We start from the raw sequence: 66,014 nt of genomic DNA on the forward strand, positions 1-66,014 counted from the left end.
CAGCACCCCCACCTCGTGATTATCCTAGGAATCAGCATCATCAGCATCCCCTGACAGCAAGTTTATTTTTTTAGCATTGCAAATGCCTGCCTCTGTTAAGCCTAGATGGTAAGCTAGCTAGGTGAGACCCCACCCTGAAATTACCCTTTGTACCACTCCTGGGCCTGAGCCTAGGCCTGAATTCCCTGTCCCAGGCTAATCTTAAACTCTGGAATCTGTCTGGCTTTGCAAGCAAAAAACTGAGCTGGGTGGGATCTCCTGTGATCACTACTCCCTAAATCTCTTTATTGCCTTCCTTATTATCTTTCTGGTAAGTTTGCTTGCAATGCTGCTGCTTGTGTTCCTTTAGATTCATGAAGCCCTTCATATATATAATTCATATTGCATCCTTATATTTTTGAGAGATTATATATTTTCGGATCCATGTTTTTAGAGTTCTTTTCCACAGCCTGAAATACTGTCCTGAAGGCACCAGCGTTTATCATTTAGCTGGGACATCAGCCACACCTTCTCCTCCTGGACTCAGGCTGTCTCTGATTACCATGGAGTCATTAACATTCAGGACATTCCCTGAAGGAGGAATGTAAAATATGTACATTATTATACAAACATAGCAGCCATCCACAGTCCTGGGAGAGGAGGAGGGAGAGAGGTAGGGGTGGAACTACACATTGCTGCGGTTCTCAACCTTTGGGTTGTGACCCCTTTGGGAGTCGAAGACCCTTTCACAGGGGTCACCTAAGACCAATGTAAAGCATATTTACATTATGATTAATAATAGTAGTACAATTAGAGTTATGACATAGCAACAAAAATAATTTTATTGTTGGGGGTCACCCCAACACAAAGAACTGTATTAAAGGGTCACAGTCTTCGAAGGTTGAGAATCACTGGCATGTTTGGTTGCTGTGTTTAGTGAAAGCAAGGAGATGGAGCCCCACTCTTCCCGAAGCTCTGAAAGGGGGAAATGAGTTGTTAGAGTAGAACATAATCATGCCTGTAAGACGACTTTGACCAGATTTGACCAGATTTGCCCTCTCGCAAGCTCTTTCCTTAGGAAGGAGATACAAACCAGATTCGGGTGGCTTTGCAATTCTACTTGTGACATGGAATTAGGTAAAGTTACCTTTAGCCTGTTTGAAGTGACTGATGCAGAAAGCCTTGTGCCAGAAGGCTGTTTCCCAATGGAGCCCAGGAGCAGGCAGAGTATACTGTGAGGTTACTGTGGATAAGGGTCATAGTGACCTAGTGTTTAATTCCTCCTCCTAAATTCTCTGATAAGATTTGTATGTTAGAAGAGTAAAGTCTCTGTCTACAAGTCCCTGTGACTGAAGAATCGGAGCCTGGCTGTGCGTTTGCCAACAGAAACCCTATCCCTCTCCTTTTCTTGTTGAAAATTACCAAAGCAAACTGCTGAGATCATGATTATAAACACAGCACAGAATCGTCAGTCCTAAAACCAGAACAGTCTCACTAGAAAGTCTGTAAAAGAGACACCATGGTTGTGCAAATGCGTCAGAATTAAATGGTGCCGTTTCTGCAGTGCATGTAGGAAAGACATCCAAGGTGCTCTGGAGAGAACAGCACTGGGACAGCACCGCAGAGTGAGTGTAAGTTCAGTGTCTTCACGTCACCTCTTCTGAGTAAGTAGCTGACAGCAGGACTATGAAGAGGCATTGCCTGCTTATGTCCCAGTTCAACCGCTTGGAAACTAAGTGCCTCAGGTCACTTCCTCAGCCTCTTCACCCAGTCTCCTCAGTTACAAATACAAATGGTAGGAATTATTTTCTTTTCTGTAAAAGATTTATTATTTTTCATTATGTCCATAGGTGTGGTCTGTGTGGGGTTATGTGCACACGAGTGCTGGTGTCCTTGGAGGCCAGGGGCATTGAACCCCCTGGACTTATAGGTCATAAGCTTCCCTACACTGGTGTTGGGAATTCTGTACAGTATTCCGGAAGAGCAGTATGTGCACCATCTCCAGCCCTCTTTCTGGTTTTGTGGTAGTAGGTACTGAACTCACGGCACCAAGCAGGCTAGTCACCAACCGTAGTAGCTCCAAACTGGAAATGCCTTCAGCGTCTATCACAAAGATAAATGCATAAGCTATGATCGAATTGCAAAATGGAAAGGTATCAAGACCCCGACTGTATAGCAACATGGGAAAAAAATCTTACAAATACATCGTTGAGCCACAGTTAGCCAAGTAAGCAAATAGAACGCATAGGTTGCGGTTTAATACACATCAGGTGTAAAGGCAGAATTAATCTGCTGTGTTAAAAGTCAGCACGGAGGCTGCTCCTGCAAGGAAGCAGTAGTGCGATGGCAGGATGAACTGCTCCTGGGCTTAGAAACATTGTCTTGGTCAGGTGCTGGATACAGAGTCAGGCTGCATGTTGTGAAGATCTCTTGAGCCACATCCAGTATGCGCACTTTTCTGTCTGTATGCTAGATCCAGTAATAATTTCAAGAGCTTTATGAAAATTGACTCTCTACCCAACACAAGTCATTAGAGTTAGTGAGGCGTCAACACGAATATCGCTGTCTAAACGTATTATTATTAAATGCACTGGATCTTCAGATGCTCTTGGGCCAGGAGGTGCAACTAGGCAACACGACTTAATTATGAATTATAAGAATATTTTTAATTAGAACTTATTCCATTCATATATTGAGCATATTCTTTCCCCTTCCCACAATTCCTTTCACATACCCCCCCACTTCCTTACCCACTTAACTTTGTGTATGCACTCTCACTGTCTCAAACAAAAACCCAAAAATCAAAACAAAAACAAATTAAGACTAAAAAGTGTCAAAAAAAAAAAAACCACCCCCACACAAAAACCATGGAGTTAGTTTCGTGTTGGCCAATACTCCTGGGCAGGTTTCAGTAGTGTGCTCATACAGCCTGAAAGGCATCTGCTGTTGCCTTTTGCTCAGCTCCATCTTTCCTTGACTAGTTCCTGTGGGACTCAGCGCCCTACGTAAATTCACTGCCCAGTGTTCTCCATCCACACCTCAGTCATTCCCTCTCTTGATGTGATTTTTCTTTTACTGTTTATTTGTTGCCTTGCTTCCTCTTCTTCCTTATTAGACCGAAGGTTCTAAAAGCAGTTAGATTATTTGAGTCATTTGGGACGCCCCCAGATCCTAGGCAATGCTTCCTTCGAAAGATGGAATTTTTATGGTATGCAGGATAGTTGCGAGCCATCCCAAGATGCCTGTTATGGCAGTCCAAAGAACATTGCTCTGTGATTTGTTAAAGAACGAGCAAGAACACTGAATGACGTACAAGTGCTCTACAAGCAAAGCGTAGCTGTCCTGTTCTCTTTCGGGTCACAGCCAAGATAACTCTGGCAGAAGCGATACTCCTTCCTGTGGCTAGCGAAAAACAAGGTCCCTGGCGTCTGATTCGAGGCCGCCAAGGCTCATCGGGAGGGCGGGGCGCCATGTCGAACAGCTACTGGCCCAATTTGACGTCTGTCTACAGGGCTTAATTGGCAATCTGAGAGGCCAAATCGCCAGTGCAGGAGGCTCGTTCTTATCTAGATCCGTAATTGGCTCAGATTGAGGGCGGGCAAGGAGCCCTGCCCTGCTGAGCACCAACTGGCTAGCGTTGTTGTCAATCATCAGAAACATACTCCTCCGGGTCTCCATTTGGCCAGCTGCGGTTGAAATTTTTTTTCAAGAATTTCCAGGAGTGGAGGAGGCTGTGGCTTCTCTAATTGCTTGGTCTGGAGATCAGAATCAACAGAGAACTCAGCTTTATTTATCATCCAAGAAAGCCTTCCCTTCCTTCCATTAGCCAATTAAGAAATTTACAGACACAAGCCATTACAAGGTAAGAGCCTGAAGAGTTCGATTCGTTTATTCTCCTAGGTTATTGACAAGACATTGGCGGTCCCCGGAGGTCTTCAGGAAGGAGAAAGAGAAATATGAAATGAGTTCCTGCAGCTTACTCTGAGGCCGAGTCCTACGCGCATCTCTCCGGGCTCGATGTGCTCCCCGTTTCTCGAGGTGGAGAGCAGCTGCTCTCGCCTAGGCCCTCGGCGGCTGTGCCCGAGCATCCGGCTCCCCAGACACAGCCCCGATCGGCCTTGAACTTGACCTCGGGCTGGAAGTGAGCGCCAGGGAAGCAGGGATAGTGGGATGGGCGGGGTCCCATGGAAAAATCAGAAAGCGAGCTAAGATAACAGAAGCCGCTCTGATTCCTCGCAGCGAGACCCCTTGGTGCGCTCCAGCGGGCTATAACAGGCTTCCTCCGGACCTATTTCTCGGCCAGAAGACTCCGGATGCCGGGAGATCTGCTGGGCTGCCCGGGCTGGAGAGTGTTCTGCCACGTCCAGCTTTGGTCAAGGCCAGTAAACCAGCCCAGAACCCTGTCCATTCGGGACTTGTGAAGAGACTGGTTAGAAAAGGGTTGTGGAGCCCTGGCGGTTTGTTTGGATCTGAGAGCTTGTGTTTTGCCTTGGTAGGAGAGCACTATCTTAGGGACATGTGGCTCGAGGTGCGGGTTTTCGCAGCCGCTTTCTGCATAAGAGAAAATTTACCCGGAGGAGACAAAGATTGAGGCTCTGGGTAGAAATAGCTAGAAAATTTCGAGTCTCAAAAGCTCCACTGGTGTTTTCGTTGTAGGAGCTGCAGGAATAGAAACTGCGAAGCCCCTTACCCCCAGGTGTGCACCAACCCGGTTGAGCAGATGTGGCCTCTGCTGGACCCGTACCCCGGTGAGAAAACCTGGGGGCGGCCTGAGATCCAGATCTCCAGAGCTTCGCGGAAGGGAGGGTGTCGTCTTGCTGGTGTGTGTTGGAGCTTGTGGAAATTGGAAACCAGCTCACCACTGTATGACAAGTGTCATTAAATAGGAAGCTTTGGATAATGGGTTCTTGTTTATAATTGTTTTTCTAGAAATCCGAGTCTCTTTTTCCTTGACTACATCACACACACCCCTTCACAGAGTTGAGTAATACTTTTCCATACTGTATTCTCAGTTCGCCTATCCAAACAGACTTTCACATACGACCTAAGGGAGTCGTTGACCTTTTTGTTGTTTTCTTTTCTCCAGTAAACTAATACATTTTCTTTCTTCTAAGAGGACATAAAGACATTAAGATTGCCGATTTTCTAAAGTTCATTTCTGAAGTTTTCAGATGGCTTTAGTTATTTATTGGGGTGCACTGGGTTTTTGCTGGTGATGATGGATGGTGGTAAAGAAATTTGGAGTTTGAGAATATTAAAAAAAATCAGGCTGGTGATGTGGCTTGACTAGTAAAAGTGACCGCCTGCTGATTTCTAGCACCAAGACCTACTTTAGGGCACGAGAAGGTATGCCTACAAGATGTCCTCTAACCTGTGACTGCCTGTGCTGGCCTGCACTGCCACATACATACATACATACATACATACATACATACATACATACATACATACATATAAAAATTATCATGTGTTTCCATTATGGGAAGATAACAAAGTGCCACTTTATAGTTACCTCACCAGCTTCCTAGAGGGCGGAAAAATCTAAGCCCTCTGCTGATTGTCAGAACCCCCAGTTAGTTAATCCTGCTGGGTGCTTGCGTAAAGTGGTAAGAATGAACTTCCTCTTTGAGTTGTTTTTGGCATTCAAATTCCCGGTGTCAAAACCTGCTATGGAGATAATGCCTCCTTTTTCCAAAAATGAAATTGAACAGCTCTGGAGTTAAACTACTGAGCAAGTATAAAGACCGGGAAGTATGAAAAGTAAAGTTGGTGCGATAGTCTTGCATCTGTTTGTGTGTGGGGGTCCCTGTGCTATGAAATGAAATGGTGATCTGCAAACTTTACGAGGCAGGTGCTCTGTTTACTGATGGTTTTTCTTGTTAACTGGGTCTTAAGTAGTCCAGACGGGCCGTTCATTCCTGACCCTCCTGCCTCACCCCTCCAAGTGTCGAGAATCTAGGGGTGGACCACCCCACAAAGCTCCTTTGTGGATGTCTTTGGCCTGAGATTGCCGCTCTGGAAATGTGTGTTTCACAGTCTTGAAGACAATCTGTGATTATGACGCTCTCACAGCTTCTTTAACTTTTTGAGCTGAGATTCCTGCTAGATGGAGTTACTTATATGGCATTGATGTTGTTCTAACATTGCAATTTTATTTAGTTCTTCATTTCTTTCCTGTCAATTTTCAAGTAGCAGGTTGAGGAGGAAGATGGGGGAGAAAGGCTTAGTCACATAAATCATGTGGAAATGGTGGGAAAGGCATATTTTCATATATTTATAATAGAGAATGTAAGCTAAAATGCATTTTTTAAAAAATATTTATTTTAGGTGAGTACAAGGTCGCTGTCTTCAGACACACTAGAGGATGGAATCGGATCCCATCACAGATGGTTGTGAGCCACCTTGTGGTTGCTGGGAATTGAACTCAGGTTAACTGGAAGAGCAGTCAGTGCTTTTAACCTCTGAGCCATCTCTCCAGCCCCTGGAGTGCATGTTAAATTTTGGACATGTACATAAATTTAAAGACTGATGTGGTTAAGTTGTGATGCATTTTTGTTTTGGTTGAGAAATAAGAAAGAATTTGAAATACTTCAGGCAAGAGTACTTTTCCCCCTTTTATATACAATTACCAATACATTTTGGATTGGTTGTGTTGTATATCTAGGATTCCAGGCAAACCATTTGTCTTTATTTTCTTCCTTGGCATAGTTGAAGTTTACTTATTGTTAGTGGACTGAATCACATGCCTTTGTGTATATGCTCGGTATTCCTTTAAGGTGTCTGGGATGCTTTGTGTAGTAACAGGAATGATGGATGCTTTCACTTTGAAAGCTCACATATAATTGTTTAAATGGTTTACTCACATCAGTTAGCTTAGACTTCTAATCCACACTGGTGTTGTTAGGCGCTGCTTCTTAGTGGAGAAACCGATGAGCTTCTCCGAGCTCAGGGTCACTGAGCTGGCAGAGAGAATGCTTAGGCTCCTGTCAGGTTGTCCTAAGTGTGGTCTTTCACCCTTCCATTTTGCATCCCTCATCTGCTGTTCAGTTCATGGTCGTTTCTGCTGGTATTCCAAGACCTCTCAGACTGATGGTAGCTTTCCCCCCAAACTTTAAGCAGGCGAAATCTTTCTCAGTGTACAGAGCTTTGTTTGGTTTGGGGTGAGGATGCTCTCCTCTCTATGTCTCTCTCTCTCTCTCTCTCTCTCTCTCTCTTTCTGTCTGTCTATCTGTGTCTGTCTGTCTGTGTCTGTCTGTCTCTCTCTCTCTCTTCCTCTGTGTGTGTGTGTCTGTATCTCTGTGTGTGTGTGTGTGTGTGTGTATCTCTCTCTCTCTCTCTCTCTCTCTGTGTGTGTGTGTGTGTGTGTGTGTGTGTGTGTGTGTGTGTTTTGGACTTTGTAGGGCTGGTTAGATTTTGAATTGAGGATTTTATGCATGCTAAACCCTGCTCTACCACTAAGCTACACCCCTGGGTTGCGAGCAGGTTTAATCGGAAGTCTTCACATAGCTTGGGAACACAAGTTGCCTTTGAATAGTTTTCTTGAGGCTCTGAAAGGGATCAGTGTGGTGTAGTTGTGGTGTGGCAAAGGAGAGAGAACCACTTAAATCTGACCTTCTACTGTAGCACTGAGGAGCCAGCTGTATAGCTGCTTACATTGAACCTCTGCCAGCAAAATGCCCTCCAGCAGGTGCTTCTCTATAACTGCCCTGCTGCTGACTTTCTGAAGTGACAGTGTGAATAATATAAAAGGAAGGTCAAGTTGATGATAAATCTTAATTTATAGGCTCAAAGACACTTTCCACTTTTACCTTATCTTACCATCCAATAATATGTCTTGTGGATATTTGTTCTCTGCTCAGACTGCAGTTGTGTTTACCATTTGATTGTTATTTATTTTTGAACATACAAAGAAACATAAAAGAAGTACAAGAGTATCCTAGGAGACCTGTTGTAAAACTTGAATAATTTTCTGCTGTCCTATAACTCTGAAGTGGGTGCATGCCTACTAAGTAACAGGACCTTTGGTACACATGCTTTCAGACTGAAGACAGAGAGCGCACCTTGGTAATCTGTCTTCTTTTGACTTGCTATAACTGCTGTATCACTTACCTCTGTCAGTAACCATTATGTGCTATGTTATATTAGTTCGATATTTCTCAATTCTGTCACCTAAATCTCACACACTTTTATTGAAGCCTGTGCCTTGGAGTAATGTTATAAAAAAACAAAAGTTTGTTTAGGACCAGTAGAGATGGCTTAGTGGGTTAAGGTGCTTGCTGCCAAGACTCTAGTGTTCTGACCTTGAGTTCTATCCCTGGAACCAAGATGGCGGAAGGAGAGCAAGCTCCTTTAAGTAGTCTTGTGACTTCCACATGTACACCAAGGCACCCCCTCCCCATAATATAAATAGATAAATCAATAGGTGTGAAAAATAAAATGTTTAAGTGACTTTCATTCATGTTCCTCTGGGTCTTCAAGGACGCGGAGCTGGCAGGTGTTCTGATGAGTACTTTATGGCAAACAGCACTGAAATCAGGAAGTCATACAGGAGGGGAACATGGGTACCCCTAGACGGGGAGCCAGAGAGCACATTCTGGGGCCAGGTGGGCCCAGGCTTCTAAATAATTTGTTCTGGTGAGAACTAATGGGCCTCCATAAGAACTAACATAAGAACTCCATAAGAACTATTTGAATTTTTAATGAGCTGAAGGTCTGTGAGTGTCCTGGAGAATCACTGGTGTGAATCTTCATTCAAAGGCTTAAGAAGCTGGAATCTGCTGTTCACTGAATCAGCACCAAACACACCCCTCTCTGTTCACTGAATCAGCACCAAACACACCCCTCTCTGTTCACTCAATCAGCACCAAACACACCCCTCTCGGAGACAACTAAGCTTGCGTAAGGGAGCCTCCCCTTTCTGTTCAGTGTCCTGTGGTGCCGCCCATATTTAGAATGAGTTAGTTGACCACTAACATATCCCTTGGACTCTAAAAACACCCTTATAGATACACCGTAGTATGTACTACCCATTTTCTGTATCTCTCAAAATTTGGCCAAAAATATTTTTGTTTTTTTAAGAATTTCATACAATGTATGTTGATTGCACTTACCGCACCCCCTCCCCAACGTTTCCTCCTAACTCCTCTAAAATATACTCCTTAATCCCACCTCCCCTCAATTCACCCCCCCCTTGACCACTCTTTCCAATTTATACAGGCTATCTATCTATTCGTGGGTATGGAATCATCCAGACAGCATTATCAGCCTACCAGGGACTACATGCATAAAGAAAAACTGACTTCCCTCTCCAAAGAATGTCCATAGCACCTCAGGGGTGAGTTGGAAGAGTGCCCATGAGTCCACCCCTTTCATCCTTGAGTGTTGACTCATTTGGTCTTGTGAAGGCAACCACATCTGCTCTGAGTTTCCCACTGCAGTAATGTGTCACGTTCAGAAGACACTGTTTCCCACCACCCCTCCTCAGTTGATGGATCTTAGCACCTTTCTGCTCCATTTTGTTAGAGCGGTGGGTCTAACTTTCCTAATGCAGCAACACTTTAATACAGTTCCTCATGTTGCAGTGACCCCCAACATAAGATTATTTTTTGTTGCTACTTCATAACTGTAATTTTGCTGTTATGAATCATAAATGTAAATACCTGTGTTTTCCAATGGTCTTTGGCAACCCCCCATGAAAGGGTTGCTGAACCCCTAAAGCAGTCATGACCCACAGGTTGCAAACCACTACCTTTGCTGATCCCTAACCCTTCAGAGGAGAGATGTAGCATAATGGTCCACTTTTGTCTTGAGTACTCTACAAACACTTATTCTCTTGGATGGGCTGTGAATTTCTGCATGAGTAACAGTCCAAACACAAAGATGCCCGCCTGCAGTGGTATAGAGATAGGAATTTACAAAGCACTCTCTGGTTTCAGCAGTGGGGTCTTTCATATAATTCTGGTGGACAACTGAGAACAATGACATTAGCCTGCAATGTTTAAGGAGTTTCTGGGACACCCCTGACCGATAACTAGGGGAAAGATATTCTAGCACTCGGCTTTTTATGTGGCTACTTATGTCTTCCAAAGGGAGCATTATCTCCTGCATAGGGTTTCCCTCCTTCTCTCCTCTTCCTCTCCCTGAGCCACACGGAGGATATTACATGTATATGTATACGTTTTAGAAAGTTTATATGGCTTTCCCAAACATCCTTAGTGCTAGTTATCCCTCTCCCTACCCACCCCCATTCTCATCACAATTTCTAAGGGAATTAATTGGTACTGCATTCTTTGTTTGACTGCTTTACCTGTTAAAGAAGATAACAACCCTTCCCACCCTTGGCTAAGCTGAATTTCTAAAATTTCACCTGAAAGTTATTGCTTGAAATTTGTAATGCATTCCTACATACATGGACTCCAATTGGCCGTGTGTGTGTGTGTGTGTGTGTGTGTGTGTGTGTGTGTCTGTTTATGCATTTGGAGAGGTTGATACAGTCATATCTCCAGGCCCAGAAGAGATAGATTTTTTAAAATTCATTTTATTATGAAATAATGTTGATTGTTTGAATTGGTGTTTTGCTGTGTTTTCTAGACTAATCTGAACTGGATGAAAATGACTCTTCTTTCTTCATTGACCTCAGTAGCTGGGTCTACAGGCAAAGCCACTACAGATACAATTCTGACTTACATAGTTGAGAATAATCTACCTATATACTTCTTTCTGCACTCACATCTTAGCCTCATGAGTTAATTTCTCATTTATAAAGGAACAGAACAAAGTGCTGTGGAGAAAAGTCTGCGCAGCACTTGGCGTGGATGGTAAAGTGTCAGAAACACAGCCCTAGCTACAGGGATGTTAGAATTCCCTGATTATTTCTCTTAGTACCAAGAAAGATTTAGGATTGTTTTTAAGTAGAAATGCAGAATCAACAATGGTTTCAAGAAGTACAGTCTTAAGTGTTGTAGCATGCACCATTACTTTTACAGCACTCAGGAGGCAGAGGAAGATGGATCTCTATGAGTTCAAGGCCAGTCTAGTCTACATAGTGAGTTCCAGGCCAGCCAGGGATACAAAGTGAGACTCTCTTTCAAAGAAGAAAAGGAGAACGTAGAGTCTTAACTGTCTTGGATGTTGGTGAGCTGCTGGCTTTAGAGGAAAGGAGAGCTACACTGCTATCCTAAATGCATAGGTAACGTGCTCACAAATCTGGACTGCTTGCCATTAACAGTGCCCAGATCCTTGCTTTACCACTTCATGAGCACCTACCACAAAGCACCACTGGAAGGAACTGGCTTATTTTGCTAGGTGATGTTTACATGGAACCAATTGACATTGGCCATGCTAATATGAAAAGCAAAGTTTAGTAATTAACAGATCTTAAAAGTCAGATCTGACATCCATATCATACTCTCTCTCCAAGGATAAGGGGCCATCATCGAGAAGGAAGTGGAAAGACTGTAGGAGCCTGATGGGGGATGAGGGACCAGAGTGAAATAGGGACTTCTGTATACGGAGGCCTGCTGAACTGAGAAGTGCAGGGCAGCTATGGATGCTGGCACCAAAGCCAGTCAGCATTCTAGTGTGGAGTGGGAAAGGGTGCACGAGAGCCCACCCCTAACTCAAGAGTTATGGACAGTAGATGGTCTCTAGGAGAGGGAGAGTCAGTTTAACTGGGTGACTCTGGTAGGTCAACTGACCTCACACAAGAGAACTTGGGCAACTCGAACTGGAGTTGACGAGTTACCCCCTTTTTAAAGGGAGGAGGTAGGAAGTAGGGGTGTCTCTTGGAGGAGTTGGTCGGAAGAGTTAGGGTGAATATGACATACGTACACTGTATGAAATTCTTAATAGATAAAAATATTTAAGGCAAACTCTGATCTAAAATTGTGTGTTTGCTAAAGCTTAGCTGCTCTTAGAGTACAGAATTGTTACAAATATTCTATTAGTGAGCTTTTTTCTTATTCCCATCCTTAGGAGAGGTTGTTATTGCTAACATTTACATTATCTTTTCTTCAGAACAACTGTGTGGAGAAAGGATATTAACTTACAAAGCGTGGCCCGATCACCAGCACTTATGATCGCAGCTGATTAGGAGTGTACAATGTGACCTTACTTCAGACTAGCTGAATCAAAACGTTCATTTTAACCATGTCCCAATGTGATAGCAGGCTAAATGGGAGAAGCGTGTGTTTGTATGTGCATATTATCGAACATTTATCGAATTCAAACACTGTGAGGAGCGTAGGTAAATTTTTGATTCAATGTTCTTAAGACGAGGATGATGTAGGGTACCTAACACACACACACACACACACACACACACACACGTAATGTCAGTCTTTTTATGGCTTTTGTCTCTGGTGGCTGGGGATGTATTGGCAGTATTCTGAATTACTGACTGTGACTGTCTTTCCCCCCGCCTCTAGGTACATCCTTTTTCTTCAAGGAATTCTACTATTGCCCTATTTGTCTTTCCCTGTGACTGGGGCCTTTGGCGTTGCACTATGTTATCAACGGCCTTCATTACTTTGGTGAGAAGTGGTAGGAACCAGGTGAAGAAGAGAGTGTTGTTAAGCTCCATCCTCCTGCAGGACCACAGACAGATGACTCCTGCCTGCTACTGCTCCATTTCGGAGCCCAGGTGTTCTCGGTTTGATCCGGACGGAAGTGGGCAGCCAGCCACTTGGGACAATTTTGGGATCTGGGATAACCGCATTGATGAGCCAATTCTGTTGCCACCTAGCATCAAGTATGGCAAGCCAATTCCCAAAATTAGCCTGGAGAACGTGGGCTGTGCCTCCCTCATTGGCAAACGAAAAGAAAACGAAGATCGATTTGGGTTCGCACAGTTGACAGAAGAGGTGCTATACTTTGCAGTCTATGATGGGCATGGAGGCCCTGCAGCTGCTGACTTCTGTCACACACACATGGAAAAATGTGTTACGTAGGTATAATCCTCTTGGCTTTGAAGTTCCTCTGGGCTTTCTGTTGAAATGTTCTCCCTTTGTTGGAAACGTTCAGTATGGACCAAATTACTTGAGTGACCACAGGCCACTTCGTCAGTGAGTAGTAGTCAACATAGCATCTAGAACTGGTGGTTATCTCCAGAAATGCATTTCCGAATCTACAGCCTTAGATTTATATCCATTTCAAGTAAATTATAAAGTACAAAGATAACTTGTGGGAAATTTTACTTGTGTGCATGTGTCTGTGTGTGCGTGTGTAGGCCAGTGGGTAACATCAGTGTCTTCTTGTATCATTCTCCACCTTACCTTTTGAGATAGAGTCTCTTAAAGAACCTGTAGCTCAGTGTTTTGGCTAGACGATGAGCCCACCCCTGGGGTTCTATGTAAAGACATGCATTGTCTTCTTATGGGAGCTAGGGATCTGAATGAAGGTCTTCATGTTTGTACAGCAAATACTTTACACATAGAGATATCCCCCTAGTCCTGAAGAAGAGTTTAATCAGCACAGGTAGGTTTACTTATTGTCTTAGTTATTTTTCATAAAGAGACCTGGTGACCAAGGCAACTTATAAAAGAAAGTTTACTGGAGGCTTGCTTACAGTTTCAAAAGAAAGTCTATGACCATAGTGGGGAATATGGTGACAGGTAGGCAAGCATGGTGTTGGAGAATGGTGTGGGTTTTTGAAGTCTCACAACCTACCTAGTGACACACCTCATCCACATCAAGGCCACACTTAATCCTTTCCAAACAGTTCCACCAAGTTGGGACCAAGCATTCAAATGTATGAACCTGGAGAGCTATTCTCACTCAAGTCAACATACTTAACTATATTATTGAGGACCACAATATTGTTAGAATTAGAGAAAGGAGACAGTGTGGCAGTTACAGTCATGAACTTTTTTTAACATGTTATTTATTTTGTGTGAGTACACTGTCGCTGTCTTCAGATACACCAGAAGAAGGCATCAGATTACGTTACAGATGGTTGTGAGCCAAGTGGCTGCTGTGAATTGAACTCAGGACCTCTAGAAGAGCAGTCAGTGCTCTTAACCACTGAGCCATCTCTCCAGCCCAAGAATTCTTTAAGACTAGGGACTTTGGGGTTGTGAGATGGCTCAGAGGATAAGATACCTATCACCAAGCCTGAATTCAAGCTTGGCTTGACTCACATAATAATAGATGAAGAGATCTACCTGACAGAAGTTGTCTGCTAGCCTCCACACACATCACAGCATGAAAACATACAAAATGAATAAGGAGGGTTTTGGAGTTGGTTGTTTTCTCTACTTATTTTGCATGTGAGGCAAAGCCCCTACCGCTTGACTGTGTCTTCAGAAAGACTTGTTTATTTGTTTTGAGATAGAGTCACATAATCCCAGACTATGCTAAACCTGATTGTGACAAACAAGGATGTCCTTGAGCTTTTCGTGTGTGTGTGTGTGTGTGTGTGTGTGTGTGTGTGTGTGTGTGTGTGTGTATGCATGCATGAAGCCAAGCACCAGAGTATAATGGCCTGATCCTCAGTCCAAGAGTATCACAGTTCAGTTCATCATACTTAGTACCTTCCAAGATCAATAAATCTTTCTGGATCCTTAGATCTTCAGTGAAAGCACCCGAGAGGAAAGCTGTGAGGTCTGTTGTATGACTTGACTGATGCAAGATTGACTGTGGAAAGAGAAACCTACTTCAAAATGATTGGTTTTCTTTCCTCTCCACAAAGGGATTTGCTTCCTCGGGAGAAAGACTTGGAAACTGTCCTGACCTTGGCCTTTCTAGAAATAGATAAAGCCTTTTCAAGTTATGCCCACCTGTCTGCTGATGGTAAGTGAGCCATGGCATTCCTCAGAGCTTTGAGGGTTGACACGTCAAGACAAAAAATGTAGGCCTTTAGTGGCAGGAGTTTTTGTAGAAATAGTTTTATACAAAGAATCATTTTTTTCTTTTTCTTTTTTTTTTTTACAAAGAATCATTTTTAAATGCTGCTTAGAATCTGAACTAAATAATAATTATAATAATTAACAATAATATGTTTCACTTTTATGTTCAAACCCTTGTAGAAGGGAAAGCTCCAAAATGGTTGTTACTGAATTTTAATTTTAAAAAGATTTTTAAATGTTTCAATCTATTTGATTTGTAATTTTATGGACAAGATGTCCATACTAAGAGAATCCCATCCACCACCACCTCACCACGAATGAAACTACTACAGGACAATTACATCCGATAGGTTGATAATCACTCAGCATTACTGTAAGAAATAGGGGATCAGAGAGATGGTTCAGTGGGTAAAGACATCTACCACCAAGCCTCATCACCTGAATTCTATTCCCAGGGTTCACAAGGTGAAAGGAGAGAAACAATTTCCATATATTGGCTTCCAACCTTCACACATGTGCTGTGCTCGTTCATACATACACTTAGTGAAGACATATTCATGCACACACAAAGTAAATAATTTGCGGGAGAAAGAGATGTTAGCAATCGGTCCTAAGTATGATAGAAAGTGGCTAATTGGCATCCATTTGTATAGTCAGAAGAGAATATTTGTCTTCTGTTTTTCAGGCTTGCAACGTTCCTGTGGTAACTAGCTATATCTTTGTTTTTGTTGGGTATAAACAAGGCAGGACATGGCAGGTGGATTTAAAAGTTTGTGTACTGTGTATAAGGTTTAAAAATTAATGTTTCTAGTTTCAGGAAAATATGTCCAGGATTTTTCAGTTAGCTCACCAAAAATGTCTTTCTATTAATGTTAACTTTGAAAGCTTCTGCAGCCACCATCCAATGTATGCCTCCTAAGGCATGGGGCTGTGTGGGAATGTTGATCGTAGCTAGTTCTGTCTTTACCTTTAATAAGAAAAGTGCGCCACAGAAACACCATTCAGTTGGATGGAAATTCTCTCCATTTCACTCACAGATTAGGGCCGTGTTCATTTGCATATTTAATAGCAAGAGCTCTCTACCACTGAGCTTCACCTCCAGCCCCTTCCTGTTTGCTGAGACCTTACCATCACACTCCCCAGGAACACCTTATAACCAATCCACTCTTTCTCCATATTGTAGAGATAAAGTTTTCACTTGGTGGATTATTTGAAACTATTTTGTCTTCTTCTTCTGACACCACTCGCCTTAAAGTTCCTCTCTGCCTCTTTAAAGAGGAGTTAACAGAGGGTGAGGTTTATGCTCAAAATTTAACTTTTGCTCTAACACATGAAGAAGAAGTGAAACGCTTTCTCAGTTTTACTTTAAGGGGGTAGGTTGGGGCAAGGTTCAGTAAGCAGCCCAGGCTGGCTTAAAACTGTGTAATCCCAGCTGGCTTCAAACTCACAGAGAAAAGTGCATACTGTTACAACTAGCATTTTCCTAACAACAGTGGTTATGCTGTGTTCTTATCCACTGCTAGGTTGGCTGTGAATTTGACTGCATCATCACTGCACTGTGGGCTGTAGTGTCAGTATTATGCCCCAGCTATTGTACAGATAGCGGTGTTTACTGCCTATGAATTATAGAATACAGTAATCAAGAACATTGGCACGTGACCAACACTAAGATTTATTAACCCTACATATGGGCAAACAAGCTTTGTAAAAATTGATCTAATCAATGTTGGTGATTAAAACCATCAATACTAGCCTTGGTGTCAAATTTTAAAACACTTATCTTTAGTCATTGAATTTATAACATTTAACATGTGTATCTTAATGAGACTCTCTAGTTGACTCACATGATCAAACAGCTAAATAAAGAACTAAAGTATCATTTATTTCTAATAGTAAAATTAGGTTAGACTGCTTAATTTAGTTCCCCTGTCACACTTTGGGATAATCTCAGAACTAAATGAAGATGTCTTAAGACTTACTCTGCTTCTTAATGGTCATTTGCTGCAAAGTATGAGAGAAAACAAGATAGGGCAGTGTATGGTAATGCTATGTTTAAAAAGTGTTTTAACAGTTCTGCTGTGCACTGTGTGTGTGCATATTTCTGCTTTTTAAAAATCAGAGTTTTGGGGACTATTTTAAAGATTATCTGTGCAGATCTTCCAGATGGCATTAGGAAACTATTTATCAAGCATATTAAAGTTACTGAAGATAGGAAACTATATGCTAGCCTTTCAGGATTGGAGTGAAAGAATTCGTTCTATCTCTTACGGTTTCAAAGTTATCCAAATTTAAGAAATGTAAAATTTTAACTGAAATACTGAAGCACTATCAATATTTTAAAAGTAGATAGTACTCTTTTGGTGTGTGTGTGTGTGTGTGTGTGCGCGCGCGCACATGCACGCACAGACATGTGTTTATGTTGGGGGAGCAGTGTTTCAGAGTCATGGGTAGCTAGCATACATTTTATAGGACCACAGTTACCCTCTCTACTTCCTGTCTTTTCTCATTTCTTTACATCTGCCTTACTTTCACTTCTGTTGAGCCCTTCCTGTAAAGGAGTGCGGATTCCTTTTTTAACAGACCTCATGCATACAGTCTAGACGAGTGTTCTACCACTGAGCTAAGTCTCCAACCTTTTTGGCATCACCTTCAAGATGTTTAAATTCGATTTATGTCACACATCTTTCATGTCTGACGAAGCCAAGTAATTAGTTAATATACCATCACTTTATTTCTTACAAATAGACACTTAACAAAGTGGATGGTGGGAACCTCAGATCATAATGCAATCTACCCTATAGGTACTTGACGCGTGCTGTGCTTGTGCTTGGAAAGCAGCACCGCTCCTCAGGATGACATCAGGAGGAGGAGAACTGCTCAGACTCAGAGTGGGCGCTATCGATGGGCACGCTGTGTGGGAGCCTCAAATTCTGTGTTCTTTTTTGTAGGTAACTAAACTCCCAACATAACAAGAGCTATAAAGGCAAATTTGCTTTCTGTGCTGGGATTGAACCCAGGACTATGGGCTTGCTAGGCAAGTGCTTTGCCACTGAACTGTACCTATAGCTGGGCACAGTATTTTTGAATGCTCCTCTTATGCTGGAGGTCACCAGATGTGAACAGCCTTGAGGAGTTGTTCTTACTGTGTTGTGAACTGCTTCAGGTTGTTTATTTCATTTTAGTGTTCATGAATCATACATGTTAAGAACACCCATTTCTAATAAATAGTTCAGCAATATTAATATTGGCTGATATGGATTATTATTTACACAGCTTAATAATCACTGGGGGGGGGGTGATGTTAGATTTTTTTCTTTCTGTTGCTGTTCAAATTGTGATTACTTTTCTTCTCTTCTATTGACCTACAACACTGAGGAAAAAGAGAGAAAGAACAGCAGAAATACTTAGGATTACATAAATATATAAATATGTATTATCAGTCAAGATCCACACTGCCTACCTGTGAACAGCAAATTTAAGTTGTCCAACTGGATAAAGTTCTCCGTGCTAAATTGCTGTCTTACTGTGAGCAAATATGCTGTGAACAAATGCCTTATGTCCTGTTTCTGGCATAGGAGCTGCTTTCCTTCTCTGTCCTTCTCTGTGTCTATTGAAACCCTAGTCAGCTAATATATACTATAGTTCACATACACTCTCTATGTACTACTTAACAAATATAAATGATTTTGTTTAGGGGGATGGTTCTAATATTGCTACAAACTAAATCTATAATGTATTTTTTCTGCCTCAATTAAAATACTGATTTTCCTGTGTTTGAGACCAGCTATTGTGTGTGTGTGTGTGTTTGTGTGTGTGTGCGCACGTGCGCATGCACACGTGCACATGCACACATGCATGCGTCTGCACACACGCAGATGCATGTCAGTGTCACCACTGGTCTCGTTTCTTACAGATGCATATGTTCATACCTTTTTCTCTCTCTTGGAATGATCAATAATTATTAACTCTAAGCTACTGAGTTTTGAATTCATTGACTTGGCAGCTCCTGGAATATTATGTGACTTGCTCGTGTAGTCTTCACCAATAGAAACCCTTTCCTTATTTTGCAGCTCTTTCTCTGCTCTCCCTTGTGTTGCAGGTTTGTTATGTCTGAGCGTAATTTCCGGGTGAAATTCCCGTTTGCCTCTGTGCGTGTTATTTGTGGCAGAGAACTAGACCAGGAGCCTGTGGACGCTCTATGCCGGGCTTCAGTGGAAAGAGAGATCTGCTTAATTTTGTCTCAGCTGAAGGAGTCCACAGTTCCTAGTCTGAACTACTGGAAGGGTCCCGCGTCCTCCTTGTCCCGTTAGTTGAGATGACTTGCAGAAGAAATTCTCCAGTGAGTGTCAAGGCTCAGTGAAAGAAGTCATAGTTTTATAGTTTTGTTGCTAGGAGGGCAGAAAGTGAGAATTTTTACTTCTAAGTTAATGAAAATATAGCCAGAAGCAATGCTTCCTCTTAACACTTTCCCCATATATCCTCAGATTTTGAAACTGTGAAGGTGAGTTGAGAAAACCCCAAACACTTTAAATTCAGAGGGAAGAGAGCTGGGAACTACAACCCAAACTGAAATTGCATTTATAAAATGTTAAACGGTTTAAAAGCCCATTGCTGACAGCTAACACCAAGAGTAGAGGATCCCCTGGACTGGTAGCATCTAATAAATTCCTATGTTCTCTTTTCTGCCTTTTAAAATAATTTGAAAATGAAATAGTTGATTGACCTGTTAAGGTTCCATTGTGGTATGGTCTTTTGACTAATTTCAAATTGAAAGCTAAAACACTTGTAATAATAAGCATCACTAATGTTTTTGTTGAAACATTTATGTCATGCACTGACATATCTTCACGTTGCCATGATAACAATGCTTTGACCTAACTGTTCCAAAATCAAGAGATAAATGGGAAAATAGTCCAATTGTACATGCTGTGTTTCAGTAGAGCAAACTCAGCATGACTACAGAAGATGGAGTACACTTTATCCATGCTTTTCCCTTTTCTGATTAAAGCAGGCATTTTAATATAATTACCAGAAAATGTATACATCTCTTTCTAAAATGCATTATCGGGTGATTTTTAAAAGTTGTCTTTAAAATACAAACCTTGGAAAGATTTGACTGTCAATTAAATCAATTAAAGTTTTCTAAAATCACCAGGTAGAGTAAAAGTCATCTTTGCATGATCAGGAGACTTTCTACAAATATTACAGAGATACACTCAAGTGATTGGACATGGAATTTTTAATACAAAATTTAAAAATTAATCAAATATAAAAATTGACAGTGTTTGTTAAAGAATTAACAATGTTTATTAGAGATAATTCCTGCTTTAAGTGAGTTATTTCTCAATTTCTTCCACTTTGCTATATTGTTCTTTGGCTCATAGTTTCACAGTATTCCCACTTTTCACAAGGCTCAATGCACATTAAATATTTTTAGTAAGTAGTGAACAATATAGAACAGATGACGTTAGACTAAATCAGAGGAAGACACACAGATGTGGCTTGCTTGGTTAGAAGGAAGAGTAGTGACCTCAAGCCCAGTAACCTGAGGCTTCACTTGATGGCAGAGAAAATGCACATGGCTGACATGTGCTTGTCCAGGCAAGGCTGCCTAAGTGGCAGCTGGTCCTGCTTGTTTGTTTTGGCTGCAGATTCTGTGATTGGATACTTTTGGAGCTAATAGTGTTTACTGTACCAGGTTTATAAGGAACTGGAATGAATTTCATTGTCTACTACTCAGATCTAGTCATCTAAGGGTGGCTATAACTTTTCTTCACGTGTAGAGCAAACAAAGAGAAAAAGGGTATGGGTCTTTAATTGGTGGGTGCACACACGCACGTATGTGTGTGTGTATGTGTGCGTGCGTGTAAATTGACAGAGTTCTAGAGGGAAGAATGTACACAGTAGAACTTAAAGAACACATGGGCTGTACTTTGTATTTCTCTCTTCACCTATTAACTGGTAGTACTTTCACTGGTTGGGAGGAAGGAATAGAAGAACCCAAATCTCATGATTATAAAAAAGTCAACTCACTTAATGGACCCAGCAGATCTGTCATCCTGTCATAGCAGCCAGATTAGCCTCATGTTCATGTTTTATTTTGACGCCCGTCAGGCACACTAAGGCATCATAATTACTAGTTTTCATCAGCTGTGCTTTTCCCCGCACAGACCATTTGGAGACACTGGTGCTTTGCTAAGCAAATTAGTTTACCAACGGTTTTCGTTTGTATGGCACCTTGTTACTGAGTTAAATAATCTGCATGATCTTACTTACATAGTTTGTATTTCATTTACATAGCTCTTGTTAAATTAGAACTGTTCTTCCCAGCCTTAAGTTATCATGCTTCTGTTTTATTTTGTAATTAAAACTCCATATCTGAACATTTCTATCGCTAACTGATACTCTATTTTATAATATTTGTAGCAAGCCTCCTGACCTCTGGGACTACTGCAACAGTAGCCCTGTTGAGAGATGGTGTTGAACTGGTGGTAGCCAGTGTTGGAGACAGCCGGGCTCTTTTGTGTAGAAAAGGCAAACCCATGAAGCTGACCACTGACCATACCCCAGAGAGAAAAGATGAGAAAGAAAGGTACTGTCACCCCCCCTTATTATGGGTTGATAGCTATAGTTGCCATAGAAACAGTGTTCTGTTTTCCTCGGGGCTGATGTAAAACACCAGGGCCTCTTGTAAGCAGGCGCACAGCCACTACCGCAGTGCAGATTTTCTTGTTTGGGTTGGTTTGGGTTTGTTGAGACTTGTGCAGCCCAGTCTGGCTTTACATCTATACCCTGCTTCCTTGGCCTCTCGCGTGCTGGGATTATCAAGGTGTGTACACCGTATATGGCTTAAATTTTTCATTTCCTTCTCAACCTTGCCAAGTGGCTGGATTATGAGTTTTGACATACTAGGCTCATATTTCAATATGTAAAATTGGTGTTTAAACCAATGCCACGTTCTATCGTTATTGTTATTACTATTAATTTTACTCTTTCTTAACTAGGATCAAGAAATGCGGTGGGTTTGTAGCTTGGAATAGCCTGGGACAGCCCCATGTAAATGGCAGACTTGCGATGACAAGGAGTATTGGAGATTTGGATCTTAAAGCCAGTGGTGTAATAGCAGAACCTGAGACAACCAGGATTAAGGTAAGAAGGAATCAGAGAATTTCTGAGACTTGTCTCACACTGATGGCTGTCGTTGAAGATTACCTGAAGGGAAGATGTTTTTAAAGGGGTATTAATTTGTGTAAACTTAAAATAAGATGCTTATTTCTGGCATGATGAGGGTGAAATCTTTGGCTTCTGCTTTCCCCAGGTAGACAGCCTCTGTTGTCCTTCCTTTCCCAAAGCCTGCCATTCAAATCCATTATCTCTGCCTGGAAGTCATCGTCAGCTTGTCTCCTCAACTGAACTCAACAACCAGCCCTTCTACTTGTACAGCACAGTGCCTCTGTTACTTTAAACTGGCCCTAACATGATACATGTCTTGCTGCCTCCTGCTCTAGAGCTCTTGGGTCAGCCCAGTATAATGTGGACTTTACAAATGGCAGGGCATGAATGTTCATAGTTTAAGAAAGGATTTCCAGTCTTAAAGATATCTCACGTTTATTTTATGCAACCAGTACTTATATCATATCTACTATGTGGCAGCCTCTGTTCAAAAAGAGATACCAAGCTATCCTCATTTTACAAGGAAATGAAACAATGCTAAGGCCTAAAGCATATCAGGTACCTCCCCCACCCCTAGCCCACGTCAAATAAATAAGAGGCAGCGTTAGATCCAGCATTTGACTGTCTGTCTGACCTTTTTCTTCGTATCACTAGGTAAATGTTTGGTTTATCTTGAGCGGTGTTGATTCCTAGCTACGTTTTCAGTTTGCCAATGAACCACGGCACAGATGAGCACTCTGAAGAGTAGATACGATTTCCAAACTACTGAGTCATTCAGAGGCACCGTCTTCTTTGTTGTCAACGTTTGTTTGCTTCTGGTTGCAGCTCTACCACGCTGACGACAGTTTCCTGGTCCTCACCACCGACGGGATTAACTTCATGGTGAATAGTCAAGAGATCTGCGACTTTGTCAACCAGTGCCACGATCCTAAAGAAGCAGCTCATGCTGTGACTGAGCAGGTGACGTAGCAGAGCTTCTAGTGGGAAATTCCCAGAGAGAGGAGAATTAGGGACAGCACCAGGCCAGCAAATGGGGCTCCACCTGGAGTGTTACAGTGAATTTGACTCTTGATTGTGTAATGGTTCTCATGAGCAGATTTTTACAGTTCATACATCAAGGGAATGTGGAGCGTACCTTCTGACTTTGAACGCATCTTGAAAGAGCGTAACAGTAGTAATTATAACAGTAATAAATAATATTTTATCCATATATGGTAACATAAAAGCACCGTCACTGTGATCTTCTGAGGTCGAGCTTTTCATTAAAAGGGAAAACAGAGAGACCAGGCCACATGACAAAACTGAGCCTCAAACCTACTCAAGCCAAGGATCCTGAATCCAAACATTTGACCTGGAACTACACTGTTCCAAGTAAATAACCAGTGTGAGCAATGAAAGCATAGTCAACTTTTGCCTACTAACTGGGTGATAAAAGGGACCAATAAAAATACAGGAAGTAAATGAATGGAATATCAGTCAGGGCTAAAACTTGAAAATGGGTAATAACCAGAAAAGAATATGTAACAGGCACTTCTAGTCTGTCCTGATAGACTGTGGTTTTAAGTCACTGACTATGTTTTAACTCAACACCTCTGTTACATTTCCACTATTTACAGTTTGAATGGCCCAGACTTTTAAGGACTGATATTTGTGATTAAGACATAAGACCTTTCTTTAACTTTTATTTGCACACGTGTGTGTGTGTGTGTGAGTGTGAGTGTGTGTGAGTGTGAGTGTGTGTGTGAGTGTGTGTGTGTGAGTGTGTGTGTGTGAGTGTGTGTGTGTGTGTGTGTGTGTGTGTGTGTGTGGGTGTAGTTTCTTTTTTCTGTTTTGAAGACATTCTTATGTAGCCCAGGCTGGCCTTGTATTTGCACCATAGCTAAGACTAGCCGTGAATTCCTGATCCTTTTACTTCCACCTTTCAGTGTCTGGGATTACAGGTTATGCACGATGACTGGTGGACCTTACTTTTAAAATGTTACATGTTTAGTTTAGCGTTAATGGACAAGCACTATTATAATGCATAAATTATTTACTTGCCATCTGGGCTGTCTACCTTAAGTAGTAAGTCACAAGCTGCTTATGAAATTGAAGAAATAGGCCAAAGTCCACGGATAAATACATTTTCTTAAACTCAGCTACCCATCTTGTAAATAGATGTACTTTAGTTTATACAGGTAATAATATTTATAATAAAAATATTTATGATGATAATAAAAAAGAACATAATAATGTTCTTACTTCTGTCCCGTAAATAGTTCTCCCAAAAAGAAATGTGTGCTTATTCTCTCATAGAAGGGATGAGAGGTATTTTTTAAATAGAAGGAAAAAATAAGCTTTTGTATCTATTTGTGTATGTCTCTTTTTTCAGATATTTTCTTACCTTGTTAGGTTAAATTCTTCATTATTGAGTTTGTGGGTGTGTGCGTGTGTCTTTGTGCACACTGATATTGTGGTGCGTGTCACGGCGGTCAGAGGGCAACTTCTAGGAGTTGGTGCTCTCCTCGCACCTTGTGAGTCCGAGTCATTGAACTCTGGTATTCCAGATTGATGGACAACCTGATGGACAGCTGATGGACAGTGCCTTTCCCACTGAGCCATCTAGCTCACCATCCTTAGTTTAAATTTGGAAAAACAGCCTTGGCATGAGTAGCCCATGGCTGTAGTCCCAGCTACTCTGGAGCCTGAGACAGGAGGATTCCTTGAGCACAGAGTTTCTATTAGTTTGAGTAGCAGTGAGAATTCATGTTTTCTCCTCCCCTAGTTGAAAAGAAAAGAAAAGAAAAGAAAAGAAGAAAAGAGGATGAACAGCTTCTTCAAATAACCCCTTAAAAATACATGTTCACTTACAGTTTGGACTATGGGTGGGTGTGGTGTTCGTATGTGTGTAGTTCTGTTTCTCCAAATTTGGAGAAGTTTCTGACTGATTTGAGAAGTGGTAAAATACATTTATTTTGCAGTAACCGGGAGCTGAACTTAGGGCCTCTTGAATGCTAAGTGAGCACTCTACTAGTAAGGGAGGCTCAAAGCCCTGAGAGAAATGGAGATTTTCACTGCTTAGCTTTGCATTTTTATTGTTAGTGGAGTTGACTTTTAGCATGGGGTTTTTCATGCTTTCTATTTCTTTTCTCCTCTCTGCCCATTATTTTGTCACCATTTTAACAACTGTACATTAAATATAATGATACTTGACACACTTTAAACACGTGTTTTTCCTTACAGTTGGTTTGTAAGCCTTGAAGCTTTTCCTACCAGACATCTTTCCCGATGCTCTCCTTTGCAGTGTTGGCCCCAGGCTGTAAAATTCTTTGATCTGTTTGATGCTAACTGTAACCCTAAGCAGTTCCGAACAGTACTGACCAGCGCTCATCTATTTGAACTGCTCCCTAAAAGTGATTTATAATCCTGCTGCAGACAATTAAGTTTATGTCTGATTATCCATCGAAGAAGGGATATTAAAAACATTTTTGTTATAACCTTGTGCATATCCATTTCTGAGATTTTTAAATTTTAAGGTAGCATATAAAGTGGTAGGTTTCTAGCTGTGTTTTCATACAAAGATGTTGTCCTATTTTCTTCCCTTTTACCCCTCACCCAATCTCCTTCATTTCTTGGGCTTCACTCCATCCAACAAGCAATTTTGTTGGTTAAAATTAGCACTTATTAAGGCTTGACCGTGATTGGTACCATGCTAAGGGCTTTGGGCATGTCCTCTTTAGGAGCACAGGTAATTTCTATTGCCAAGATTGCTACAGTGGAGGACAGGATATAGTTGGGCCATCTGTAATTCATGTGCACTTAATAACCGTATGGTACATGGATACAGGGTGAAATCATCCCAAACCTTGTTAGGTAATTGCGTTTGTATTGTAAAGTGTGTGTAGGGCCAGTTGGCCTTCTAGAGAAAGGATGCTGTGTGTTGTTGGCACAAGATCCCTTGACTCCAGCGCTTGTCTCTTCTTCTCCACGCCTACAGGCAATTCAGTACGGTACTGAAGACAACAGCACTGCCGTAGTAGTGCCCTTTGGTGCCTGGGGAAAATACAAGAACTCTGAGATAACCTTCTCATTCAGCAGAAGCTTTGCCTCCAGCGGGCGATGGGCCTGATCGTCAGCTCAGAGTCGGTGTTTCTGTGCAGCAGTGTGCCAGTGGGCTTATCGAGAAACTGGTAACACACAGAAGGCCACCTGTACCCGTGTGTCATTGTAACTTGATAGATCCCAACAGAGTATATATAAGCTTACCAGCCGCACACCCAGTAGTATTTTCATAAATCTGCCTCATCATTATGGTCAACTGCACATGCTCAGTGTAAGCACGGTCATCATTATGGTCAACTGCACATGTTCAGTGAAAGCACGGTAACACAGCTGTGAAGCCGATGCGCATCTCTGAGCTGAGTGAGAGAAGAAGCGGTTTTGGTCCATTTGATGAGTGATAAATCTATTTGGCTTTCTAAGTTTTTAAGACTAAGAGGCAAATTTAGTTTCTTTTTAGTAAATTTGTTCATTATTCAGTTGGACAGTTTGTTTTCTAAATTTTGATTGCTAGCCAATCTGTTTTTGCTAGTGTTTCTTTTTCCATTCTCCGTAGAAAGCAGGTCCTCACTGACTGACCTTGAACTCCTGGGTTCAAACAGTCTTCCTCTTCAGCTTTTACCTTTTAATTTTTAATTTTTTTTATTTTTTTAGAGCAGAACAAGCATAGATTTATTCAAGAAGTGTGAGAAACATATACCCAGGAGATGGGGAATTCCAAGAAAGGAATACAAGGGTTGTTTTTAATTAATGTACCAAGGAGTGAAAATAAAACCTAGGTTCTCTGTTACGGTGTACTCTCTGGATCACTTATTAAGAAATTTAACCCTGCAAAAGACATGGCTAAAGTGTATACATATTTATAGATAGCTTTCTTGTGCCCTTCCCCATCCATTTCTATTTTTATGTAGTTAAATATGCTATATAGTTGTAACTGTTCCTTAATCTCCAAGACTGTACAGACTCTTTGGTCAAAATATGTAAAGTGAAACACTGACAACATCAGTCTTATGTAAGTTTGCTGCTGTGTGCTTTGTGTATAGTATGTTTATATCACTTTCTGTGCACACAGTAAACAATTTGAGTCCTTTATTAGTAAAGATAATATTATAACAACTAATACTGTTATAGACATAGCTTGGGGTTTATTTTCCTTGTTTCTAAGATTTATGCAAAAGAATAAATCTTTTAAAAAGGATGTTCAAACACATCAGCTTGCTATGTAAATTAGGGGTAAAACCACACCCCTTTTTACCTACATGTAAAACTTCTGTCAAACTGTGAATCCCTGAATGTGTGTTTGGAATTGATCTATATTTTCACAGGGTAATGTGAATTTGATATATGTGCAGTGAGTGTATATATGTATATTTTGAAGTAATATAAAATTAAAGGGAACAATCTTGTGGAGCATTTATCAGCTAGCTGTAAATTATTGATTTATTTATCTCTAAGGACACTCAACACATTGAGTGTCAGATTCTCTGTAGTAAAGAATCAGTGGTTATTGGTAGATAACCACTATATATTAAAAACAAATATGAGGGCCAGATATGATGGCCTATACCTATAATCTCAGGCCTTAAGGAGGAGACAAGGGAATCAGGATGGTAACTTTGAGATTAGCCTGAGCAAGTTCCAGGGTAGCCTGAGTCACAGCTTGTCTCCCAAAACAGAATATCAACAACAAATGTCTGTAAGAGACATTTTATTATGTGTGATAACCAAAGAACAGGGGCAGACATGTTGTGTGGTAATTTAAATATGAAATTATGGGATCTGAAAAGGACAGGAAATGTTAAAAGCAGCTTGGACTTTGGTGGCAGAAACAAAAACAATGAAATATATATATACCTGTCAAGTCTGACATGTTTTCTTTCTTTAACTTTTGTTTCAAGTATTTAGTAAAAATAAAGAATAAGTCCTCAATAAAGAATCTAATGTCTTTTCATGGATATTAGTTGAAAGGAACACATTTTTCAGGCATGTTACCTTACACGTGCAGTTCTCCAACATCTGGGGAGGCCCAGTAATCCTGAATAGCAAGACCCCATGTCAAGGGACAAAACATGGGGAAGAGGATGTATGTGCTGTCCAAAGAAGCACGGGAAGACTAGCCGAGCTTTGGGGCTTTCTTGTTGAGTCAGGTGTTGGAACAAAACTATGAAAACAACTTTTGAGCGTATGGAGGACGTGTAAACTATGTGCACAGCAAAATTCTCCAGCATAAAAGTGGAATGTGGTGTGTGCTTTGTTTCTGTTTTGTGCTCTTCACATTGCGGTTCCCCCTTTTACTTTGAAACTAGGATCGAGAGTGAACTTGTGATGTTCAGAGGTTTGAGGGTCGTTCCTAGATGAAGGCGTGTTCTAGACCTGACAAGGAGGAATCTGTAGGTGAAAGCCTTGGGCGTGTTTGAGCCTGTTTCATCTGGAAAAGGTTTTTGATGGTGGTGATGTTAGGTAGGTAGGTGTGTGTGTGTGTGTGTGTGTTTGGACAGACTTGTCTCAGCCTCCTGAGTGCTGAGATTATAGGCATGTGCTTTCATGCCTGATTTTACCCGAAAGAAATTTAAAAGACAAATTTAGTCCTCCTTGATTAAGCATAAAAAGTACTGGTCTCCACAGGGGCCGGGCTGCATCCTTTCCTATAGGCTTTCTTTCTTAACACACATTTATTAAGATCAAACCTGAATAAAACTACATGTTAATTTTAAAAAATACACATGTCTTTATTTTCTAAGTCTTAGTATTAAAATACAATTTAAAGAGTATATTATAAACCTTACTGATAAGTATACATGCGTGCCTCTGTTATTGGAAATGGTACAAGAGTGGAAAATAAGGGACCGTTCTTACAAACTTCTCATTTAGTATCAATTTAGCTGGGGGGTTGCCATGTGGCTATAAATGATAGAATACAGAAAGTATATTGTATTTATGTGTGCCTTTCATTTACATACAGTATGTAGAAAATTTGTGTTGCCATCAGTTATTTGGTGAACCATTATTAAAAAGTATTGAGACAGTTTAAGATTATAAATTTTTAATTATTTTATCAGTTCAAAAGTAAATGTTGTCCTGCTTCCTGTCAGCTGTTCATTTGTTAGGATTCTTTGTGTCTCGTCACTGCTTCAAATCTAGGTTTCTTTTCCCTCTCTGGGGTCAAAGAATCCCTTGGAAGGGATCAGTTTTGCTTGTTTGTTTGGTATGAGCTTTCCCATATTATAACATTTAAAAAATTTTATTTTGAAAAGGTAGTAGCATATAATCTAAAATATAGAAATTATTTAAAAGTTGACTATTAGCTAATTTTCTAATAATGGATATGTAATTAATCTCATGCTAACATAACATGCTTTTCATGTTATGAAACTGTTTCAGCGTGGGACTTGGGGAGTTCACTTTGGAGTTAGACAACTGTAGCCACGCATTTGTGTTTTCCTCTACTGTGAGGGTTCTCCATATACCTGTGCCTGTAAAACATGGGGCCATAAGGTCTGGGTTGTTCCCTGACATTGAATTTCTTAGTTTTCATTATGAGAATGCCTTAAGCAGGAATAGCAAGCTGTGTTTAACAAGATGAAGAAACCAGACATTGGCTTGCCTGTTGTTCTTGGCCAGTAGTTTCTGTGGCAGCTCCCATTGATTGATTGATGGTTGGAATGGTTCACGGAGTCACAGAATTCTAGATTTTGAGAACTCAAATGTGTGCCACCAGCAAGAGCAACTGACCTGTGTGGTTGGGTGCCAGTACAAAAGTCAGCACTGTGGTATGACCTAAATTAACTGAACTTCTGTTGCATGTCTCTTGTGAATATATCTTTTGTAATTTGTCAAAGTCCTACTTGGTACAGTACATTTGTGGTGAATTTGACTATTGTTTTAAATGTATTGCTAGAGTGACTGTGAACAAAGTAAAAAAATAAAAGCCCATCTCGACGTTGAAAACATCCTAATAAAATGCACATAATAAACTCTTCCTAAACTCCTGCTCTGTTTTTTGGCGTCCAGATTGTTCTGTGTTTATTGTGTCTGTGATCTGAACATTATAAAAGGTAAGGATCAATAAGGATAAGTTGTTGGTGGGGGAAGGTGGGCTCCTTCAGTAGCCACGTTCTATTTGCCAATTAATGTTAAGATGCTATAAAAAATTCTTTCAATATTTGTAATGAGGATTTAAGCTATGGCCTCACAAAGGCTAGGCAAGGGTCCTCCATTAAGCCAAGTGTCCGGGCCTTTTTCACTGTTTTTATTTTGAAACACAGTTTCACTAAGTTGCCAACACAGCCTTTAAAAAAGCAATCCTCCTGCTGGAGTCTACTGAGTGGCAGGGATGGCAGGTCTGATCCAGCACGCTCAGCAAGAATGCTCCCTGAGGTGCTCGATTTATCCTCTCTTTTAGTTCCGTCTTTCAGAAGATTGAGTGGTAGCTCAAAAAAAAAAAAATCAGGGTAGTTTCCACATTAGTGATTTGCCTATAGCTTTAAAAAAAACCTGATATATTCCATTGCAGCATTTTTATAATATAAAAACGAGAAACAGATGCTTGTTCATTACACTGTCAAGCATTACGTACTTACCACGGAGCCTTGTGTTTTGACTGAATGAGATGTAGTCATTAACACTCTGTAGATACAAGAACCTTTCCAGGAGGCACAGATTCTGTGGAGCTGAGGTGGAGAGCTTGTCGGTGGCCTTTTGTGTGTGTTTAGCAGCATGGTAATCAGTATTTGTCAAAAAGGAACTACTCTTTCCTTTGTTACTAATTTTTTGGAGTCGAGGACTCACAGTCCAAGCCTTGAACTTGATATGTAGCTGAGAATTTTTTTCGTTTCTGATCTTTCTGCCTCTTCTTCCCCAGTACTCATGACTCACCACACCCAGTTTTTACGTGAACTTGGGAGAGAATCCACAGCTTTATATAATCCAGCCAAGCACTGGACTACATCCCCAGCCCTTAAATGAGTAAATTACTACATTAGACTCTAATTTATTCTAGGGGAAACATTGATTTTTGTTGTTGTTTCATTTTACTTCTGTTCTGTAGCTCTAGGTGGCCTCAAACTTGTATAGCTGAGACTGCCTTTGAACTATCTTCTGACCTTCCTGCTCACTTCCCAAGTAGATTAACTATTTAAATCCCTGACCCAAATGTCCTATTTTAACATTTACTTATACAATGATCACTTACACGTTTGGAAATATAAATGCATTCAGAACTCCCACTTATATACAATCAAAATGGAAAGAAACAGTGTTACACATATGACCTTGCCTTGCGTCATGCTCTTTATATGTGTTCTTTTACAACAGCACACACAGAAGCTTTTCTTTCTCCTTAAAAAAAAAATACTATTTGAAGTTTATGGTTATTTTACTTGCATGCATGTCTGGGCACCTCATTTGGGCCTGGTGCCCACAGAGGCTCTCCTGGAAGTCATTAGTTTCATGAACCTCCCCGTGCCCACCACACTGGAATGTTAACTGTATTGGTTTTGTACTGGTAGCCACAGCTATTGTGAGTTCCTGGGTGTAATATCCTGTCACTCCTGAAAACAGTTGCTCTGGTTCCTGTACCCCCACCTCCACCCCCATCCCACCCCACCCCCGTCTTCCAGTTCCTTCAGTCTTTGAGCCATGGGAGGGTATGGGCTATTAGTGTCCCATTCATGGATGAGCACTTCATAAACACTTGTTCTCTGCACTTAGTGGAGGTTCTTGTAACCACAGTCCACTGCACAGAGAAGTTTATCTGGTGACAGCATCAATGAATATAGGAAGACCAATTTAGAGAACATTTGAACACTGTGTCTATGAAGCAAAATAGTAGTAAGCTCAATCCTGGGCCATGAGCTCCAAAGCCTGAGTTCTTGGGCAGATTTACAGTAACAAACATTCATTTTCTATGAAGTGAGCCTTAAACCCAGTCAGGAAGCAACTGCCTAAGGCCTAACATTTGTGCCACCACTTTACGCGTCGGCATATCTTGCCTGCCAGTCACCATAGTTCATGGGATTTGCAGCTACATAAGAATGCTGATGGCTTCGTTTCCCTAGCAGCCTACATAGCTGTCCCGCGCTATCTCGCCAGCAAGAACACGCGGGGACACACAAAGCCTTCTGCAGCTAAACGTTTATTGAATCTTAAAGAGAGGGCCCGGGGCACCAGCATGGCGCGGCTTATATACACCCTAGCGCGGCGCATCCACACCTGATTGGTTGTTTACCCGTGATCTCATAGGCACACCCAGGAGTGGGCAAAGACCTGGCACGAAGGCACTCTTGCACATGCGCACACAGTTAACTTCCTGAAAGGAAGTCGGCTGGCGCGGCGGAGGCCAGCGCCATCTTGTAATGGTAAAAGCTATCCCGGCTTTCCACGTGGGGCACAGTGGAAGCCAGTGCCATCTTGTGGTAGCGAATGTTATTGCGGCTCTCCACATCTCCCCCTTATTGTTTTACTAATATGAGGCTGGTCTAGGTCCCTGCAGTTACGTCCATCTGCTGTGGCTCCTGTCTTAGGTCATTCCTCTATGTCACAGCCTTATCCGTCGTAGGGTAACCCTATCGCCACCGGGCCCCATGTCTTAGATTGGTCTGTGCATGAGGAAAGTTGCCCTTCTCTGGATACCGCAGTGCTGTGTGACAGTAACTGTTAAACGACCTAGGGCAAACTCTATAAAAGAGGCCAGCCAGAAAATGAGTTAGTGGGGAAATCATGATCACCCTATCGCATGCAATGAGGAAACCTCAGAGATGTAGAAGGGCTGATCAAAGAATCACTGAGTCTCTCTCATCCCAGTGTAATGGATCCACAGATCCATGGGGTACAAGAGCAGAGAACTCAGATACCGACTAATTCCTGAGCATAGATAACCAAATTCCAGGGGAGGCCCCTTGTTCAATGGCCACAAGTGCTTGAGTGATAACGACCTTGTCACGTTTCTGTTGAGATCTGAGTTTGCAGACCAACCATAGCATGAACACTAATCCACAGCATAGGGCTGCACCAAACAGAGCCACTCCCGATAAGTAGTGGGCACCTCATCTGGTTCTAGCAACTACTCCAGAAAGTTCACCCACTGTGCTTGCCTAACAATAGATTGGGGGGAGGGTAACTCCAGACACTGCAGACACAATGGCTATAGCAGTAAATGGCTGCTACAATAGCAGCGAAAATAACAAGGTCTTTCCCAGGACAGTTCGGGATCAGCCAATCTTTTCTGGAACAACCAGCAGGCAATGGAACCATGTCTGAGATCTGCATAACCAGGGCAGAGTTCCCCAGTCCACAGCAGCTTTATGCAGGTGGCATTCCTGTGAAGCTATAGACTGCAAAATGACAACATCAGTTAAGGCAGCAAGAGTCACCAGGCGAATGAGGGGGGCAGCAATAACAGCTGGAGTCCAGTCTTCTCTAGACAGCAGCAGTGCACAGAGGGTCTGAGCATAGGCCACAGTGGGACGGGACACACGCAGCAGTAACACTGACTGCAGCAACGCCAAAATCTCTGTGATGACAAAAGATGAGGGGGAATCTGCCATCTTCCTCTCAGGGCAGAGGAATGACTCTAGGGACCCGAATCACGAGAGCTGAATCTTCATGCAACCAGGATCAACGAGTCTCACCAACCACTTCTGGTAGCTGGCATACTCTTGTAGCATCCTGTAGAAAAAACACAAAGATTCCCTCTTCCCCATATAAAATATCTGAACAGGATCATGCCAATATGTGGATCTTCCTATTTCACCTAGGCAGAAGTATGTCTAGTTGTAGGGTGCCATAAACTCTCAAGGGTTCCTTGGCATCCAAATTTTAAAATTGAAATAAAAGGAGCATTATTTAGCATACAGGGATAACTCCCCCTCTTTAATTATTAAAATATTAGAAAGAATGAGATTTTTTGACTAATTGTTCCTATGTAAGGCCTATAATCTGTCTGGTATCATTGCCCTCCCTTGTTAAGGAGCCCAGGCAATCTAGTTTGAGTTCTTAAATGTCCTATAAAGGAACAGTACTTAGTGTTCTTAACCACTAAGCCATCTCTCTAGCACCTCACAAACTTTATTTACCTAAACATAAGCATTAATTAGAAATGCCAAATCCTGTAAATATTGTCTAGATTCAGTTGTACTAGATATCCCTGAGCTGGCAGGGCGAGGCTGGGAATTGAAAGTAAGCAAAGGAGTCTTCTTCTTTTTATATCAATTCCATTACCATTTTCTATGGTTTTGTATAGTTGTCTGAGCCAGAGCACTGAAAGGAGAGTGAGTTGTTAGACAATTCACACTGAAATCATCACTCACTGATTTCATGTAGAAAACTTGTCTCTAGTAAAGCATTAAGTAATTGAAATCAATTGTAAACCACAAGCCACACATTGGCTATCAGTATGTGAATTGAAAGCTTGATTTAAAAACAGTGGCTAAAGCACGGAATTTAATAATCTGTGTTGAAGCAACAGAAACTCAAGAGAATAAACAAGTGATCTAATCATATATGTAGCCTTTTCATTAGATGAACCACCTATAAATACACTAAGCGCATTTTCTATGGGTAGCATGTCCAAATTTACAGTAAATACAAAAGCATGTAAAGAGTAAAATTATCAATTTTGTCTGAAAAATTTGTATATGTAATAGGCCAAATATCAGTATTTTGTAATAACCAATTACCTGTTGTTTGGAATAAGATATGTTTTACCAGGTTTCTTTTTAAAATACTCCCGTGATTCTAGCCTACAATTTTGTATTAACACAACTGAAGCTTTATCTCCAATGTGGATAACAAAGTTAAGTCCTCTGGTAAGGTGAGGTACTTTGGCAATTAACATACCTTAGAAGCTTAAAATTAGTTTTAAATATTAAAAATGAATATTGAATCTTTTCTGGAGCAATAGCTACTCCCCAAATATTAAAGCTCATTTTGAGAGCAAAGGTTTGTAGTAAAATTTTCCATATACACTGAAAGATTCAAAGTTCTAACTTCTTACATTGAAGAAGCAACAAAATTACATAATACAAGGCTGTTAGCCATTCTTTTATAAAATTTTTAATGATATCACTTTATGGGCTCTCTAAAATTATAAGCAAGCTCACGAAATGAAAACTCAAAATCAATCCTCTAAATCTATCTTGAAATGGCAGTTGGAGTAAGCAAACAAGCTGTAACGCTCTCACAAGTTCCAAAACCTCATCAATCCTTTATAAATCCTGTAACAATCTCTACCTGTTTGATTTTTCTTAATTACAAATAAGTTTGAGTTAGTCAATGTAACACTGGCAATCCTTAATCACAATCTTTCAGTTCTCCTTGTAACACCAGAGCACAGCCACAACTTTGGAAAGTCACCTGAGTTCTGAGTACTGTCCTTGGGGCAGTAGAATTAGTATCAAAATACAGATAACTTTAGGGCAAACCACAACTTTGGAAAGCAAAACTCAACCTCCAACAAGTTAGCCTCTAAAATCTAGTCTCTAAAACACCGAGTCTATCCTTCATGCTACAAAGTTTGACTGCCAATTCCTACATGTGAATGCACGATGGTGCGGTCTCCAATACCTCAACAAAGAGACGTTGTCCTAAATTCTTTTAGAGGCCTGGTTTCTAGAATAAGAATTCCATAAAAATATTATCTCAATTTAGACCTGTTTCCCTAGGTTGGCTCATGCCACATGTTGTCTAGAATGACTTTATCCAAATTACCAGTTTTATGTCAACTTTCTGTTACCAATGTTATATCTTTTTAACCATATCCAATAACTTAAAAGCCAATAGTCCATAACCAAGGCATGTAGAGCATATTTATACATTTAAAACCAATGAGAAACAAAATTGAAGTGGCTACACATATCTTTAATATTTAGACCAAGCACCATTTTTACCTTTTTAGCTATGATTTTAAGAGAAGCACCTTGTCACCTGTTGAGTCTAATAATCAACTCATGTAGACGCTCACCCCTGGGCAGCTTCTCCAGCTGACCTAGACACCTGGCTACAGGTACAGGGTTCCAAGGACTGATTGAAACTGCTTTTTTATTCATTTGTTCCTTTTTTTAAACGAGTTAAAACCAAATCAAGGTGTGAACGATTGGCAGATAAAGTTTTTACCATTTTCTCGTTTGAACATGAAACATAAAACATTTAAGCAACAAGAAACAAAAACCACAGACATAAACTGACATACATGGACAGCTTGGTGCACCAAGGACAGACAATAGACAAAGAGGAAAAACTAGATGGTGTTCCACGAAAGGAACCCAGATTCCAATAGGAGTCAGCAGAGAGGTAGGATTTCCCCTTTCCCACCACTTCCACGGTGACCATCCACTCGAGTGGAGTTGATATGGACGATGGATTGTCTCAATTCCTGGACTAGTCCATCAACGTGTTGAAACCAAATTCCTGTAAGATACTGAGATATATTATGGGATATCTGAGCAGCACAACTGACATTCACAAATGGTATGGAAGTGAAACACAGTCCTGAATATTTCCATTCACAACCCAATTACATTAACTCCATCAAGCTATGCATGGGCATTGAGATGTCCTTTTGTTTGATTCTCCTGAATAAATTTTCAGGTGGTCTACCTCTATCAAATCTGATCAGTATGACTCTGTGAAGTTTAAACAAAATTACCAGCCTTGTCCACAAAGGATCCATAACTTTCGGTTTCTTCCCAGTGGCTCTCCACCTAGGCCCATATCTTTCTTTTTCATAGCGAGCTGCCTCATCTTCTAAATCCTCTTCCTCAGAGGAGCCAAGCTCGTCTGTTTCTGAGCTATCAAGCTCTAAAGCCTCTAACTAATTTACCGGATAAAGGCTTCTCCTTTTCAAAACTTTTTTCTCCTTTCTCTGTTTCTCTCCCAGGGCGTTCTTTCCACAACCTCTCGTTCCCTCAGATCTGAAGTCTTTGGGAGGGTCTTTTTTCTTATATTTATCTTTTCTCTTTGAGCTCTTTAATCTTTTATCCCACTCTGTTTCTGACATGCTGCCTTGTAACTCCCCTAGCACACTCTGTCCTGCTATTACAGTTGGGCAGCTCCCATCTTCTAGGCACGACCTCTGACGTTGCCTAGCAGTAGCCACAAAATCAAAAACCAAAAGAGAAAGCATGAAGGCTGCTAAAACGATAACAAAAACTTCCGCCGCATCTTCTAGCGGGGGAGAGAAGTGAAACAGATCAAGACCAAACATATCTTTCAGAGCTTACCCTAAAACACTGCAGTTCTGGATTCTCTCCGCGGATGGAGGACCCCTCCTCGGCGCCTGGTGATGGTGTGGCGTTTTCTTCCGGGTTTCGGCACCAGATGTCCCACGCTATCTCGCCAGCAAGAACACGCGGGGACACACGAATCCTTCTGCAGCTAAACGTTTATTGAATCTTAAAGAGAGGGCCCGGGGCACCAGCATGGCGCGGCTTATATATACCCTAGCGTGGCGCATCCACACCTGATTGGTCGCTTACCCATGATCTCATAGGCACGCCCAGGAGTGGGCAAAGACCTGGCACGAAGGCACTCTTGCACATGCGCACACAGTTAACTTCCTGAAAGAAAGTCGGCTGGCGCAGCGGAGGCCAGCGCCATCTTGTAATGGCAAAAGCTATCCCGGCTTTCCACGTGGGGCACAGTGGAAGCCAGTGCTATCTTGTGGTGGCGAATGTTATTGCGGCTCTCCACACATAGTGTCTCTGGTGCTGTGACATCTGTGCAGTTGAGAGGGAGCTAAGTGAAACCTTTCTAATTTCATTTTTACAGATGAGGAGATAGGACATCGCAGCAGCCATTAACGCCAAGATCTAAAATGCAATCCAGATCCCTTTGGCTTAAAGGCTTAGTTCCTTCTGTTCTGCCATACTCTCTTTATCAGCAAAAGCACCAGTGGTTTACTATCAGTGACAAATGATATACCATCTGCTGAAGGCCCTGTGATGTTCTAAAAATGCAGTACAAAGAGGTGATACAGAAAATAACATAATGACTTCATGGACATGTTATAAATAGTCACGGAAATTAGAATAGAGAAATAAATTAAAATCTATGTGAACATAAATAACCAAGGAACAAATGCCAGTGAGTCAAACTCTGTAAATACCACAGAGCTTATAGAGGTGACCATATAGGAGAGCCCAATAAGTTGGTTGATGAATGACAAGTACTTCAAGTTAACTGTACACTTATGGTAAGTCTGGTAGGGTTTGGGCAAATGGTAGTTATCTCTCTAATGGGCCTTGTTAGAAGAGAGAAGCGGGGAAGGTCAGTTAGACAGAAAGGCAGCAGTGGTGACATGGAATGCTGAGCCAAGAAAGATCTAACCAGTACATTCACTTAGCTTGTGGTCACACATCAAGTGTAAGGCTCCTTCAAGGACTGGATACCATACCATGTACTAAGAGGCTGATAACCAGAGACAAGACTGGCTACATAATGTTTTGCTTATCCACAAGTGTAAATTCAGAACCTTAATGTAAAACCTTAAGAATTTCAAGACAGCCAAGTACGGAGCCGCCCCCAGCCCGCCCCCCCCCCAAAAAAAAGTCTAGGCTAGAAAATCCTCTGCCAGCATTCAGGCACCTCAGCCCTAGAATCTGAAATGGGACTTGAACCTAATGTGCTCCAAATGGCTATACTCACAAGTGGCTGTGCCTCCCATTCAGACCTTCAAGGGAAACCCTGGAGACAGCTTCTCTCCTGTGACTAATTTGTCCCCTCTGCTCCCTTCTTACTATAGGATGGTGGCTCCCCAAGTGACACCTCTGCATTTGGGTCACCCCTGTTCATTGTTCACAACATGATCAAGGTCTACTTGTGTTTACTTTAATTGCATCTTCTAAGTAAAATTTAAATTCTAGTATTAAATAAAAGACTTTTCTTCATGTACTGTCCTCTGCCTGCTCAGACCAGTTTCTAGTTCAACTCACCCTCCAAACCCCATCTCTCTGTCTCCGTCTCTTTGTGTGTGTGTGTGTGTGTGTGTGTGTGTGTGTCTGTCTGTCTGTCTGTCTGTCTGTGTGTCTGTGTGTGTATGTGTTTGTGTGTGTTTGTATGTACATACGTATGTATGTATATATGTATGCATGTTATATATGTATGTATTTTAAATTTTATTTTATGTGTATGAGTGTTCTCTGACTTCCTGTGTCCTCCTGCATGTATCTGTGTGTATCATACTTGTGCCTTGTACTTGTAGGGCACTGGACTATCTAGAATTGAAGTCATAGATGGTTGTATATTTTCCTGCATATTATCTTACAACAGAACAAAGAGAACCTTTCTTTAAATTTTTATTATTTTACTTTACATGTAATACTGTTTCACTTTCATGTATATTTGTATACCGTGTGTGGACCTGGCACCCATGGAGATCACAAGAGGATGGCAGACTCCTGGAATTACAGATAGTTGTGAACCACCGTGTTGGGAATTGAACCTAGGTTTGATCACTGGACCCAGGGCTAGAGAGAACCTACCCCTCTAGGTTGCCTTCTGATCTCTAGTAGTGTACTGTGGATTCATGTATACATGCAGAGTGTGTGTGTGTGTGTGTGTGTGTGTGTGTGTGTGTGTGAGAGAGAGAGAGAGAGAGAGAGAGAGAGAGAGAGAGAGAGAGAGTTGAGGGTTGGAGAGATAGCTCAGTGCACAAAGAGCTTGCCCAACAATCCAGAGGAGCTGAGCTTACATCTCTATTGTCCAAGTAAAGCTAGATGCAATGGTTTGTGTTTGCAGTCTCAGTAATGTTATAATGAGTTGAGATGCAGAGACAGGCAAATTCTCCAAATTTTGAGACTCCTTCAACTAGGGGCAAGGAGTGAATGAACACGCAAGGCTGTTTGCTGACTTCCACATCCTTTGTAGCACACTCTCACCCACATGCATATGCATGAACAAGGATGCACATACATACATAGATGACAGAGTTGGGAGGCAGATTGGTAAGTATGTTTGTATGTGTGATTCATATGTGTATGCTATACAAATCATATATATGTATGATATATGCGATATATGATATGTTATATATTATATACATTTTATACACACACACCTTCTTTTCTTTAAAAAACTTTAGTGAGAATAGTCCATGCTAAGTTGCTGAATTAATTGTAACTGACTGAAAGGACAATGGGAGCTTAACATCTTCGGGGATGGCATGTCTACGTAAGAGTAACACACACAGTCCTTTAAAGTGTAAGGGCAGGTTACTCAGTCACATCTCCCTAACTGCATCGTCCACCCCAAATCACTGAGGATATTACTTTGCCCTTCTTTTGCCTCGGTATGAGGTGGTAAAGTGCTTATACTTTGCAAACGCAAGGGCCTGAGGTTCATGCCAGAAAACACATGCAAAAGCTTTGTTTGCTGGTGCACATTAACAATCTCAGGCAGATTCTTGGAGCCTGTTAGTCAGCCAGCCCTAACCTACAGAGCGAGTTCTAGGTCAGTGAAAGTCTCTATCTCAAAATAAACAAATTTCCTCTTTTCCTCTGAGCCTGTTTTCTTGGTGGTAAATATTTCTCTCCATGATTTTTCCTCCATTTCCTTTATTCCAATTTTGCTTTTGTTTTTGTCCATTTCTTTGATTGACTGAATTTTCTCTTCTCACACCTCTCTCTTTCACACAGTGGGGGATCTCGTAATATCTAAGAAATCCCTGTTTGTTTCCCAAACGAGTTTCCAATCGGTATGTATTCATATCTACTTTTCTTGCATTTCAAAGAGAACAAACACTTTCAGGTTATTTTCACTGTAGTTTCCTTTGCTAATATAACATATATATGTAACTAATATAATTATATTATTTATAGTCACTATAACTGGTATAACTATTTTATATTCTATTCTACATTCTACATAATATTAATTATATATTAATTATTACATATTTCATATGTTGCAAGGTATATATTATATATTGTTATATGCTATATGTTATCTGTTGTGTATTAAGTTATATATTACATATTAATTATATATTGTGTATTTTATATTACATATTATAGTCATTATATAACTATGTTAGCCATAGTAAATATAACTATTATATATATGCCATATATGTGCATATATGCGTATATATGCTATGCACCAATATAGAAAAGGACTGATTTTTATTGTTATCATTATTTTAAGAAAAAGTCTTACTATGTAGCCTGGTTTGCTCAGAACTTGCTATTGAGAACAAACTAGCCCCAAACCTTCAATTCCTCCTGCTTAGCCCTCTTAAGATCTGGAAATACAGAATGCATGCTACCCTGCCTGCCAACTTGTTAATTTTAATCATTCATCTCACATTGGTTACTTTTCTTATTTCTCTGACCAAATGCCTGACAGACAACATTTAAAGGAAAAGGATTTTCTCATATTATTCCCCCTGCTTCTGTGAGGATGCACCCACTCCCACCTTACCACCCTGGCATTCCCCTACACTTGGAGCATCATTGAGCCTTCCCAGGACCAAGGGTCTCTCCTCCCATTGATGACAGACAATGCCATCCTCTGCTACATGTGCAGCTAGAGACACGGGCCCTTCACGTGTAGTCTTTAGTTGGTGGTTTAGTCCCTGGGAGCTTCGGGAGTTCGGGTTGGTTGTACTGTTGTTCTTCATATGGGGTTGCAAACCCCTTCAGCTACTTCAGTCCTTTCTCTAACTCCTCCATTGGGGACCCTGTGCTCAGTCCAATGGTTAGCCGTGAGCATCCACCTCTGTATTTGTCAGGCTCTGGCAGAGCCTCTCAGGAGACAGCTATATCAGGCTCCTGCCAACAAGCACTTCTTGGCACCAGCAATAGTGTCTGGGTTTGGTGGCTGCAGATGGGATGGATCCCTAGGTGGGGCAGTCTCTGGATGACCTTCCCTTCAGTCTCTGCTCCACACTTTGTCCCTGTATTTCCTTTAGACAGGAGCAATTCTGGGACCATATCCAGAGGTTAGGCAAGGCCCCCGCTTGGGGGAGAGAGCCATCTACTCATCTCCAAATTTTTAATTTTTACTATTTTTCAATCTCTTTTTACTTTATACTACTTTCTCTCACTTTCTCTGCCATAGGGGGTATATACAAATATTTGAATGTGTTCTTAAGTAAATATACAAAATGATGTATTCTAATTTATATCTTCAGTCCCATGAGACAATAATAAAAACAAACACAGCACCAAGCGGCACTTGCCCTCATGGTATGCTCCATTTTCTAGCATGCTAACTCTGGGCATGAATCAGAATCTGTATTGTGACCTTGATGGTTCAAACTCCAACCACTTGTAACACCTACACTCATTTTTCTGCCCTCATGCAGCCTGTCTACCAGTTCAAACATAGTTAGTCTAACGGTCAACAAGGAAGACATACCAGTGCCCATGTTCTGTTCTGATGTTTGGCTTTGAAAACTTCAAAGAAAGCCCAATGTTAGTGGAGTATGGCTGTCATGCCAGTACCCAGAAGGCTGAAATAGGAAGCTACTGAGTTTGAAGCCAGTCTGGGACACATACTGAGACCCTGTATCCAAAAATAAAACAACAAGAACAAAAAAATCAAAATAATAAATTAAAACTTTTTATGTATACATACTTTGATAAAGATACCATGTATATCAGAAACCGGGTTTAGAGGTCCCTAAGTTGGAACTGATCTGAAAGTCTCCTCTCTGAGGAATAGCTTTCATGATACCAGAAGTCATCATACAAGCTTCCAGAGGAGGGAGGTGACCAATTGTCCTTCCCAGCTATGATACCTATGAACCACATAAACAACCAGCGTAACATGATAACCGCAATGGTGTAGTAGTGGCATGCATACCTTGGTGGTAACCAATGGCTCTCTAATTTGATTTAGGACTTGCTCAACAAGGAGGCCATGTTGGTGCTAGAAACCTAATAACTTAGTGCTAGTAAAGTCCTGGTTACTGGAGGATAATCTATACAGCCAATGATTTACTAAACTAGCATAATCTCTAACAATTTATGAACATTTGTCTTCACCATCATCAAAGAAACTTCTCTCTGAAACATATGGACGCTACTACACTAAAACACAACCAATCATAACACAGAGTTGTGGAGCCTTGTCTCATTGGATACACCTACAAAATGTTCCCAGTCTGAAGGTTTAGGGAACACTACGGCAGAGTGGAAAGAAGATTTTAAAAGCCAGGTCAGGGAGTTTGCTATGAGATTGTCCCTCCTAGTAACATCAGAAGCTATACCCATAATCTCACCAACATGACTCTCCAAATTCGAACCAAACTAGGAAAACATGAACAACCATGCCAAACTGAATGGAGAAAAAAAGCCTATGAGGCTGGTTTCAACCTTTTACAAAGTACTATAGGTGACTAAGTAAGTTGGGTGGGGGAGGTTGCCTTTTCCAAAGAAAAGCACACCAAAGGCTTGTCCAGTTCCCAACTGAAAACATATGAAAACATATAAACAGGTAGCAGTATACAGCTAAACAGGTTATATTTAGGAATATATATATATATATATATATATATATATATATATATACACACACATATATATATATAGATAGATTTATGCTACAGAGGTAGAAATGGACACAGATATATGCGTACATGTATTTACACAAATGCAGCAACACTTGTAAAACAGAGAGGTTATGAATTTGAAGGCAAGTAAGAAGTAGTATATGGGAGAGTTTGAAGGTAGAACTAGAAAGGGAAAATATTATAATAAAATTATAACTTCAAAACAAAACAAAACGTCAACAGCAGCAGCAGCAGCAACAAAGAGTTCGAAGAAAGCCCAGTGTGGTGGTCTATGCCTGTAAAGCACTTAAAAAGCTAAAATAGGAAATTACTGAATTTGAAGCCAGCCTGGGTCACATAACAAAAAACAAAAACAAACAAAAAAGCATAATAAAATGATAAATGTAGGTATTTAAATTTATTTTTAAATTAATAATAAAAGTGTCAAGAAGTTATTGAAGCAGACTTAGCATTTCAGCATTCTGTCATAATGCATTTTGAATTGTCACATCATGCACCTCAATCCCACTCATCTCCACATTCCTCCATATCCATTCTCCACCCTTGCAACCTCCCCCAAAAGAGAAAACAAAACATTTTTAAATTAAAATAATTTTAAAAAGTCTCCCTGTGGAAGCTGCAGTCACAGGTTACCCTTCTATCCATAGTTCTTTACTTGCAAATGCTCATTGCAGTTAGTCATTGGTGTGGCTTCAACCACACTGTAACTCGGGATCCTCACAGGGACTCCTCTTGGACAACTTGTTGTTGTCCTGAGTCCTGGAGATCCTGCAGCTGTGGTTCTGCAGGACTGGTCCCTTCCCACACCCCAGCAGTTCATTGAGGGGGTAGATGTTGGGCTGGGTCAACTCAAAGCCCTGGATCTGGGCCTCGGTAGTAATGGGCAGGGATCCCCACAGTACTTTTTTTTTAATGTATAGGTCTATTTCATGTTTATAGATCTAGTTATGCTATCATCTAGTTTATAACACTGGTTATAAAATCCACATCTGATAATTACTCTGAGAATACTATCATATAAAAAGCATAAGATTTGGCCCTTACTACTGAAACACTTCGAATATGTAGTACATAAAACTGAAAGAGCCTCCTTTAAGTGCTATAACTTGCAACTAGTAATTGGAACACTTTTACTCCTGGTGAATAATTGTGAAGCATTAGGGTCTAATCTAAAATCCTATTCTATGAAAAGAATTATTTTCATCTCCTGGCTCTATGCGGATAGATGATCCTAAATTTACATGTTTTTCTTTCTCTTAAACAAGCTTCAGTATCAATTCCTACCCACACTTTCAGGGGTTAGCATTTTGGATAAATTAAAGGAAACGTACAGCATAATAAACATAACGTTTGCTCCACTGTTGCCATGTGAGGGATCTGCTGGCTTTTGTCTCCCTATTGCTCCCAACAAGAAAGTCATAGCTGGGGATGTCACACACGTTCTCATGTCTGATCTGCTCCTAACTATTTGCAAGTGGATATTCCAGGTTAACTGCCTGTGCATTGTTAGGCTGTGTGAGCTCTACCTGATTTAGCACCGAGCCAGGAGTCTGCAAACCATGTTCTGTAGAAGCCGGAAGGTCCTCAGATGTTTTGTTCTCATATTCCATTTGTGTAATTGGCACCAATATTTGAAATACAAACTTTAATTTTTAAAATAATACAAATCTAATTTTATTAAGATAGATGAATTGATAAGTACTTTTTTTCAGTACCAAGAGAAAGGGAAACTTAGTTCTAACAACGAATACACTCACCACAAAATGGGAGGTAGATTGTGAACGCTGACTGCTGGAATACAGGTTCAATTGGTAGGTCAGTAGACCTCTCCAGAAAGTTACTATTTGAAGAGAAATCCAAGGGAAGTGAAGAAATGCAGGATTCAGATGGATTGAGAGCATTCTAGTGAAGAGGAGTAGCCAGCACACAGTCTTGAGGGGAGTCCGTGTGTGCATAATTAGGAATTGCAAGGAGATAAGTCTGAGTTACTCCACTGAGGACACAAGAGCAGAGAGTGGGGGTGGAGAAGACGGATTGAGAAAGTCTCGCTTTTTAATTCTTGAAGAACTACATGAGCACATGTTGAGAATTCTTTATGCAATAGAGGCATATATTGGCCTTTCTGTGATATTTTTTTCCAAAAATTGTTGCCATTTTAGAGCCTGTCTTTTTTCTTTTTTGGTCTTTTGAGATAGGGTCTCAGCATGTCGCTCTGAATGTTCCGGAACTCATTATGTAGACCAGGCTGGCCTCCCATTCACAGAGATTTACCCACCTCTGCTCCCCAGTGGTGGGATTAAATGCTTGCAGCATATCACCCAGCTTGGAGGCTGTCTTTATGGAAGGTTTTCTGCAAAGAAAACGTGGTTATGTAAATAGCTGAATATGTATAAAATATTAGTTGTGTTCTATCTTGGTATGTGTATGTGGTGACTTGTACATATTTCAGCATATGCACATGTGTGACTCACGATTTCCTATTAATATCCTTCTCTGCCAATGCTCTGTGTAATTTATGCTTTCTCTTCATTCATTTTTCAGTAGTGGAGGTCAACCCCAGAGCTTGTCCATGCTAGCCAAGTGCTCTCATTACTGTGCTCTACTACACCCCAGTGCCTACATAGCTTGCTGTATTTGTTTTAATTGGTTCCACTATCAGAATGTGATGTGACCTTGATGGTTGATCTCCAACATATAGGGAAAGAATAAGGGGTGGATTTTGTTTGCTTTTCTTGATTGAGTCAGCTTGAAGCTGCGAGTTAAGATAAACCACTGATTTCACTGCTTTTTGCTTACTTTTTAAAAAATTGGCACTGCTGGCCTAGAACTGGTAGCTGACAGTGCTACTTCAGATTCCTAAGTAGCTTGCACCACAATACCTGATTTCACTGGGGAATTTTTTTAAAAACATTGACTGCTTTTTATTTTCCTGTTCTGTGATTTTTTTCCATTAGCACAGAGTCCGAGATTTCTAGCAATGAAACATTGTGAAATTCAATAAGCTTGCACTGTATTTACAAACCTGATTGCCCCACAGTGCCACTACTTCTGATGTTAACAGAGTTCAAGGTACAAACCTGGACCCTGGCAGCCTTAAAATGCTAGGTTTGCATACCAGTGCTCAATATACAAATTACAGGGGCATACACTAGTGAAAATCAGAGAATGGAGATTTATTCAATGTGCTACATTGGGAAAGGGAACAAATTCAGGAGTCCAAACCACCATACATATATCTTCTAGGTCTTTAGATATGCATGCATGCATGCATGCATACATACATACATACATACATACATACATACATACATACATTCTGCACACACGCACGTGCGTGCACACACATACACACACACACACACACACACACACACACACACAGAGACATTCAGTTCTGTGATCTCACACATCATTATTACAGCTCCCATGTCTCCTTCAAGGTCATCTGAGATAAGCTGTCAGACCTGTGTGACCAATGTGAAAGCTCTTTCTGATTGGCATTATTAAGTAGCTAGACTGGGATTAGTAGCCTGGGAGGTTTTGTTGAGGATAGACTCCCTACCCACAGGCCTCCTATTTCCCTGGTAGATTAGAAAGGTAAACATCATAACCGTCCCTCCTTAGGCATCCTAGTCAAAAGTGTGAAATCCCTCTGCCTCTAAGTGGAGATGTGACATTCTGAACTGACCCATGATTAAAACACTACATAATATTCTTTCCTCCCTTAATCCACTGTCCAGGCTCTGGCATGGAGTCTACTCTACAGAACCTCTGACTCATCTGAAGACATGCTTAGTAAAGGGGAAGAATAATTATCCCCTTAATTAAGTAGTTGTCTTTCTCAGAAGCCCCTCCCTTTCTATCATCAGTACACTGCTTCCAGCCGGGCAACACTGTTAGGATTATCTGATATTCTGGGTCAACATTTCTTTTTCTTCCTCTTCCTCCTCCTCCTCCTTCCTCCTTCTCCTCCTTCCTTCTTCCTTCTTCTTTTGAGTAACTTTTGTTTTATATCATCTTTTATTTTCAGATATTGTCCAAAAGCTTAAGTATGCGTGCCCAGAGACTCTTGAGTTCTCTCTCTCTCTCTCCTCTCTCTCTCCTCTCCTTCCCTCTCTCTCTCTTCCCTCTCTCTCTCTCTGCCCCTCTCTTCCCTCTCCCCTTTTTACTAAAAATAAATTTTTTTCTCATATATGCTGCACCAAAGACACTAGAATATAAGAGTGATGGTTCTATATAGACACCAGCTCACCCTCTCCAAGTTTAATGAGTTATAGGTTGACTTCAGCAATGGGGATTACTGTCAGTTTGAAAAGAGCAACCTGCTGTCTTGGCAACACCCAGGGTTATTTGGGGATTTCCATGGGACCCTTTTGGCCAACAACTCAATTGGATGTATCCCAGTCCCAGAACTGGAAGTTTCATTTGGTGGCAAGACATGGCTAGTTGGGACTCCTTTTCCCTCATCATTTGGGAATTTTATTAGAATAGCCTTCATATATTTTAGAAAGTTACTACTGAACTGGGTTCCCATACTGTCGCTCAAATGCCCATCAATTCTAGCTGTCTGTAGCTGGATTCTTTTGCTCAACTCTATCTCCCCTCCTCAACCCTCCCATTCCTGTCTCCCCTAGCCCCTAGGTTACCCATAAAATCTATTTCATTTTCCCTTCCCAGGAAGATCCATGTGTTCCACCCATCTATTCCCTTCTTGTATTTTTAATCTCTATGTCTATGATTATCACTTATTTGGTAGCTAATATCCGAATATAAGCAAATACATAACATATTTATCCTTCTGGGTCTGAGTTATCTCACTCATGATGACTTCTTTCTAGTTCTATCCATTTGCTTGCAAATTTCATGATGTCATTTTTTTCTTTCTTTTTTTTTTCTTTTTTCTTTTTTTCGGAGCTGGGGACCGAACCCAGGGCCTTGTGCTTGCTAGGCAAGCGCTCTACCACTGAGCTAAATCCCCAACCCTCATGTCATTTTTAAACAGCTGAACAATACTGAACAACTGTAAGTGTTGACAGACATCTGCTAGGTAGAACCTCTCAGAAAACAGTTAGGCTAAGCTCCTGTCTGCAAGTATAACAGGATCATCAGTAGTATCAAGGGTCGGTGCTTGCCCATGGATGGGGCTTAAGTTGGGCCAGTTATTGGTTAGCCATTTCCTCAGTCTCTGCCCATCTTTATCCCTGCATTTCTTGTTCACAGGATAAATTGGGAGTCAAAAGTGTGCTGGTGCCTTTATCCCTCCACTGGGGGTCCTGCTTGGCTACAGGAGTGGCCTTCTCAGGTTCCATATACCAGTTATGATGCTTCTAAGCTAAGGCCATCTTCTTCTGGGACTGACTTGTGGGAGCCTCCCCAATCCTGGGTCTCTGGCACATCCTAGAGATTCTCCCCCACCTCTACCCCTGTCAACTGCAGATTTCAAGACATTCTCTGATCCCTCTGACCCTCTCTTCTTCCTCTAATCTGCCAATATCCACTTATCAGTGAGTACCTACCATGTATGTTCTTTTGGTTTGGGTTAATAGGTCACTCAGGAAGATGTTTTCTGGTTCCATCCATTCAAAATTCATGATGTCTTTGTTTTTAATAGCTGAGTGGTATTCAATTTTAGAAATAACCACATTTTCTTTATCCATTCTTTGGTTGAGGGACATCTGGGTTGTGTCCAGTTTCTGGATAATATGAATAAAGCTACTATGAACATGGTGGAATATATGTCCTTGTAGTATGGTGGAGCATCTTTTGAGTATATGCCCAGAAGTAGTGTATCTGGGTCTTGAGGCAGAACCATTTCCACTGCCAGATTGATTTCCAGAGTCATTATACAAGTTTGCAATCCCACCAACAATAAATGAGTGTTCTCCTTTCTCTATATCCTCACCAGCATGAGCTGTCACTTGAGTTTTTTATCTTATTCATTCAAATTGCTGTAAGATAGAATCTCAGGTCTGTCTTTCTTTCTTTCTTTCTCTCTTTCTCTCTCTCTCTTTCTTTCTTTCTTTCTTTCTTTCTTTCTTTCTTTCTTTCTTTCTTTCTTTCTTTCTTTCTTTCTCTCTTTCTTTCTTTTTTGATTTGTATTCCCCTGAAGACTAAGGGTGTTGAACATTTCTTTAGGTGCTTCTTGGCCATCCAAGATTTCCTGTTAAATATTCTGTTTAGATATGTATCCCATTTTTTTTTAGTTGGGTTATTTGATTTGTTAGAGACTAATTTCTTAATATACTTTAGATATCAGTCCTCTGTCAGATGTAGGGTTAGTGAAGATCTTTTCCCAATCTGTAGGCTTTACAGAAGCTTTTCAGTTTTATGAGGTCCCATTTATCAATTGTTGATCTTAGAACCTGAGCAACTGGTGTTCTGCTGGGACGTTTTCTCCTGTCCAATTCATTCAATGCTATTTCCCACTTTCTCTTCTATTTGATTTAGTGTATCCTGTTTTACATTAAAGTTCTTGATCCACTTGGACTTGAATTTGATAGGGTGATAAATATGGATCTATTTTCATTCTTCTGCATACAGACATACAGTTAGATCAGCACCATTTGTTGATGCTTTCTTTTATCCATTGTATAGTTTTGGCATCCTTTTCAAAAATCAATTGTTCATAGGTCTTTCTGGTATTTGATTTGATTCCATTACCCAACCTGTCTGTTTCTATATCAATACCATGCAGTTTTTAATCACTACTGCTTTGTAGTTTAGCTTGAGATCAGGGATGGTAATTACTCCAGAAGTTGTTTTATGGTTCAGTATTGTTTTGGTTAATCTGGGCTTTTTTTGAGGAGGTGCTCATATATAGTATCATACCAGCAAATAGTGATACTTTGACTTCTTTCTCTCCAATTTATATTTCCTTGATCTTTTTTTGTTTTCTTATTGCTCCAGATCAAACTTCAAATACTAGATAGGGAGAGAGTAGGTAGCCTTGTTTTGTCCCTGATTTTAGTGAGATTGCTTTAAGGTTCTCTCCATTTAATTTGATATTAGCTAATGGCTTGCTCTGTCTTGCTTTTATTATGTTTGTTATTATCTTGTATTCCTGATCTCTCCAAGACATGAAGGGGTGTTGAATTTTGTTACAGGCTCTTGAAAGAGCATCTAATAAGATGATCATATGATTTTTTCTTTCAGTTATTGCATCAATATTCATAAGATAAATTGGTCTGAAATTCTTTCCTTGTTGAATCTTTGTGTGGTTTAGATAGCCGTGTAACTGTGGCCTCAGAATGAATTTGGCCATGTTCCTATTCTGTTTCTATTTTGTAAAATAGTTTGGGGAGCATTGGCATTAGCTCTTCTTTGAAAGTCTGGTAAAATTCTGTGCTAAAATCATGTAACCCTGGGATCTTTTTTTTTGGTTGGGGAACTTTAAATGACTGTTTATATTTCCTTAGGACTTATGACACTGCTTAGTTTACCTGATCTTGATTTAACTTTGGTTAAGTGGTATCTGTCTAGAAAATTATCCATTTCATTTAGATTTTCCAGTTTTGTAGAGTACAGGCTTTTGAACCTTGTGTTGTTGTTGTTGTTGTTTTTTTAATTTCCCCAGTTTCTGTTGTTATCTCGCCCTTTTCATTTCTGATCTTGTTAATTTGGACACTGTCTCTCCTCTGCCTTTTAGTTGGTTTAGCTAAAAAAAAATATCAGCTCTTGGTTATGTTGATTCTTTATATAATCCCTTTTGCTTCTAATTGATTGATTTCAGCCCTGAGTTTGACTTTTTCTTGCCTTCTACTCTTCTTTGGTGTGTTTGCTTCTTTTTGCTCTAAAGCTTTCAGGTGTGCTGTTAAGTTGTTAATTGAGCTTTCTCCAATTTTCTTATGAAAGCACTTAGTACTATGAACTTTCCTCTTAGCATTGCTTTCATCTTGTCCTATAAGTTTGGGTATGCTCTGCCCTCATTTTCATTAAATTCTAGAAAGTCATTTATTTATTTATTTATTTATTTATTTATTTATTTATTTATTCCTTGACCCAGTAATCATTGAGTAGAAAATTGTTCAGTTTTCATGAGTTTGTAGGTTTTCTGTTGTTTTCATTGTTGCTGAAGCTGGGCTTTAATCCATGGTGATCTTAAAATATGCAAGGGGTTATTTCAAAATTCTTATATTAGTTGGGGCTTGCCTGATTATTTAAATAGGTCAATTTTGGAGAAAGTTCATTGTGGCTCTGAGAAGGTATAGTATGTTGTTTTGGAGTTAAATATTTGGTAGATATCTGTTAAATTCATTTAGTTCATTACATGTGTTCATTTCATTGTTTCTGTTTAGTTTCTATTTTGATGACCTGTCCATTGGTGAGAGTGGGGTGTTGAAGTCACCCACTACTTATTATATCAGGTTCAATGTATAATTTAAGTTTTAGTAATGTTTCTTTTACAAGTGTGGGTACCCTTGCATTTGGGGCATAAATGTTCAGAATTGAGATTTAATCATGGTGGATTTTTCCTTTGATGAACAATAAGTGTCCTTCCTCATCTCTTGTGATTACCTTTGGTTAAAAATCTATTATATTAAATATTAGAGTGACTACTCCAACTTGCTTCTTGGGTTTGTTTGCTTGAAAAACCTTTTACCAGCCTTTCCCAGGTAATGTCCATCTTTGTTGCTGAGGTGTGTTTTTTGTATGCAGGAGAATGATGAATCCTCTTTACGAATCCACTCTGTTAGTCTGTATCTTTCTTTTTATTGATGAGTTGAGCCCATTGATGTTGAGAGATATTACCAATGATTGTTAGTTCCTGTTAATTTGATATCGGTGTTCTTTCTGTATGCATATGATTCTCTTCTTTTGGTTTTGCTATGAGATGATTGATTTCTTGTGCGTCATTTCTTTTTGGGGGTGTTCGTTTATTTGTTTGTATGTTTTTAGTGTTATTACTCTCCTTGTGTTAAGAGTTTTCCTTGTAGTATCCTCTGTATGGGTAAATTATTAGGAAGATACTATTTAAATTTAGTTTATCATGGAATATCTTGGTTTCTCCATCTATGGGGTTGAAAGTTTTGCTGGGTATAGTAATCTGGGCTAGCATCTGTAGTCTCATAGATTATGTAAGACATCCAGGATCTTCTGGGTTTTAGACTCTCTGTTGAGAAGTCAGTGTAATTCTGGTAGGTCTGACTTCATATGTTACTTGGCCCTTTTTCCCTTGCAGTTTTTAATATTCTTCCTTTGTTCTGCCCACTTAGTGTTTTGATTATTATATGGTATGGAAGATTTCTTTTCTGGACAAATCTATTTGGTGTTCTAAAAGCTTCTTGTACATTTATAGCTACCTGGCTTTTTTCCCTATGATTTTGTTGAAGATCTTTTCTGGTCCTTTGAACTAGGATTTTTCTACCTCTTCTATTTCTATTATTCTTAGGTTTGGTCGTTTCAGTGACCCAATTTTCCTGGATGTTTTGAGTTATAAACATTTTACACTTGGCCTTTTCTTTGACCAATATATCAATTTCTTCTATCATATCTTACATGCCTGAGCTTTTCTCTTATATTCTGTTGTGATGTTCGAGTCTGTAGTTCATGTTCTCTTTCCTAGGTTTTATATATCCAGGGTTGCCTCTTTCTGTGTTTCCTTTATTGCTTGTGTTTTCATTTTCAGGTCTTGGATTGTTTTGTTCATTTCTTCACTTGCTTGATTGTATTTTCCTGTATTTCTTTAAGGAATGTATTTGTTTCTTTTTTAAGAGTTTCTACTTGTTTGACTGTGTTTTTCTGTATTTCTTTAAGGAGGTTATTTGTATTCTTCTTAAAAGCCTATATTATCTTCATAAGATGAGATGTAAGGTCATGGTCTTGTTCTTCGGGTCTGTTAGTAAATCCAGGACTTGCTGTAGTAGGAGAGCTGGGGCTTGATCATGCCATACTGCACTGGCTTCTGTTGTATTCTTGCATTGACTTGCCTTTAGCCATCTGGTTGTCTCTGGTGTTGGTTGGCCTGTTAGTGCCTGGGAGTATCAAGCCTCTGGTACTGGTTGTCCTGGATGGCAGCAAGCCTCCTAAAAGGCAGGCATAGCTACAGGCTGGAAAGTAGAGTGCAGATCCACAATTGCAGGTACAGGCATGAATTGGAAGATGGAGCTGGATGTCCTGAGTGTCCCAGATGTGAGCAGACCTCTGGGAGGCAGGCAGAGCTGTGGGCTGGGGAGTGGGATCCGTGAGTGTAGGTTAAAAGTTTAATGCATTTTTTATATCAGAATAAAAAGAGAGTTCTAGAGCCCTAGTGTCTTAGTGACTATTCTATTACTGTAAAGAGATATGATAATTATAGCAACTCTTATAAGAGAAAGAATTGCTTACAGCTTCAGAGGTTTTGTACATTATCATGGTGAGGATCATGGTGGTGTGAAGGCAAACATGGTGCTGAAGAAGTAGCGAGAGTTGCATATCCAGATCTGAAGGCAGTAGGTAGAAAGAGTCAATGGACCACAAACATCAAAGCCTATCTCCAATAATACACTTTCTCCAACAAGGCCACTCCCTGGTGATCAAACACTCAAATCTATGAGCCTATGGGGCCATTCTTTTTCAACCACCACATTTAGCGTAGGATCTTCTGATTTCGAGGGATTTTTTTACTTAATGTATCTCCTGGGCTCTAAAGGGAACTTAGAGATTCCCTTTCAGTCATAGGCCAGAATGGGCAGCTCTTTCTTTTTGGAACTCCACTTAATTGCTCCAAATCTTTACAGAAAATAAATTGATGCCATATCTGAAATACACAGTCATATTTTTGTTACATCAAAGAATAAATTTTTTTAAAAAGTAAACCTTGACTTCTCCAGATTTAGATTCTTTGTGGGTACTGACCTTTGCCTGTCAGGAAGTTGAGTCTTTACCATTAATGTATATTTGGAATAGGATGCCACCCTAGTTCCCAGGAAGCTTTCAATTGGTTCCTACAAACCAAAGTAACTCTTTAATTAAGAGTTACTGCATGCTGTTGATTCTTAACTCTATTGATTTTTCTGGCTATTCCACATTTCTCTATATTTTTTTAAACTCAAGCCTGGAATGAAGTCTAATCTTTGTTGTCAATGTTACTGCCTCTGGAAGCAACTAAAACTCAAAATTCTGGAGGATTTCCTTAATCAGTCAACTTGAATTCAGAAGACCTATCCTAAATCTGACACACGCCTTATAGTGTAGATCATATTAAAAACATGGAAGAAGAAGTCTTTGCTTTTTTCCTGCTGGCCTTTACTTTCACTGGCAAGTTTATCTATCCTGTTCCTGAGCCAATCAGTCTCTGATTTTAGAACTACTTCTTTGGGATTCCAGTGCAGAATAAAACTGGCAGCTCTGTAGAACCTCCCTGGGATTCCAGCACTAGACTGAGACTGCATAGACATCCACACTCAAGGACTGAACAACTATTGCATGCTTGGCCTTTTCATTGCAGACATGGAAATATATATTTCATGATATGATATGATATATTTACTATATTATATCAACTCTTTTCATTTAGATAATTATGGCTTATATAAACATATTTTTAGTAAAATAATTTGGTAAGTGTTTGTCCAAAATCAAAATGAACTTGATTTTTCCGGAATATGAAAAAGACAAAGACAAATCTAGGAAGCCTAAACAAAGTCATGGGAGGCCTTAATAAATTACATGAGGTATATAAATAATGAAACAGATGATATGTATAAAATTACATTATCTAAGCTCAAAGCTGAGCTTATTAATATCAAAGTTCTATTTAAATAAATATTTCTCTTATGATCTACTCTTTGTAACATTTTCAAGTATTTAAAAAATTTAAAAAGCTGTCTAATCAAGATAACTATTTAAGGGGCTGGAGAGATGACTCAGTGGAAAAGAGCACTGTTGGCTCTTCTAAAGGTCATGAGTTCGATTCTCATCAACCACATGGTGGTTCAAAGCCATCTGTCCTGGGAATTGATGCCATCTTCATATTGGAAGACAGCTACAGTGTCCTTTTAAAAATAAATAAATCTTTTTTTAAAAAGATAACTATTTAAAAACCATTTCTTAACAAAATCAGGATTTACTTTAAATGTTTGGTTCTGCTTAAGCTTTATCCAAATGTTACACTACAGTTGAAAGTACAAGCTTGCAGTCACTGACATCTGGGTGTTGAGTAAACACGATTGGGTGCTGTAATAGTTTGAACAAGGATGACCGCTGTAGATCAGATGTTCGAACACTTGGTCTCTAGTTGGTGATGCTGTTCGGGGAGGTTTGGGAGTGGCAACCTTGTAGGGAAGATGTGTTCCTATAGACTGGAGGGGATTTGAGATTTTAAAGATTCCGTGCTACACTTGGCTTCGTGGTTGCAGTTCAGGACATGCACATTCCTCTTCCTGCTGCTGTCACGATGTCCTCACCATTATGGCCTCCAAACTTTAGGACCGTAAGTGAAAATAAATGTTTCGTTGTTTTGTTTTTGTATAAGTTGCCACAGTCATGGTGTGACATGTGTTTGAACCAAGTGTTCAAACATTGATCCACAAAGACCATCCTTCTTCAAACTATTACAGCCTCCAAGTCTGTTTGTTCAACACCCAGAGACTATAGCAATCTTGTCTTTTTAACTTTAGTGTTCCATTTAGATAAAGCTTAAGTAAAACCAAACATTTAAAGTAAATCCTGATTTTGTTAAAAGATAGTTTTTTTTTTTGGTTCTTTTTTTCAGAGCTGGGGACCGAACCCAGGGCCTTGTGCTTCCTAGGTAAGCACTCTAGCACTGAGCTAAATCCCCAGCCCCAAAAGATAGTTTTTAAATAGTAGTAGAAGCATAAAAGTTATTAATATAGAAGTTCAACACAGAGAGTAGACTATTGCTGTAATGAACCTGACCATATTAGGTTTTGGAGGAATGTGGATATTTTGGAAGTTAGGACATAAAAAGCAGTTGAATGCTGTAAGCAATGCTTAATGAGCTGTCCTTGTAGGAGCCAGAAAGACAGTAGTGCTGGAAGCTGTGTGGACTCTAAAGGCCCAATTCAAGAGGTTTTAGAGGGAACAATTTCAGCAGCAAAGCTAGAGACAACACTTGTGAGATTTGGCAAAGAGTTTGGCTGCATTTTGCCTTTTTCCTAAAAATTATCTGAGAGTAAATTTAAAAGAAACATACTAAATTTCTTTGATGGAAGCAATTTCAAGAAAGCATAATATTTAGTCTGCAGCATGGTTATTATTAGTAACCAATGAAAAAGAGCAAGTGGGATAAAAGGAAATACAAATGTATTTGAAGAAAATGTGATCACCACTGAACTAAACATTACAGCCAAGAGCTGAGCATAAAAGGGCAAAGAGATAACTACTATTAAGAAGAGCATTTCTGGGGCTGTGGAGATGGCTTAGCAGTTAATAGCACTGTCTGCTCTTCCAAAGGACTGGGGTTCAATTCCTAGCACCCACCAACTGTAACTCTAGCACCTTCACACACTCTGGCACATAAAATAAAAAATGAATAAACAAACAAACACAAAAGAAGCTCTTGCTCTGTCCTGGAACAAAGGGAAGGCCTGTCCTCAGAGCAAGATCCCACCCAGTTAGGCATCCAACTTGCAAAATGAAAGTGCTGAGGAATGTTCTACTCCTAGAAAGCAACTGTAAGCCAAAGCTGCTGCTAATGTGGATGAGTGGGTGAAAAGTCCATCCCAACCTGACCATAGAACTTGGTAGTGCCATTTACTTGGTGCTAGCTTTAGAAGGAAGCCCAGTGAAAGAGCAGTAGATACTAGATTCTTCCTCCTTGGTTTCAGAGGATGAATGAGGCCAGGACACATGTGTCAGCAGTCTGTCTATGTGAAGGCCCTGAGGACAAGCGGTATACCTTGAGAGGCCATCGTGTGAAAATATAAATGTGAAGCATGGACTGGAAATTCATGTCTGTTGAGACTTTAAGGTCTTGGGAGATATCAGAGCCATGATATAGCTGCCAAGCAGAGCTCTGTACAGGGAATGGAAGCAGCACAAGAGAGATACACATTGCAGGTGAAACATTGGAGGGGTGTCTGGTCTCTTGACAGACAGCAGACATGATGCTATAGGATTTGGTATTTGCCCTGCTTGGTTTCAGTCTTGCTTAGTATTTCCACCCTATGCACAAACCCTATGCATCAGAATGGTAATGTATATTCTGTGCATTATGTTTGAAGTATATGATTTGCTTTTTTTATTTTACAGGGATTACTGTTAGGGGTTGGCTTGAGTTTCAGAAGACTTTGAATTTTTAAATATTCTCGATATTGTAAGAGACTATAGGGACTTTTGAAATGCATTTTACATTATGATATGGCCAGGAGGTGGAATACAATAGTTCAAATAGGAATGTCCCCCAAAGGCTCTGATGTTTGGATATTCGTTTCTCCGTTACTGGTTCTGTTTGGGGGAGTTCTAAGAGATATATCATGGGAGGAAGAATATGAGTGCTTAAAATCTATGTTACTTATGATTCACTCATTGTTTTGTGCTTGCAGTTCAATATGTGAGCTCTCCACTTCCTGCTTCTGCTACAGTGCCTGTCACCATCATCATGAACACTCAACTTTCTTAATTACTTTCCTATTGCTGTGAAAACACACCATGACCGAGACAACTAAAAAAAAGAGTTTATTGGGAACTTTCAGTTTCAGATGGTGAGACCATGAACATCATGGTATCATGGTGCAGAGCTTGGCAGCAGCAGACAAACTTGACCCTAGAATAGTAGCTGAGAGCTTATATCCTTATCCACAAGCAGGAAGGAGAGAGAGAGAGAGAGAGAGAGAGAGAGAGAGAGAGAGAGAGAGAACTAACTGGTGATAGTGTGGGCTTTTAACATTTGAAAGGCTAATCCTACTGACACACCTCCAGTGACTATACCTCGAGTCCCCCCAAATAGTTCTGGAAACTGGAGACCAAACATTCAAATAGATGATCCTATGTGGCCATTCTCATTTTAACCATCACATTAACCTTCTGGCCCATAAACCAAAATAAACTCTTCTTCTATTAGTTCTCTTGGTGATGATGTTTTATTACAGGAACTGAAAAATAACTAATTGAGAGGTCTGTGGACAGAGGAACTACATGGAAGCCAGTGTATTCTGATTTTTGCCCTTCAAGGTCAACCAGGTCCCAGGAGATCATGAAGCATCTCTCATATAATCCTGCAGCTCTGTCTACTTGATCAGAGAAACTGTGGAAACCCTGATGTTTGACTCTAATCAGCATTCATTCTACAAAGAGGATAGTCAACATGGAGGAATGGTCTCATGCTTCTAAAGCGACATGGTCAGCAAGATCCTGACTCATCTCAGCAGATGATACAACTGGTAAACAAACACATACAAAAAAAAAACAAAAACAAAAACACAAAAGGATCCAAAACTAAATGACTCCTTAGTGTCGTATCCCTAATTTTGACTACCGCATGATCTTCAAAACCCCCTATATTTTTGGCATCTGCCTTAGATAGGGTTTTATTGCTATGAAGAGATACCATGACCAAGGTAACTCTTATGTAACTGGAGCTGGCTTACAGTTTCAGAGGTTCAGTCCATTATCACCATGGCAGCATAACAGCCTGCAGGCAGACATGGTGCTGGAGAAGGAGCTGAGAGTTCTATACTTTGATCCAAAAGCAGCCAGGAGGAGACTCTGCTGTGTAGGAAGCCAGGTCTCATTCACACTGGATAGAGCCTAAGCATAGAAGGAGACCCCCAAACCCACCTACACAGGGACACACTTCCTCCAACAAGGCCACACTTCTTAATAGTGCCCGTTCCCATGAACCAAGCATCTTTGCTACAGGAAAATACTCTATAATCTATCAAAGAAGATTTGTAAGCATCAACCCAGCCACCGATCCTTTGATCTACAGTGGTGCCCAGTCTGCAAGATATGCTAGTAGAATGGTGACACAAAGCTTATGGGAATAACCAAGCAATATCTTCTTTGTCTTAAGGTCCACTCTATGAAATGAGTCCCATACCTGACACTGCTTTGATGACCAAGCACCTGAGACTACAAGCTTAGGGAAAACCAACTACTACTGCTGTCCTAAAACTAAAACATAGCAATAAAATGACTGCTAATGACATTCTGCCTTACTCATATGCTGCATATACTCATAGATCAGTGTCTTGCTCAGCCATCATCAGAGAAGCTTCCTTCTGCAGCAAAGAGAAATGAATACAGAGACCACAGCCAGACAATATGCAGAGACTGAGAGACCTTGGAACACTCATCCCTAAACACGATGTCTCCATCAAGTACATTCCACAGCAGTCTTAGGAAACCCCATGAAAGAGGAGGCAGAAAGAATTTAAGAGACAGGGTGAGGTGGGGTATGTGGGTGGGGGGCTTGCTGGAGAGATGGCACAGCAGTTTAAGACCATCATTGCTCTTCCAAAGGTGCTGAGCTCAATTCCCAGCAATCACACAACCATCTGTAATGAGATCCAATGCCCTCTTCCGGTGTGTCTGAAGACAGCTACATTGCATTCATATAAATAAATCAGAGAGAGAGAGAGAGAGAGAGAGAGAGAGAGAGAGAGAGAGAGAGAGAGAGAGGTGTCTGTACCAGATTGGGTCCCAGAGCTGAAAAGAGAAGTGACCCCATCTCTAACCCAACAGCAACCTCCAATTGATAACCATTTCAAAATGAAATTTTAGTTTTTTTCCCAGGGGAATTTCACTGGGGACACAAACTACTCTTTAAGAGTAGTCTGCATGTCCAGCAGTAGATGACCAACAGAAAACAAATTCAATGGCATCTTTCCTTGTCTCATTAAGTTGTATTGGAGCCTTTCCACATTTCTTCTCTAGGTCCTTTTATGTTTATATTATGGCTTCCAGTTTAGTGTTTTTATGTTATTCATGAGTATGAGATGTGTGCCTATTTTTTTGTGCCTTTTCTTGGTCTCTTTCCCTTTGGTTTGTTTGTTTTTCTTTTCTGATCCATTAGTCTTGTTTTATCATGTAATACAATATAATACAATACAATACAATATTATTACCCTTTAGCAGGCTATTTGTTCTTTATTAAGAGATAGGAAGGGGTCTGAATGGGAAGAGAGGTGGGGAGAATCTGGGAGGAGTAGAGGGAGGAGAAACTGTAATCAGCACAAATGTGAGATAAACTATTTTTAATAAAAGGGGAAAATGGTAAGTATACTGTCTAGTTTTTATTGTCAACTTGACACAGACTATAATCAGCTTGGACGTATAAAGTATAAATTGTAATTTGCCTCTGCAGATTGGCTTGTGGCTGGTTGACATAGGAGGCCCAAGCCCACCATTTGAAATACTGTCCCTATGTAGATGGCCTGGGTTTTATAAAAGGGCAGTTCAGCAGGCTTGGGAACAAACCAGTAAGCAACATTCCTCTGTGGCTTCTGCTTCAAATTCTTACCTTAAGGTCTAGCCTTGGCTTCCCTTGGTGATAGACTAGAATCTGTCCCTTTCATCCCTGTCTTAGTCAGGATTTCTATTCCTGAACAAACATCATGACCGAGAAACAACTTGGAGAGGAAAGGGTTTATTCAGCTTACACTTCCACACAACTGTTTCTCACCAAAGCAAGTCAGGACTGGAACTCAAGCAGGTCAGGAAGCAGGAGCTGTGCAGAGGCCGTGGAGAGATATTACTCACCGTCTTCTTCCCCTGTCTTGCTCAGCTTGCTCTCTTATAAAACCCAAGACCACCAGCCCAGGGACTGTACCACCCACAGTGGGCTGGGCCCTCCCCACTTGATCACTAGTTGAGAAAATGCCTTACAGCTGGGTCTCATGGAGGCATTTCCTCAACTGAGGCTCCTTTTTCTGTGATAACTTCAGCTTGTGTCAAGTTGACACACAAAACCAGCCAGTACAACCTCCAAGATGCTTTTTGGTCATGGTGTTTAATTCAGCAACAGAAACTCACTCAAACAGAGCCTCATATTCTCTCTCTCTCTCTCTCTCTCTCTCTCTCTCTCTCTCTCTCTCTCTCTCTCTCTCTCTCTCATCAATCCAAGCACTCCTCTGCCTTAGACATTAGGCCTAACTCATAATTATTATAGGAACGTCCATTTCTCCATCTGGTTTTTTTCTCTTGACAAGAAACTGCTGCTACATGCAAGATACCATGTTTGGCTCAATTTCAACACTGCAGCTGAAAGGCAGTGCCTGGGCTAGAGGGCAGGGATTTAAGAAAGGATTTCTGTGTTCTTGTTTGCTCTCTTCCCTCAAATGGACATTCCATTTGCAATCTATATATGAGGACATGACTAAAGGATAGAAGAGGCACCAGGGTCATGACTAGGACAACTGGAGTGACCAACTCACCCCTCCTTGTTGCCTCACTTCAGTTTCTGTCATGGGTCTTACACAAAGTCCCTAGGACAGCAGTTTGCTGGTACCCTGTGTTCTCTAAAGCTCACAGCTATAAACTGACAACAAATTCCCTTCAACTCATCCTCCTGTGAAGAAGAGCTCCTGAAAAGACTGATTGAGTCTGGATGTGGTAGCAGGCCTCCCTTTAAACTGAGCATTTGAAAAGCAGAGGCAAGAGAATCTTTGAGTTCAATGCCAGCCCGGTCTACAGAACAAGTTCTAGGAAACCAGGGTTACACAGAAAAAAACAAACAAACAAAAAAAAAACAAAAAAAAAAACAAAAAAAAAAGTCTCAAAAACAAACAGACCAACAAAGTAACGAACACTCCCAGCCCCCTCCAAAGGAAGATTGCTTACAGGGACTGGTTGACAGGTCAGAAAGGCAATACTCTGGAGAGATTGGAATGCTGCAGGACTGGGGTTAACTACCTTGTCTTGGGTTAGTTTTATTGAGGCACTCATCCTTACCCAACGCTGTCAAAGCCATCACCTTATAACTAATAAAAATTATTAACTTAGCAGTCACCATCATGGGGTGGGGTGGAGTGGGAGTGAGGGAGGGAGTGGGGGCTGTGGAGGTGGGGGCTCCAAGCCAAGTTAGCATTGGCTGAACCATTTCACATTTATGGTGGGTTATCGAGACCACCCAGCTGACCTTGCCTGGGGTCATAAAGCAACTCTCCCAAGCAACTTGCCTTAACATACGCAGGGAGAGGGCTTGTGCTCTTTGCTCTATGCATTAGCATTATTACCTATGGAGGCTTTTAGAGGCACGCCCAAACTCTATCTCTTCAGGACACACCTTACTGCAACTGGCTAATGTAATATCTATTTAAGCCTTTATATTTTGCTAACAATTAGGGTTTCTTTTTTCCCCCCATCTTTATTAACTTGAGTATTTCTTATTTACATTTCAATTGTTATTCCCCTTCCCGGTTTCAGGGCCAACATCCCCCTAACCATTCCCCCTTCCCTTCTCTATGGTAGTTCCCCTCTCCATCCTCCCCCCACAATTAGGGTTTCTATATACAAAAATCAAATATCCTGTAACAGGTAAAGACCATTAAGAAACAAAACCCTGGATCATATCAAACCGTTAGCTCATGATGCAGCTCTGAGTTATTTTTTTAATGCTCTCTATCTGACATAACGCATGAACTGGGAAGACTACCTAAAATCAAATAATCAAAGACACAACTTGCCCTACTGGAGTGAGGCTAACAAATTAAAGAAAGATGTATTTAAAATAACCAAAATTTACAAAATTTTAGCTAGATTGACTATGTCCCTGTGTTTATAATTATTTGTATTATATGAGCTATCTTACTCATATTTAAATGACACCTCTGAAGGAATCACTTTAGTATTGTCCTCCCTTTTTATTTGTAAAATACATTCTTTAATGATTTTTATTTAAATCCTGGCTAATTGCACTATAGAACTTTTTAGATAGCTAGAACTAGAAACATCAATGCTTAATGTACAGAAGAACATGGGTGTTGTTAGTAAAGATGCTATCCATTGTATAATTCCAAAACTTTAGTTATCTTCAGCTAGAGTAAAGAGAATTAGTCATATTTAAAAACTAGATTTTAAAATTTTACCCAAACTATACTGTATAACGAGAATATATAAGGCAGTGAGAAACTTGGATCTCTTAAATGTTAGTTTTGGAATAAAGTATAAGCTTAGGATTGTTAAGACTCCGACCTTGGGTCAGTGGAACTTACTTTGAGACATTCCTGAGTGAGACACCAGACACAGCAAGAGGTTTGTTTTCCAGAGCATTGGGGTGGGTGAGTTTAAGGCTGGTGAAAGCCCTTAGGGTCCTTCAGGGTAAGCGAGTGAGCAGTCATAACAACAAGGCATGAGCAAATGAAAGGACATAATTTTGTCATTTGTATTTTCTCTAAGTCCACTTAAAGATAAAATTAGTGGAGTTTTTTCTCTCCCAGTCCCAGGCGCTGTGGAAGCCTCGGGTTATCATGTAGACATGGCCAAGTCCAAAAACCACACCACACACAACTAGTTCCACAAATGGCACAGAAATGGCATCAAGAACCCAGGTCACAAGGATACGAATCTCTTAAGGGGGTTGACCCCAAGTTCCTGAGGAACACGTGCTTTGCCAAAGAAGCACAAGAAAGGCCTGAAGAAGATGAAGACCAATGATGGAAAGGCAGTGAGTGAGTTCCCAAAGCCATTAAGGCCCTTGTGAAGCCTCAGGCCATCAGGCCCAAGATGCTGAAGGGGCCCAGCCACAAACTCAGCTGTCTGGCTTTCATCACTCACCCCAAGCTTGGGAAGAGGATTCGAAGCTACATAGCCAAGAGTCAGAGGCTCTGCCAACCAAAGCCCAAGGTTCAAACCAAGGCAGAGGCCGCAGCTCCAGCTAAGGCCCAGGCTCAAGCTCCAGCTCAGGCTCCCAAAGGTGCCCAGGTCCCTGTGAAGGCCCCATAGAAAAGGCTCCTGCTAGTGTGAAGACAGATGGACTGCTGTGATGTACCTACCTACACTCTATTTGCAGATGACCAGTGTCCTATGCTGTTTTTACAAATAAACTTGAAACAAGAAAAATAGATATATGGTGGAACAGCTAAATGTTATTTAAAAAATTAAATCTAAAAATGTAAATCTAAGAAACATAAATAGTGAGAGAAACATTAGTTCTTGGGGCACTCAATTGTGAGTTGAGATGAGTAACATCCAGCTACTTTAAGTCCACATGTGTGTGCTCTCAGATGATGGGAGAAAGTTCACTGTCTTCTAGGAAATGGGTTAAAAATATCTGCATACAGTCCGGTTCTCTTAAGAATGAAATCTTTGGTGTGACTTTATTTTTCTTTTAAGTGATGAAATCCTGTCCACTCCGCCCTGCTCTGTTCCCCCATCCCACTGCCCCATCCCTGCCTCCCATTGAGAAAGACTCTGTAAGTAATTTTGAATTTTAGTAACCAAAGTTAAGTCTTTTACAATATTAGTTTACATTATTTTATTTAAAAGAACAAATTTTATGAACAAATTTAAATACTGTCCATTAAATCAAGTTTTACAGTCACTATGTAATTCAGCAGTAGTATTCTAAATAGTGTTGACATAAAACTATAGCTCTTGGGTGGCTGGAGAGATGGCTCAGTGGTGAAGAGCAATGACTGCTCTTCCAGAGGTCCTGATTCAATTCCTAGCAGCCACATGATGGCTCACGACCATCTGTAATGGGATCTGATGCCATCTTCTGTGTGTCTGAAGACAATGGCATTGTACTTACATACAGAAAAAAAATCTTAAAAACAAAACAAAAAGCCCCAAACAAACAAAAACAAACCCTACAGCTCTTATCTTAAAAGGAATAATAGTTTATTTATTTTGGAGCCATTTTGAGTAACTATGTCTGTGATGGTTATTCTTGGTTATCAACCTGACTACATCTGGAATTAACTAAAACTCAAAAAATCTGGGTACAATTGTGAGGGATTTTTTTTCTTAATTGGATTATTTGAAGTGAAGTTAACCTCAAATTTGGATTTTTGAGGTGGAAAGAGCCACCTCTAATTTATATCACACCTTTTGTTAACAGTTTGTATAAAGGACATGGAAGAAGTATGCCCACCCTCGTGTGTGTGTGTGTGTGTGTGTGTGTGTGTGTGTGTCCCTGTTTTCTCCCTCCCTTCCTAACAAATCCATTCCTTCATTGGCATCAGAGCCCACTTACTGAGGACCAGCTGAGACATCCAGTCTCATGGTCTGAGCAACTACTGAATTCTTGGACCTTCTGTACACAGACATACACAGAGAACCATTGTTGGGCTAGATGGACCACAGTCTGTCAGTCATTCTAATAAATCGTGTGTGTGTGTGTGTGTGTGTGTGTGTGTGTGTGTACATATATGTATCAGTCATTCTAATAAATCTAGTGTGTGTGAGTGTGTGTGAGTGTGTGTGTGTGTGTATCTGTGCGCGCGCATACATATATGTATCAGATTCATTCTATAAATTCTGTTACTCTAGGGAATCCAGACTAATACAACAATATACCCTCTTAAACACAAACACACACACACACACACACACACACACACACACACACACACACGTACGTTTTTTCTTTTTTC

At 40.5% G+C, this 66,014-nt stretch overlaps 1 protein-coding gene across 4 annotated transcripts; it reads left to right on the top strand.

Moving 5' to 3' along the window:
- The first annotated feature begins 3,686 nt into the window (after nt 1-3,686).
- Nucleotides 3,687-30,022, top strand: Ppm1k (protein phosphatase, Mg2+/Mn2+ dependent, 1K). 4 transcript variants are annotated; one of them, NM_001443548.1, is given in 9 exon segments: nt 3,687-3,841; nt 4,636-4,727; nt 9,196-9,313; nt 12,405-12,922; nt 14,666-14,766; nt 21,249-21,414; nt 21,827-21,971; nt 22,821-22,955; nt 25,972-30,022. In NM_001443548.1, coding segments are annotated over 6 exon segments (1,119 nt in total). In that variant the 5' UTR covers nt 3,687-3,841; nt 4,636-4,727; nt 9,196-9,313; nt 12,405-12,482; the 3' UTR covers nt 26,104-30,022.
- Nucleotides 30,023-66,014: the final 35,992 nt, after the last annotated feature.

This window comes from Rattus norvegicus, chromosome 4 (assembly GCF_021556685.1).
Source record: "Rattus norvegicus strain SHRSP/BbbUtx chromosome 4, alternate assembly SHRSP_T2T, whole genome shotgun sequence".
NCBI lineage: Eukaryota > Metazoa > Chordata > Mammalia > Rodentia > Muridae > Rattus > Rattus norvegicus.